We start from the raw sequence: 72,089 nt of genomic DNA on the forward strand, positions 1-72,089 counted from the left end.
TAGTTGGTCGCTCCCAGTCTTTTGCTAGCCTTCACCTGTACTGAGTATGAGCTCTACTCGTGCATCCAACTCCCAAAAAAAAACCAAAGTTTACCAATTGTGTCCACCATACCTACCTATATGTGGTATTTCACCGCCACTCCAAAGTAAATTGCTTGTGTGCTACCTTTAAAACTTTCAAAAGCTATTACCTGTTTTGTGTTCCTATTTTAGCTCATGAGGAAGTGTTGGATGCTTTATTGTCTCTTCCATGTTTATTTGGCTTGACACCTTGACTAGCATGAATAATGTGCTAGTCCCTAATATTGCAAAAAGAGCAGGCAAACGGGTGCCCAGCCAACCTAAATAAACAAACAATCAAATAAATCTCCTAACACTATGGGCTTGAGAAATCATGAACTTAGCTTGCTTAAACAAAGGAGAAGAGGAACTTTATTGTTCTCTCTTTGGGACCGCTCTTGAAGCCAATAAATATGAAAGGATGATAAATCATTTGATACCATTCGTTGACATAGATATACATACCTCTCAAAATACATTTTCAACACCTCTGTTTTATTCAAAATAAAAAGCTCTAGCACATGAGTAATCTCTGCTTCCCTCTACGAAGGGCCTTTCTTTTAATTTTATGTTGAGTCTTCATCTTCTAACTTTATGCACCAATTAAGAGAGCATAGTTGTCATTCTGAGTATAATGTGCATAGTCCCAAAATTTATTATTGATTGATTCATGATTATGTTACTGCTTGTTTTCAAACTATTTGTATCTAGTCACCCTTTGAACTTTAAAGGTGTCCTGGCATTTATGTATTGCTATTCCATGAAGGACAAGCTAAATACCACTTTGCTATGTTTTCTCTATGCTTGAAACAAACAAATATCTTTCAATGCATTATTATTCATGATCTTTTGTTTGTGTTACTTTTCATGTTGCAACATAGTTGCTAAGTTACATTGTTAGAATTTTATCCATCATGCCTATGTTTAGAGTACTTTGATCTCAGCTTGCAATGCTTTTACAATAACTTGATCAAGATTGTGTTGGCTGCATGTCACCTCAAAAATTATTTTGTTATCACTTACCTACTCGAGGACGAGCAGGAGTTAAGCTTGGGGATGCTGATACGTTGCAAACGTATCTATAATTTTTGATGCTCCATGCTTGTTTTACACCAATTGCTATATGTTTTGTTTACACTTCATGGCATTTTATGCATTTTTTGGAACTAACCTATTAACAAGATGCCACAGTGCCAGTTCCTATTTTCTGATGCTTTTGTATTACAGAAAAGTTGTTCAGAAAATATTCTCGGAATTGGACGAAACAAAAGCCGAAGATCCTATTTTTCTGTCACGAAGACGGAGTCCAAAGAGGAGACGGAGAAGAGCTGGGAGGCGGCCACACCACCCCTAGGCGCGGGCCCCCTGGCTACACCTAGGCATGGTGTGGGCCCCCCGGGCGCCCACCGACATCGCCCTTTCGCCTATATATTGCTCCCGACGCGAAAACCCTAAAAGAATCGGCCTTCATCCACGAAAAGTTCCGTAGCTCCACCGCCATCGAAGACAAGTTTCGGGGGACAGAAGTCTCTGTTCTGGCACTGTCGGGGGAATGGCCCCCGGTAGGCCAAGACTATGGCAAAGATGTCATGATAAGTATCTTGTAAACCGGATTAAAGGTTAATCAGGATTCTAGAAGTTGAATTTAGCAAGGCTAAGCTGGTACAAACCGGTATCCCAGGAGGGGTATGCCGGAATACAGGAAGGAAGAAAGTTATGCCACCAAGGCCAAGATACCGGAGCTCGCGGATAAGGATACCGGAAACCGGCATAGGCTCAACTGTAGCCTGTCGGCACTCTAGTCAAAGATTCCATCGAGGATAAAGGCACTTTATGAGCGAAGCACTTCAGCTTTAATCGAAGCCCTGACGCCAAAGGAGCTGATGACGTAAAAGATACCGGACGAGGTCATCAGTCCCTGATTAAAGAAGAAGCCGGTGCCAGCTGGGCCAAAGTAGCTTTATAAAGTAGCTTAGCTCGTCAAAGATGCCATTAGGGTTTCTTCCCTTGTAAGCCACCTTCTCCCCTATATAAGGATAGGGGGCACACCCCTGCGCGGGACGACCAACCCTAGAGGATCGACAGTTCTCAAGTTAGAGGATAGGTGTTAGGATAGAGGTGCTCACCTTGTACTCCGTACGTTCTTCAACCTCTGGCTTTTGGCTAAAGTTCATCAATACAATCCGGTTTCTTCCCTGTTAACCGAACCCTCCCCCGGATCCTCTAGCGCACATTCGGCCCCAACTTAAGCCATCCCATGGCATCTGTTGTTACACCACGATGACAGTTGGCGCCCACCGTGGGGCCAGTAGCTGCGCTTGCTGGAGTTCATATCCGGGCGGGCATCCTCACCGTCTCCGGCGAGCGTGTGGCTTCTGGCCTCGTCCAGTGCCTCGGCTCACTGGATTTCGTCAACGATAACGCGGGCTGCTTCGCCAACGGCGGCCGCTTCCCCAAGAACGGCCGCATCATCGAGTTCGGCTCCCACCGCGTCTACTTCGGTACCGTGCCGGAGCGCCAGTACCCATCGCTGGTGCTGGTGGCGACGGATCCACCAAGGTCTTCTGCTGCTCACGGGCCGTGCTCCGACCGCGCCGCTGGCAACGTCGAGGTGATGATGGTTGGTGCAGGAGGCGCTGGCAAAGGAACCGCCGAGGAAGGTGCTGGGCAAACCAGGTCTGCGAGCACGGCCAAGCCACCCACCGAGCGCGACGAGATCGTCGCTGGAACTTCTACCGCGCCACCAGCAACGACCCCGCTGCAAGCGGCCATGAGCGTGTTGGCCACGCCCATCGCGCACAATGCCGACGCCGCGGCTACCCAAGCCGAACTGGAGGCGCAGCGGCAGAAGCTGCTCTCCGGTGCAGCAGACATCGTCAAGGCCCAGCAAGAGCTCAACCTGACCCTACGTGAGTATAACGCTGCCCATGACTTTGCTTCTGTTAGTGCAAACCCTGCTAGAGTAGCGGGAAACCGGCTTAGGGATCGTAACTTAGATCAGGATCTGCGCCGGGAAGTTCTTTCCGGTAAGAGCGCGTCGGCATCTTTGAGCATGATAGAAAAACCTAAGTACAACAGTCCGGATAAAACTTTGAAAGCTGCTAGGGCTGCAATAGAGGCATGTGAATCGCTAACCGGTGATGCTCTAGTGAAACAACAAGCTAGGGTAAAAGAGTTACTTGATGCAATTGAGGCACAAAATGCAGAGATGGCACGCAATAACAAAGCGGCATCACAATCCATGCGTTCGGCAAGGAATGCCAGAAGCAAGTCGCATGGGCAGGCTTCGTCCCCCCATCCGAGCAAAAGAAAAGAAAAAGATATGAATGCACAGCAAATGACTGTGTATGATCCGGTTTTGGCCGGAAAACAAAAAGCCGGGCAACATGATGCTGGTAGAAAAAGCCAAGGGGCAGGATATGCCGGAAATGCCAATGCCGGGAAAGGCGAGACCGGGCAAAATTATCGCGCGCCCAGAGCGGCGTATGCCGGTGATGAAATGCCACCAAGATACCCAAGAGGTAACGCTACAGTGCCAAACCGGTATGATGAAGCCGATTCCGGATTGGAAGAACCGGATACCACCGTAATCCCTTGGGAAAACGTGTTGGAGATAGATGTTTGCCGAAACGCGATGCGCGGCATAGGTTGGACAGAGTATACTTGTCCGAGATGATTAAATCCGAGGGACCGCCAGGCCCAAAGTGCTTTGGCCCCCGGATCATGAGGGAAGAACCACCCGTGCGCAACTTTCAGTTTCCCCGAGACACAAAAACTTATGATGGCACCACTAAGCCGGAAGATTGGCTCGCTGATTACGTTACAACGGTATATGTTGCTGGAGGTGGAGGAACCACAACTGGCGGAGGAAACCGACGTTGGGCGGTGAGAATCATACCGTCTCTCCTACTAGGACCGGCACGTAACTGGCTAAACAATTTGCCAGCCGGAAGCATAAACGGATGGCTTGATTTTGAGGAAGCATTCGTGAGCAACTTCAGCAGTACATACCGGAGGCCAAACAGACCACAGCAGCTCGCCATGTGCCAGCAGCGCGACAATGAAACAGACCTGGAATATCTGACCCGGTGGAACAATACAAGAAACTCCTGTGAGGGTGTGATAGAGGCGCAAGCAATTGCTTGGTTCTGTAATGGGTGTCGGAGAGGCTCACCGTTGTGGCAAAAGTTACAAAGAAACATGCCGGCAACCTTGGCCGAAATGATCCGGGTGGTGGACAGCTACGCACTGGGAGATCCAATGCAACCGGCAATCGCGGGTGATCCATCGCCAAGAAACCCACCGCGCCAAGACCGATACCGAAACAATCATCACAATAAAAGAAGGGAAGATTTTCCGGATAGAAGATACGGAGTGCAGCATGTTGCCGCCGTGCAGGATAACTCTGGGGCTGGTGGCAGCCAAAGACAGAAAATCGGAAACCAGCCGTGGGCTGGGCAAAAGAAACAATGGGTTGAGAAAAAAACCTTGGCATGATCAGCCAAAATACACCATGGAATCCGCAATGGAGCAACCGTGCCGGTGGCACACTCCGAACCCCGCGAAGCCGGCAAATCACTTGACGAAAGATTGCTCTTGGACCAAATACTTGATGATAAAGGGCGCAGTGAAAGATGCCAGAATTCAAGGCTCTGATGCATTGCTGCCACCGCCACCGTTAACCAAGGCAAATGCGCAACCGGTTTACGCTCAACCAAACCGGCCGCAGCAGCAGCAAGAAGTTCACCAGGTGGCGCAGGGCAATAATCATGCTCCGCCGCCGGCACCTTTGGGCCGGAATGTTTACCAAGATCCGGATATGTGTTGTGTTGTGTTCGTAACTGAGCTAAGAGACCGGCAAAGTGTGCATCGCCGTTCCATGGAAGTGAACGCGGTGATACCGGCGGTACCGAAATACATGATGTGGTCTGATCAAGAAATTACTTGGTCGTTTAAATATCATCTGAAAGTGATACCGAATCCGGGTGGATATGCCCTGGTTGTCGATCCGATCATGCACGGGCCATCATCGCGAGTCCGGTTCAGCAAAGTGCTGGTGGACAATGGTAGCAGCATAAACATCATGTACCGGCACACCATGCGTACGCTTGGCATAACTCCAAACATGCTGGAGCCAAGTCACACGACTTTCCACGGCATCGTTCCGGGATTGTCCTGTTCACCGATGGGCAAAATCCGGGTTGATGTGTTGTTCGGCGGGCGTGATAATTGCCGCGTTGAAAACATTCTGTTCGAAGTGGTCGATTTCGACAGCCCCTACCATGCACTGCTGGGGAGGCCGGCACTGGCAAAGTTCATGGCCTCAACTCATACGGCTTACCTCAAGATGAAGATGCCGGCACCCAACGGTCCCTTAACCGTGGTGGGAAACGACAAAGTGTCACTGGAAACTGCCGCTGCCGGATCTAATGTGGCCGAATCGCTGGTGATAGCAGAAGAAAAAAGGAGAATGCAAACCGCAGTTGCGCTGGCTCAATACTCTCAGCTGAACTTAGCGGCCATGAGCGGCCAGCTTGGCACACCGGCTTTCAAGCCGACAAAGGAGACGAAAGACATCGTGCTGGATCCAGCTTACCCAGAGCGCACCGTTCGTATCGGTGCAAGCCTGAGTGAGGCATAGGAAAGCGCGCTCGTCAACTTCCTCCGTGAGAATCGGAACATCTTCGCCTGGTCTACTGATGACTTGGTGGGTGTGCCGAGGGAGTTGGCTGAGCACTCTATGAATGTCCGGAAGGACGCGAAGCCGGTGCGGCAACCTTTGCGCCGGTTTGCTGAAGATAGGAGGAAGATCATTGGAGAGGAAGTGACGAAGTTGTTGGTTTCCGGTTTCATCGTGGAGGTACTGCATACCGAGTGGTTAGCCAATCCGGTGCTAGTCGAGAAGAAAAAAGAGGAGGACCCCAAGGCTCCAAAGGTGTGGCGCATGTGCATTGACTACACCAACCTGAACAAGGCGTGCCCAAAAGATCCATTCCTGCTACCCCGGATTGATCAGGTGATCGATTCCACCACTGGTTGTGAACTATTGTCTTTACTGGATGCTTATTCCGGTTTCCACCAAATTCACTTGAAAAAGGAAGATCAAATAAAGACTGCGTTCATTACCCCGCACGGGGCTTATTGCTATGTCACTATGCCTTTTGGTTTGAGAAATGCCGGCGCAACATACCAGTGCTGTATGCAAAAATGCCTTCATGATCAAATCGGTAAAAATGTGCAAGTCTATGTCGACGATGTCGTGATAAAAACGAAAGTAAAAGATACTCTAATCAATGATCCGAGGCAAACGTTTGACAACTTGCGAAGGTTCCGGATGAAACTTAACCCGGCAAAATGCACTTTCGGCGTTCCCGCCGGAAAGCTACTCGGTTTCCTGGTCTCAAGCCGCGGTATAGAGGTTAATCCGGTAAAAATTCAGGCCATCGAACGGATGGGCTTACCTCAATGCCTCAAAGGTGTGCAAAAGTTTACCGGAAGCCTGGCATCTTTAAGCCGGTTTATAAGCCGATTGGGTGAAAAAGCTTTGCCGCTGTATGCATTAATGAAAAAATCAGATACGTTCGTCTGGACCCCACAGGCAGACGCAACGTTCAAGGAGCTAAAGAAAATGCTTGCCACAGCTCCGGTACTGGCTTCACCTTTGGAAAGGGAACCCATGTTGCTTTACATAGCAGCAACATATCGGGTCATGAGTGTTGTGGTTGTGGTAGAAAGAGAGGAGGAAGGAAAAACTGTGCAGAGACCGGTATACTACCTGAGCGAGGTGCTCTCCCTCTCAAAGCAAAACTACCCGCACTTCCAAAAAATGACCTATGGCGTGTTCATGGCCGTCAGTAAGTTCAAGCACTACTTCAAAGAGCATCCGATGAAAGTGGTGAGCGAGGCACCTATCTCGGAGATTATCAGCAATAAAGATGCCAGCGGCCGGATTGCCAAATGGGCGATTCAGCTGTCACCCTACGTACCGGCTTACGAAAGAAGAGATGCCATAAAATTACAAGCTTTGGCGGATTTCCTGGTTGATTGGGCTGAGGCGCAATACAAGCCGCCCAAACCGGAAGTGGATTACTGGAGGATGCACTTTGACGGGTCCAAACTCAAAGAAGGTCTCGGCGCCGGAGTGGTTCTAACCTCACCAAAAGGGGATCACTTCAGATATGTGCTGCAGATACACATCAGGGCGTCAAACAACGTCGCTGAGTACGAAGCTTTGATTCATGGGCTCAAGGTCGCAAAGGAAATCGGAGCACACCGGGTCATTTGCTACGGCGATTCGGATCTGGTGGTGCAGCAGTGTTCCGGAGATTGGGATGCGAAGGATGCCAACATGGCCACATACCGGTTTCATGTGCAGAAGATTGTCGGATTCTTCGAGGGCTGCGAATTTCACCATGTACCGCGAGCAGAAAATGAAGCCGCGGACACACTCTCCAAGCTGGGCTCGTCCAGGCAGGAGATTCCTTCCGGAATAGCCTTAGCTCACCTGAGGAAACCGTCGATTAAACCGAGTCTGGAATCCGAATCTATTTTCGTACCGGAATCCCATGTTGTGCCAATGGACATTGACGAAGGAAACCCGGGGACTGCTCCGTCTAACCCGGGGACTTCGGGATCAAAACCGGAAGAAACTATGATGGTGGATTACATGGAGATCGACGTGCCAGTCTTTCTAGTCCGGGAAGCACCAACCTAGGTAAAACCTATTAAGGAATTCCTAGTCAACGATGGCTTGCCGGCTGATGAAACCGAATCAAGGAGTATTCAAAGGAGGTCCAAGGCCTACACCATCATTAATGGTGAAATGTACAAGAGAAGTGCTACCGATGTCCTCCAACGACGTGAGGAACCAGAAGAGGGAAAGGAAATGCTCCTGGAAATTCTCCAAGGGGAGTGCGGGCACCATGCCTCATCCAGGGCGCTGATGGCAAAAGTGTTCCGGCATGGGTTCTATTAGCCCACGGCTTTGGAAGATGCTGAAGACTTGGTCCGGAAATGCAATGGGTGCCAGAGGTACGCCAAGCAAAATCATGCCCCAGCATCCGGTTTAAAAATGATACCGATAACTTAGCCCTTCGCTGTATGGTGTCTGGATATGGTCGGACCATTCAAAACGGCAAGAGGAAACATGACCCACATCTTGGTGATGGTCGATAAATTTACCAAGTGGCTTTAGGTCAAGCCTATCGGAAAGTGCGATGGACACACTGCTGTCAAGTTCTTGAAAGATGTCATCCTGCGGTATGGTTACCCGCACAGCATCATAACTGATAACAGAACAAACTTTGCTCAAGGAGAGTTCAAGTGGTTCTGTGACGATAACAACATCCGGTTGGATGTATGCTCAGTGGCACATCCGCAAGGAAATGGGCAAGTGGAAAGAACAAATGCGCTCGTGCTGTCCGGTATCAAACCGAGGCTTATCGAGCCACTCGAAAAAACGCCAGGATGTTGGCTTGATGAACTACCATCAGTGCTGTGGAGCATAAGAACCACGCCGAACCGGTCTACTGGATACACACCATTTTTCATGGTATATGGAGCAGAAGCGATCATACCAACCGACATCATCCATGACTCACCACGAGTTCAACTCTATACCGAAGAAGAGGTAAAAGAGGCCCGAGAAAATGATGTGGATTTGCTCGAAGAACAAAGAGAGCTGGCTTTGGCAAGATCGGCCATATACCAACAAAACCTCAGACGCTATCATAGCCGGAAGGTAAACCCGAGGGTGTTCCGGGAAGGAGACCTGGTGCTACGTCTAGTGCAGCGCACTGAGGGACGGCACAAACTCTCACCTCTGTGGGAAGGGCCTTTCATTGTGAGCAAAGCTCTGCACAATGATGCCTACTACCTGATCGATGCACAGGAACCAAAGGAAGGAAAGAAGGACAGGTCAGGAGAGGAAACCAAGCGCCCGTGGAACATAGCTCTACTTCGCCCTTTCTATTCCTAAGGAAGTGATGTAAGAAGTTCCTTTTTGTACCTTATTTGCTATGAATAAGATGCCGGCACCTCAAATGTATCTCGGGGACTGCCTATACCGAAATTGCATGCAATGTGTTTATTTTTTCCGTATACCGGTTTCTTTGTTTGAAATTTTCTTTTCCGGTTTAGTAGTGTGTTCGACCTAAGGGTAAATCTTCGACTCTGCTGCTGTCCGCAACCCGGCTTCATGGCAAGCAAGACAAACCGGAAGGATTTGAACACACGAAAGACGAAGAAGAAACCGAAAACAAACAATCCGAAGAAAGTTTAACTAACCCCGGTTATACCGGTTTTTTGTGAAAGTTTTTGAGTTTTTTCTCTAAGTTCGAGAAAGTGCTTGCTTGGCAAAAGAACTTTGGAACTCATACGTCAAACACCCAAAAGAGGTAGACACAGCCAAAGCAAAAGAACCAAGCGTGCATCGGATTGAATTCGGGAATAAATCCGGAATGTTCACCGTGCAAGATAAAAAAGCAAAACGAACCGAAAGGTGTTGATCAAACCAACTTACCGGTTTAGCATAATAAGCTTAAAAGTCAAGCATGCAAACCTATTAACTGCTTCAGTTGCACACAACCAAAAGGACTTAGAGTTTTACATCTTCCCACCCCGGCATACCGGGGGAAATTTAACAGCTTTGTTTTTCATAAGTCAGGGCAAAGAGTTCACAGGTAAAGCGGAGATGAGCTCTCCGGGGCTTGTCCAGAAGTGGTAGGAGCTTCAGGGGCTTGTTGAGCTTGAGCAGGTGCTTCAGGGGTTGGCTCAGGAACGACTGGCGCTTCCGGGGCTTGCTCCAGATTGCCAGCGGCTGCTTCCTCAGAGATTATGAGTTCAGCTTTAGCCTCGTCCTCTCCGGCTTCTTCTCCTTCTCCCTCATCGTCAGTAAATTCTTCAACAATGTCAGCTGGAGGAGGGATGAAGTTGCTGGTTGAGACATAGTGGGCAATCCGGTAAGCGCGGTCGCGGCGCTTGGTAGTCAGTTCTGGGACCGTGTCGGTGGGAGCATCCCCACGCATGCTATGCAAGGCGTCCAGGTCTAGTTCCTCATACCGTGAGCAAGCGAACCGGAGCGCCGCATCAGCACCAGCACGCGCGGCGGAATGACACCACTCGCTGAGCCTCCTACCGGCGTCTTGAAGCTTTTCGGCGAGAAGAGTGAGGTTATCCGGCACGGGCTCCTCGGGCCAGAGGCGCTTAAAGATCTTGAGGGCGGCCGCCGGTAGCTCGCCAAGATGCCGGTCGACAATCCTCATATGGCTAATCCGGGAGTACAGGGCGGCAAGGTGGTCCTCCGCAGTCCAGGCAGCGTTGGCTTCGGGAACCGAATTCTCGGTCCGGAGCTTAGCAACGGTAACCTGCGCGCGCTCCTGGGAATCCGGGAACATCCCTGTAGAAAGATCAAAAGCAACTGGCGTGAGAACAAACCGGCAAGAGAATAAAGCTTATAAGCAAGGGGCGAGAACACTTACTCAGGGCTTTGGCATCGGTATCCTTGATCATTTGACCAAGAGAAACCTGGGCCGCCGCAAGAACAGCATTCCGGTCCCGCTCCATCTCTCGCAGCTTCTTCTCCATCTCAAGCTCCTGGCGCAGCTCCCCTTCGGCCTCAGCAACGTGTTTTTTGGCCTCCTCCACCTTGGCATCGCCGGCAGCAATGGCCTCCTTCAGTGCCTTCGCGTGCTGTAGCCCAGCTTGGACCAATTGGTCCTTGAGTTTAGCGGTTTCATCCCGCTGGGCCTTTAGCTCCTGCTGGTGCTGGAGGGACAGTTTCTCCTTTTCAGCTGAAATCCGGAATGGATGGAGTTAGGGGAAAAAGATAACGACAAAAAAAAAGCCGGCGGATCCGGCTTACCTTTAAGCGCGGCGACTTGGCCGGTGAGATCGTCCAGGGAAGCTTCCGGTAGGGCGGCTGCACAAAAGAAACCTTTTAAGGAAATTCAAAGGAACAAGACAGTACAGAAGAAGCCGGTAGGCTCAAACGAACCTTGGCACTGGCTGTGGGTCAGCTGGAGGGAGGCGAAAGCCTCGGTGAGGTCCCGATGCTCCCACAGCAGCTCCTCAACAGTTGCTTCCGGGAGTCTAACACGCCCTGCAAAAGTTAGGAGAAACCGTGAGCTATGACATTTTTTTGAAGTTTCGCGCTAAGTACTGCGTGCTTAACCCGAAACTCGGGGACTAGCTATGCCGGTTTCTTGCAGTTTCGCGCTAACTACTGCGTGCTTAACCCAAAACTCGGGGACTAGCTATGCCGGTTTCTTGCAGTTTCGCGCTAAGTACTGCATGCTTAACCCGAAACTCGGGGACTAGCTATGCCGGTTTTTTGCAATTTCGCGCTAAGTACTGCATGCTTAACCCGAAACTCGGGGACTAGCTATGCCGGTTTTTTGCAGTTTCACGCTAAGTACTGCGTGCTTAACCCGAAACTCGGGGACTATGAGGATATATCTATAGATTGTGAAGTTGAAAACCGGCATCGGTATAAAGCAAAAGAGTTAAGGTTCAAGTAAGAAGCTTACCAGCACGTTGTTATTGGCATCATGCCAGGCGTTGTCGAATTCCTTCACGGCATGCTTAAGCCGGCCAAAATGCTGCACGGTGCTGCGGGGGCCGCGGTTATCAACAACCAGCTTCTTATCCTTGCCAACGCCGAGGGTGGCCTCGGTAAGGTCGGCAACGTTCTACTTATCAACGTAGTGCTGGAGCCCGCCCAAGTTGGCATTGCCGCGGTTAAGTTCGATGATCCGGCCTAGCTGGGCTGAGACCTTCTCGCCGGCGGTAATGGCGGCTCGTCCGGCATGCAGAACGAGGGCTTGGTCCTGAGAGCTGGTTGGGCGAGCTGCCGCGGCAGCGACGGCGCTGGAGAGCTGCTCGGCAGTAACTTCTGTGCCCTGCCGGGAGCCCTTCCGCGCAACGGGAGGAGGCTTGGCGGCAGAGGCCGGCGGAGGCGCGGGAGCATCCTTGGCCGGTGAAGAGGCTGGCGGTGGTGCAAAGGATGAGGTCTTAGAGGGGGAAGCGGCAGATGTTTGTTGAGTCTTCTCAGGGGCAGACGGAATCAAAGGTCCCGCCCACCCGGTTTCTTCTGAGCCGGCGCCCATGTTGCTGGCGCCGGTGTCTTCGTATTCTGGAGGGGAAGAAGTGTCCTCCTCCGCGCGGAGATGTTTCTTTTTTGGGGCCGCGCGCCCCGAACTTGTTTTACCTCCCCGAGGGGAGGATGGAGCTTTGCCGGCACCAGATGGTGCCAGACATTGTTGAGGAGGAGGTGTGGTCCTTCCGGCGTCCTGGGAGGTCTCCGGCCTCATACCGGATGCGCTCCTTTGAAGTTGTAGGGGCGCTCTGTAAAAAGAGAGAGAGTTAGCCGCGACAACAAACAAGTACAAAGGTAAGCCGGAAAGATATGAAGTTAGCATTTACCCGGAGGAGACCGGAATGTCGTGCTTGCGCTTCCTCCCGGCAGGCCCAGCGCTTCCTTTCTTCTGGCGCTTGGGTGCGGGCTCGGCGCTGGGACCGGCATCCGAAGCCGGGGTCTTCCGGACTCTAGGAGCCGGAGGATCGCCCACCTCCGCAGCGAGGGGAGTCATGTGCTCCATCACCTGGGGGCTCTGGTCAGCTGGAGCCGGCATCACAAAGATAAAATATGAGATAAGGAAAGCAGATAAAATACCTCAAGGACAACAACATCATCGCCAGTGTCGGAAGCATTTGCCGGATTCTGGGCAGAAAAGTTACCGGGGCGCCGGGAGTGCGTTGGACCCATCTTATGGATGTTCCCGGCCACGTAAGGATCTGGATCCACGTCGTCTAGAAACAAGCATTTCGGCTCGAAGGACTCCGGGACCTCGGCAAGGATGCGAGGGAAACATTCCAGTACCTGAAAGAAAGCAAGTCAGATTACAGTTTAAAACATACCGGAAACATTATTCCGGATTCCCCAAGCTCTTACTTGGGACGGAGGAGGGCGTTTCCCGCTGAGGGGCTGGAGGCCCCACTTCCAGTCTACCGGCATCTTAGTCTTGCAAATCTGCCTGGCTTTGAGGACCACATCAGATTTGCACAGACCGATAGTGGTGATCCTTGTGGGATCCCTCCGGCCACACATTTGGCCTATCTTGTGGGCGCGGCGCTGCAGGGGCAGAACCCGGCGCGAGAGAAACGCGCGCACTATGCCGTCAGAGCTGATGTCAGTGTTATTGTTGAGCTCCTTCATGTACCGGATAATCCGGTTAGTCTCCACGTGCCCGTTCTTGGGATTATATTTCCAGTTGGCTCTGGAAGGGGCACCGGGAACATAGGCCGGCAAGTTGATGAAATCTGAGGGGCCGGAGTTCCTCACATAAAAGAAGGTCTGTTGCCAGGCCCGGCAAGATTCGAGACCGGAGAACTTATAAAAGGGGCTCCCCTGGCGGGGCGTAAGTATGCACGCCCCGCACTGGACGATAGGTTTGGGGTTCGAAAGCTTCTTATCTTGGATCGAGTTGATCCGGAGATTGTAGAAGCGAGCAAAAGTGTTGACGGTAGGAAGAAGGCCGACGAAACCCTCCATAAAAGAAACATAGGAGGAAAGGTAAAAAAATGGTGTTGGCCGGAAGATGGTGGGGTTGAAGATCATAGAAATCGAGAAAGCACCGGAAGAAGTCCGACGCCGGTAAGCCAAAGCCGCGATCAAAATGGGCGGCAAAGACCACAACTTCGCCTGGCTCGGGCGAAGGCTCCAGCTCCTTGCCAGGGATCCGGTAAAGCACATCTTCCGGTATCCTTCTGGACCGGTAGAGCCAGTCGATTTCGGCTTGTTTAACATCGGAGCCTTTCTAGGCCCCGCGGGTATAAGCCCGAGGTTCACGTCGGAAGCTTGACCAGAGCTACCAGCTTCTTCCCCGCGCTCGCTGGATTCTTCTTCCATCCGGGCGAGGTCCTCCTCGAGCCCGTTGGAAGCTTGCTCGACGGATTGCTCCTCCCTCAAGGAGATCTCGGGGGATTCGCTGAATTGAGTGCTTCCGGAAAGCTGCTCGCCGGATTCTTCGGACGACATATTCTACTAAGTGTTGAAACTACCTATAAACAGTTTTCCCCGGATCTACTTCTTCGCGAAGATCTAGCCATGAGAAAAAATGCAAAGGAAAAGAAAGTAAATACACTACCGCGCCCTGAAGAACAGAAAGAAGAGGAGAGAACCAGATCTAGGAGCACTGACCTGGGATTGGCGGCGGAAGTTCTTCGGACCGACGGGGTCGAGGATTCGTCGGGGTTCGTCGGATAGGAGGACGATGGCGGCGAATGGAGATGCAGATCAAAAAGGGCGGTGCCTCACTGGGCAGAGAGAGGATGGCGAAGCATGAGCTTGGCGAGGAAGAGGGCCCGGGCGCCGCACTGCGTCTCCGCGGAGTTTCGTCGGAGACCTTGGGCAGGGCGACGAGCGGCGGCACGGAGAGCTCAAGCAGCAGAGGGCGCAGGAAGTTGGCAAAGGGCGAAGTGAGTGCGTGAGGACGACGAGGAACTGTCGCTTCCTTAAGTAGAGGAGGGGTTCGTGGGCCGAAAACCGCACGGCCCGCACCGTTTCGCCTCATGGGCCGCCACGCGGCTCCAGAATACACGCGCCGCTGGAGGTTGCCACACAGAGGGTCACACGGATCCGCTGTGGTGCATTAACTGCGCGCGGGAGACGAAGGATTTGATGTCTGACACTGGTGCGCCAGGTACAGTGCGCATGTCTCTGACAGGCGCAGGTTTCAAGTTATTCTCGACTTCGTCGAGGTGAGCCTTAATGGCAAAGAAACCGGCAAAAGAAGCCGGACATGCACTATAGAGGCCGGTGGACAAAGTGGTTCCGACAAGAGGTCGGATGCGTCTAAATGGAAACCGGAAGGATTAATCCGGTACGTTTGGAATGGGAACCTGGTATGGCCCGTCGGATAGAATCCGCCAGACTATACCAGCTTCGGGGACTAATGTCGGGGGGATGGCCCCCGGTAGGCCAAGACTATGGGAAAGATGTCATGATAAGTATCTTGTAAACCGGATTAAAGGTTAATCCGAATTCTAGAAGTTGAATTTATCAAGGCTAAGCTGGTACAAACCGGTATCCCAGGAGGGGTATGCCGGAATACAGGAAGGAAGAAAGTTATGCCACCAAGGCCAAGATACCGGAGCTCGCGGATAAAGATACCGGAGAACCGGCATAGGCTCAACTGTAGCATGTCGGCACTCTAGTCAAAGATTCCATCGAGGATAAAGGCACTTTATGAGCGAAGCACTTCAGCTTTAATCGAAGCCCTGACGCCAAAGGAGCTGATGACGTAAAAGATACCGGACGAGGTCATCAGTCCCTGATTAAAGAAGAAGCCGGTGCCAGCTGGGCCAAAGTAGCTTAGCTCGTCAAAGATGCCATTAGGGTTTCTTCCCTTGTAAGCCACCTTCTCCCCTATATAAGGAGAGGGGGCACACCCCTGCGCGGGACGACCAACCCTAGAGGATCAACAGTTCTCAAGTTAGAGGATATGCGTTAGGATAGAGGTGCTCACCTTGTACTCCGTACGTTCTTCAACCTCTGGCTTTTGGCTAAAGTTCATCAATACAATCCGGTTTCTTCCCTGTTAACCGAACCCTCCCCCGGATCCTCTAGCGCACATTCGACCCCAACTTAAGCCATCCCATGGCATCTGTTGTTACACCACGACGACAGGCACCCTGCCGAGTCGGGGAATTGCCCCTGGAGCCATCTCCATCGACTCCACCTCCATCTTCATCAACGTTGCTGACTCCCATGATGAGGAGGGAGTAGTTCTCCCCCGAGGCTGAGGGCTTTACCGGTAGCTATGTGGTTTGTCTCTCTCTCCCATGGTGTGATCTTTATGTGATCATGAGCTTTCTAATCTAGTTGAATAAGTAGATGTTACTCTTCATCTATTATGCTACTCAAGTGGTTTTATTATTGTGATCTCCGGAGACACCTTGTCCCAAGGTGTGAAGGTGACAGTGTGTGCACCGTCTGTGTCTCTTAGGCTAAAGTTTACATAAATACTTATCATGAGTTATAATTTGTGTTGGATGTCTCTATGAAATTGTGGTGTTTGTTAGTACTATCTTTGGATGCTCAAAGTGATAGAGTGGGGTGTCCCTAGATTTGGAATGCGAACTTTAAGGTGTGCTTCGCAGCCCTACGCGGTGAATTGGTGTTCGTTATCCAACCGGAGAGTGGTTCAGAATAGCATAGTGAAGAGATGATATTTATGTATTCAATTATGATATCATTGTTGGGAGTGTCCACTAGTGAAAGTATGATCCCTAGGCCTTGTTTCTAAGCATTGAAACACCGTTTACAACCAGTTCTGCTACATGTTTGCTTGCTGCCATTTTTATTTCAGATTGCAATTACCACTTATAATCATCCATATTACTTGTATTTCACTATCTCTTCGCCGAACTAGTGCACCTATACACCTGACAAGTGTATTGGGTGTGTTGGCGACACAAGAGACTTCTTGTATCTTAATTGCAGGGTTGCTTGAGAGGGATATCTTTGACATCTACCTCCCTGAGTTCGATAAACCTTGGGTGATTCACTTAAGGGAAACTTGCTGCTGTTCTACAAACCTCTGCACTTGGAGGCCCAACACTGTCTACAAGAATAGAAGCGTGCGTAGACATCAAGCTCTTTTTTGACGCCGTTGCCGGGGAGGTAAGGTAAAAGGTACTCACATCCTCTGGCTACTAAGCTATCCTCTAGTACTGTTGCTGGTGTGTGAGTGCTTGAAGCCTAACTAGGTAAGGTAAATGGCAGTCAAACCCGTCTCTACGAACTTGAACTCACTAATATCAACTCCCATCTCATTTGATCAGACAGTACCCAAACCATAGTAAAATACTATCTTCACTATATTGGACATCTCTACTGACCGAATTTTTTTTCCGTACACGTCAACAACTAACGGATCAACTACAAAATGTAACTAATCCACCGCACAATTATACACAACCATAACTAACCATATACCGAATAGCAATAGCAGCCCGCATAAGCATACACAATTAACAGTAATAGACAAGGATTAGGGTTTACCCTTGAAGCGTGAGCAGCCTCTCCGTGATACGTCCTGAAAATCCCCTGAACAGCAGCAGCAGCAGCACCACCACCACCACCACGCAGCAGCTCTACCACCCACCTTACACCACCACCAAGATCCACCAATTCAACACCATTGCTGCAAAATAGCACCACCAAATCACCTCCAAACACTAACCCATCCGTAGATCGGGGTTGCCCTAACTCGTACCAGCAAAATGGTGAAGTTTTGGTGGAGAAACGACTCAAATCTGAGGAAAATAGGGTGTTGGCTGAGAGGAGGTGGAGGAGCTGTTCGTCGCGAGTTCGTCAGGAGGAAGAAAGAGGGAAGAAGGACCGGGGCGGCTCGACGCGGTGGACTAGTGGCCAGGGCTGGTCGGCGGATCGTCCGCCGATCGGCCCGCTGTAACCCGATCGGTAGGTACGTGGCCGATTCCTGGCCAAGCGCGCGGTCGGCCGGTCGGAGGACCCTCCGACACCTGCAGTTGGCGTGCTGCCCGCCGATCAGCGTGCCGCCCTCCGATTGGCGCGCCGCAAGCAGATCGGCCGCCACGTGGCCGACGGAGTCACAAAATTGAATTTTTTTTGAAAACGCCTGTAAATTAATAAATAATTCGTATTATTGAAAAAAAATCGCGAAGACCGAGAGCATGAGCGCCAAGGCTGTGACCAAGATGGAAGAGACTACTGCCGAGGGATTGGTGGAGGCTGTGACAGCGACGGCGCCTTCTCATCGGCCACGAGTTGTTAGCATAAAACCACCACATTCCAAGCTAAATCTTCATTTTGGTACCACTTTGTGTTTCGGGTGCAAAAAACCACCAGATTTTGCCGAAGTTTTCGCAATAAACACTAATCGTTCACTGATAACGAATTGACAAGGAAAACTGGCAGGTGGAACCCACATGTCAGTACTAATTTGCTGATGTGGACTACAACTCACTTATCTCCTCATTAAGAAAATGAAAAATGCCTATAGAAAAGAAAGAATTGGAAAACAGAAAAAGGATACCCGACGCGTTTCTGCTCTCCACCCTCTGCCGCCGTGCTCCGGCAAGGACGGCCGGCGCCGCCGACGTGCTCCAGCGAGGATGGCCACCGCCGACGTGCTCCGGCGAGGCAGGCCGCTGCGCGCAGATGAGCCACATCGCGAGCAACACCGACGACGACCTGCTACTCAGCCGGAGCGGGCTCCAAATGACCGGCTCCGGCGACCCCATCTCCAGCCGCCCTCCCCTCCCATTTCTTCCCATTCGGCCACCCTCTTCTCTCTCTCTCTCTCTCTCTCTCTCTCTCTCTCTCTCTCTCTCTCTCTCTCTCTCTCTCTCTCTCTCTCTCTCTCTCTCTCTCTCTTTCCTGCTTCTCTCTGCGGGCCGAAGCCATGGAAGCCGCCGGCGTCCTTGTCGTCGAGGGGGAGGCGGCCGGGGAAAAGGGGAGGGGCGAGCACGACGGGCACGGCAAGCCGCCGCCGAATCTGCCCGCACGCAGCCGCACGCCGGGGATGGGGAAGATGACATCCGAAGCCGCACGCCGCCACCGAGCCTGCCCGCAGCCGCTGCCGAGCCGCACGCCGAGGATGGGGAAGACGACCTCCAAAGCCGTAGCAGCCGCCGAGCCTGCCCGCCGCCGCCGCCTCGCCGTGCCCGTCGTGCTTGGAGGGCCTACCTTGCCGGCGGCTGCGAGCGCCGGCGGTGGTGGGGGTGACCCAGTGGGGGAGGCGGCGGGTAGCTGTGGTGGGGGTGAGCCGGTGGGGGAGGTGGTGAGGGTTATTTTTTTGGATTTTTTTATTAAAGGAGCCTGATAAGTGGGACAAGTGGGGGTTATTTCTTTTTGGAAGAAAATTTTGCCACGGCAGCCTTACATGTGGGCCTGGCCTATCAGAAATCGTGTCAATTCACCCTCAGACATGGATTAGTGCTATTTGAGAAAAACTCGTCAAAATCTGGTGGTTTTTTACACCCGGAATACAAAATGGTACCAAAATAAAAATTTAGCTTGGAATGTGGTGGAACAACTTCATCGGCCACGGGCGGACATTTATTCTCCTCGCCGACTAGCAGCCCTTTTTTTCCTCGTTGTTATTGTGGCCGTGGGCGGAAGCGGCGGTGTGTGCTGCGCAGCTGCGGTGGCTACCGATCGCTGGGGAAGTCCACCGGCTTCTCGTCATCACATGTCGCATAGGGAGATGACGTACAACACAGACTGACATGTCCTCCAATACCGGACCGTGCACGCGTCGCCACGGCGGGCTCGCCGCCACCGCGTCATCCATGATTTTTTTTTAAACGGAGGCAAAACCTGTGCTTCATCTATTAATTAAGAAGAAGTTGCTCAGTTTTTAGAGAAAACTGGGCGAAAACCTACAACAACAGGGCCAAGCCCATACCAACAGTATACCTACGAGAGAACAACACCAAAAGAAAGCAACCTCTAAACCAACTAGAACCAACAATCCAAGAGCACAACGTCTCAAAGAAGACCCACTAAAAGGACATGACACCCCAAAAGAGTCCAACAACTAATTAGCTGGCTCTCTTCCTTCTTTTGCTCCTGATAGATACTTTCCTAAGAGACTTCTCCACCCTCCTGATCATATCCTACGAGACTTTTCCCGCCAAGACGCAGTCAATGTCCTTGCCAAATCCAGGGCTAGCCGCCTCCAAACTAGCGAGCAAGCCGCAAAGGTCTTTTGCAAAAAGAGCCTCTGTTATCACCAGAATTTGATCGAGCCAGAGGTGGGCCGCGATCAAGATAGACTTGAAGAATATACATGGAAGAATTACGTGAATCGGCCTGTTATGCTGAGTTTGGGCTAGTTTGCCTTTGTATCTGTAACATATTAGGATACGTGTCGGTTAGTTAGAATTTTACCTGTGCACGGTTAGGTGCACGTCTAAATTAGAAAGTCCCCTGGACTATAAATATGTATCTAGGGTTTATGGAAAAAACAACAACCAACGTTCAACCAACAAATCAATCTCGGCGCATCGCCAACTCCTTCGTCTCGAGGGTTTCTACCGGTAAGCAACATGCTGCCTAGATCGCATCTTGCGATCTAGGCAGCACAAGCTCCACGTTGTTCATGCGTTGCTCGTACTGAAGCCTTGTTGATGGCGAGCAACGTAGTTATCATAGATGTGTTAGGGTTAGCATGGTTCTTCGCGTAACATGCTATCGTAGTGCAACCCTTGCATGTCTAGCCGCCCTCACACCTATCTTAGGTGTGGGGGCGGCACCCCGCTTGATCATTATTTAGTAGATCCGATCCGTTACGGTTGCTCCTTGTTCATCAAGGATTAGTTTAATATCTGCAATAGTTAGGCCTTACAAAGGGCTGGAGGATCCATCGGCACGTAGGGTGTCGTTCGCTAGTCCTAGACAGGATGTTCCGGGGATCAACCTCGTGTTGGTTTTTAGGCCTTGTCTAGGATCGGCTTACGATCACCGTGCGTGGCCGCGAGGCCCAATCCTGAGTAGGATGATCCGATTATGCGGTGAAAACCCTAAATCGTCGTAGATCTCATTAGCTTTATCTTGATCAAGCAGGACCACCATATATTCGTGCACCTCGTACGAATCATGGGTGGATCGGCTCCTTGAGCCGATTCACAGGATAACCTGAGAGCCGATCGAGGCTCGTATTTAATGTTTACGTGTATGCCATGCAGGAAACTAAGCGAGGCATCTCCATCACCTTCCTGACCAGGTATAGGTCAGGTGGCACGCCCTTGCATCAGCATCGGACGTGTGTACCAGAAGGCTTTGCGGGCCGTCGCTCGGAGGGACCTCGGCCAGCCGCAGCCCTAGGTTGTTCCCGGCTCTACGGTGTTGCCCGTCGCTGCCCGCCGGTGGGTTTTGGCAGCAACACATTCTGGCACGCCCGGTGGGACCAGCTTCTACACCAACCACATCGCCATCTACATCTGAGATGGCGGACGGCACGCCAGTCACGTACGAGGATCTGACCGACGAGCTCAAGAAGAATTATGACGAGATCAAAGTCATCCTCGAAGCCGACCTCATCGGCTCTTTCCACAGAACCCGTTCACATGGCATCAGGTGGAAGGGGTTCTCGCCTAATGGTGCACTAGATGGGATAGACCTCTACGCCGTCGGAAGAATGCACCAGGTCCCTGCGGCAGGAGATCAACTACTTGGTGGCTCACTCGCTACACCGCCACTCTGAGAACCTGGTCAACACGTTGGAGCGTGTCGCTCTTCGCGTGATCCAGGAGATCATGAGGCACCAGTACTCGCCGTCAGGACCAGCTCTCGGGACGCATCAAGGAGAGTTGCCACTCCAGTCCCGTCCACCGCTGCCATTTGCGTTGGCAGCACCAGAGGTGCCGGCTTCACCGGCATTCGTCGTCTACAAGATCGGTGGTGACCCTAGTGACTACCAGTTCTTGCCGGAGGCGCCTAAGGAGATCCCTCACGGGTACACGTGCACATATGTGCCAGATTGCGGTAACTGGGCGCTCACAAACCAGGCCACAACATCAGGGACTTCTGGGAAAACAGGAGGGACATCAGCAACAGATCTTGAGAAGCAGACGTGGCTAACTAAGTACGCCACCCCGACGAACCTCCAGAGCTCAGCTCCTGCAGTTAGCTCAGAGCTGGAAAAGCAAACATGGCTGGCTAAGTACGGCACCCCGGCGAATCTTCAGAGTTCAACTCCTGCAGCCAGCACAGCGGATCAGATCAGTACCATACTGAGAGATCAGTTCGGCATGGTGCCGAAAAGGAGGGCAATCGGCTATTCCAAGCCGTACCCCGACGACTACGAGATGATCCCGCTACCACCTAAATATCGGCTCCCTGATTTCTCCAAATTCAGTGGATCAGATGGTTCCAGCTCCATCGAGCACGTAGGCCGATATTTGGCGCAACTAGGACCGGCCTCAGTGTCGGATCAGCTATGCGTGAGGCTCTTCTCACAGTCCCTCACGGGATCGGCTTTCGGGTGGTACACCTCGTTGCCACCAGACTCCATCCGGACTTGGAAGCAGTTGGAAGAACAGTTCCATATGCAGTACCATTCAGAGGCTTCCGAGTCCGGCATTGCCGATCTAGCACAATTACGTCAGAAGCGTGGAGAAAGCGTGACGAATACATCCAGCGCTTCAGGGAATCTTAGGAACCGATGTTATTCGGTTCGTATAATCGAAAAGGAAGCGATCGAGTTGGCAGTAGCGGGCCTCGCAACACCGCTCAAGGACATGGCCTCCCAAGCAGACTATCCCTCACTGGCGCACATGGTTCAGAAACTGTCGGCATATGAACAGCGCCACCCGGACCTGTACCAGGACAAATTCAAGCGTGCAGTAGTCCTGGTCGATGCAGAGGAAGACGAAGTTTCTGCGGGAGATCAAGAGGTAGCAGTGGCTGAATAGACTCGGGGAGGAACCCCCGTGTCCTGCAAATGGGTAAAGCCACCAGGCCCGCCCCGGGGGTTTGATTTTGACGTGACCAAAACTGAGCAAATCTTCGACCTCCTGCTCAAGGAGAGGCAGTTGACGATTTTCCCGAAGGTCTCAAATTCCCCACGGTGCAAGAGCTGAACGGAAAGCCATACTGCAAATGGCATAACTCGCTCTCCCATGCCACCAACGACTGCAGGGTATGGCGTCAGCACATCCAAGCGGCGATAGAAAAAGGGCGTCTGATTTTCAACCAGTACGCCATGAAGGTCGACACTCAGCCCTTCCCCGCCGTTAACATGGTGGAATGCACTTACCCTGAAGGTTGCCAGCCAGGATCCTCATTCAGCATCAACATGGTAGGACCTGGGCACCACTCTGGCAAAGATGGAGACGAGGGCAGCTGCTCTCGTAGCAAGGACACAGAGGAGGCCGCTCCACGCGATCGGCTCCGTCATGATGGCAAGCGCTACGTCACAGAGGGAGAAGTAAAGAACATGAGATATCAGCGACCCCTCTCTGATCACCTCCTCAACAAATATGTGAGTCAGTATGACCAACGCCGACGATCCAGCGATGATGAAAGAGATCGTCTGGCTAGAGAAGCCAGAAGATATCATCGGCATGATCGCGATGAGGAGGAGCACGAGCGTCGTGCCAAAGAAAAATCAAGGGAGCAAGACGACAACGACAGGCACTGGGATTGCCCCTTCTTCAGACACTGCTGGGATTCAGGAATGAGCCGATTGCCCACAATCGGCAATTGCCCAGAATGCAACCAGAAGAAGAAGGAGGCAGCCAATGTGTCTGTGTTCAGGCGCTTAGGGCCTCTCCCGCCACAAAGCAAACGCGCTGAGTCCCCTCGGTGGGCAGATCTCGAGGATTCAGAAGACGAGGGACAAGAAGAAGAAGACAGGTACCACCGGCCAAGGTGGTGCCCTGATGGACTCAGCCGTTCACAAAAGCGCAGGGTTCAGCGATTGCGCGGTCTGGAGGAAGCCGAAAGGTTATACTTGCATACGCTAAGGAAGGCACGACCTGATCTGGCTGCGAAAGTTCAGCGAACCCTGGACGAAGAGGGTCGTCCACGGAAAATGGAGTGGCGTCCCAAGCAAAGGAAAGCCGATGATGAAACATCGGCTGGTACAAACATGGTGTTCATCCTCCCTTCGGAGTTCAGTGCTCCAGGATTAGACGAGGCACCTGTGGCACAACTTGACTGCGGCCCGCGGCCGGTTATCTTTGAGAAGCCACGAGAAAAGAGCTACAGACATCTGAAGGCCCTGTACTTGCGAGGTTATATCGATGGGAGGCCTGTAAATAAGATGCTGGTGGACACCGGAGCGGCAGTCAACATCATGCCGTACTCTATGCTACGTCGGCTGGGTCGCTCTAGCTCAGATCTAATCAAGACCAACGTGACATTGAGCGATTTCAACGGCCAAGCGTCTGACGCACAAGGTGTTCTGAACGTGGATCTGACCGTAGGAAGGAAAACTATCCCTACAACGTTCTTCATCGTCGATAGCACGAGCACTTATGCTGTTCTGCTAGGAAGAGATTGGATCCACGCCAACTGCTGCATTCCCTCCACGATGCACCAATGCATAATACAGTGGGATGGAGATGAGGTAGAGGTCGTCCAGGCAGATGACTCAGCCGAAATTTCAACGGCTGGCATGAACGCATGGGAAGCAGCAGGCCAAGAACCCCTCTCAGGTATCAATTTGGACGACTGCGAGCGCATCGACGTGACGAAGGGAAGGGTTAAGCTGGTTTTATCCACTGGTCTGACCATGTAGCTGAAACAAAGCGATGAGCAAACGTGGCAAGGCTGATCCTTGTGATCGGCCCCAAAAATCTATGAAGGGACGTTACAGAACCTTCAGTCAGCGCTTCAATCAATATGGAGGCCGATCCCAGCAATCGGCCAAAATTTTCCTCACCACATGTTCTGCTTGTGTTCGTCTTTGATCCTACCGGAGCCGACGTACGAATTACAGAGCCGATATCTGCCATTCCCTGATAGATTCGGCTCGGGGGGCACCTAAACACGATGAACATGGGAACAGGTGCAGGAGAACATGTGTGCAGTGAAATATTCGGGCCGATAGGAGAAAATCGGCCAGTAAAAAAAAAATTTACAGCCGATGCGAGGGCATCGACTTTAGAACTAAGAAACAAAGCCGATGCGCAGCCATCGACTCTAGTGCAATTACACGAGGTTTACCGGATCTCCACCAAATCCAGTTCAGCTGTGGGGCCCTCTGCTTCTTCGCGGGGGTAAAACAATGAGAACTTCTTCAGCTGCTTTGAGCCGATCCGGGTTCCTGAACCTTCTTGTCGAGGATTCTCAACCTTTGGTACTAGTTCAGCTGTGTTGACAGAAGGGGTATATCGGCTTTCTAAGGAGGAAAGGTGATCGGCTTGGGTGCGTCCTCTCTGACATTCTCGCCTCGAGTAAGGCTCGGGGGGCAGCAGGCCTGGTGGATGCTCTGTTTAAGAGCCGATTGGGGTACCATCGGCTGGTCTTTCGTCGCAACCTTCTTCACAAATGATGAGTGTTAAAGAAGACCATTAGGTTTGGTTGGAAGAATTCAAAGGCTTCCCTGAAGATTCTACATTATCCACCAGATTTCAAAATCATCAGTTGAAGAATGGAAGGGTGAATTTTAAAGGACCGATGCGTTGCTATCGGCTCATTACGCATTGGCAAAGGAAATCGGCAAGATCAAATTGGGGAAAGTTCTTCATTGATAGATTTCTTACATAAAGAGCTGATTGCTCTCAAAAGGAAGTACTAGGGGATACATTGCCCCATCTACTACTACTGGTCCTATACTAGAGGTCCTATCTACGGGCCGTCGCTGCCCTCGTCGTCGCCGTCGTCGCCGCTGTCGGCGCTGCTCCCGGCGGGCTCGTCGTCGCTCCAATGGCCGCCGACCGGGCCCTCATTGTCCTCGTCCTCTTCGTCAGCGTCGTCGTCGTCGCTGTCGAAGTCGCTGAGGTTCCCCGGCCAGGGGCAGAACCGCTTGGCCGGCGGCTCGTCGGAGGAGGTGTCGTCCTCCTCCTCCTCCTCTTCTTCCTCCTCCACCTCCTCGGGAGAGGTGAAGTCGCAGGAGAAGCGATCGTCGTCGCTCTCCTCCTCCGTTTCCCCGCTGGCGAGGAAGCGGAGGTCGCTTTCCCCGTCGGTCAGGGACTTGTCGTCCTCCGACCAGATGGAGAAGTCATGGCTAGACTCCTCCCCAGCCTCAATGGCGCGGCGGGTGTTGGCCGCGTGGACCTCCGCCGGGTTCGGTTCCGGCGTCGGCTCGCGGGAGGAAGAGGACTGGGTGGAAAGATCCGATGAGGCAGAGGAGGAAGAAGACATGGTGGCACAGGAGGGCTTTTGGAGTGCTAATGCGAAGAAGATGCGGAAATAAACTGTGCGGGGCGGTTAAATAAAAGGGGATATAGTGGAAATTCAATGCCACAGCAGTTTCCGAGGAAGTGGTGCCTAAAAGAAAAAAAAACTGCCAGGTCACGCGGAGAAGTTGAGAAGGCAAGGCATCATGATGACGGATACTGCAACGGTTCTGCCACGACATGACCCGACGAAGGAAAAGCAGAGTGATTTTGGAATTACCAATTCCAAAACCAGGGGGGCATGTGTTATCACCAGAATTTGACCGAGCCAGAGGTGGGCCGCGATCAAGATAGACTTGAAGAATATACATGGAAGAATTACGTGAATCGGCCTGTTATGCTGAGTTTGGGCTAGTTTGCCTTTGTATCTGTAACATATTAGGATACGTGTCGGTTAGTTAGAATTTTACCTGTGCACGGTTAGGTGCACGTCTAAGTTAGAAAGTCCCCTGGACTATAAATATGTATCTAGGGTTTATGGAAAAAACAACAACCAACGTTCAACCAACAAATCAATCTCGGCGCATCGCCAACTCCTTCGTCTCGAGGGTTTCTACCGGTAAGCAACATGCTGCCTAGATCGCATCTTGCGATCTAGGCAGCACAAGCTCCACGTTGTTCATGCGTTGCTCGTACTGAAGCCTTGTTGATGACGAGCAACGTAGTTATCATAGATGTGTTAGGGTTAGCATGGTTCTTCGCGTAACATGCTATCGTAGTGCAACCCTTGCATGTCTAGCCGCCCTCGCACCTATCTTAGGTGTGGGGGCGGCACCCCGCTTGATCATTATTTAGTAGATCCGATCCGTTACGGTTGCTCCTTGTTCATCAAGGATTAGTTTAATATCTGCAATAGTTAGGCCTTACAAAGGGCTGGAGGATCCAGCGGCACGTAGGGTGTCGTTCGCTAGTCCTAGACAGGATGTTCCGGGGATCAACCTCGTGTTGGTTTTTAGGCCTTGTCTAGGATCGGCTTACGATCACCGTGCGTGGCCGCGAGGCCCAATCCTGAGTAGGATGATCCGATTATGCGGTGAAAACCCTAAATCGTCGTAGATCTCATTAGCTTTATCTTGATCAAGCAGGACCACCATATATTCGTGCACCTCGTACGAATCATGGGTGGATCGGCTCCTTGAGCCGATTCACAGGATAACCTGAGAGCCGATCGAGACTCGTATTTAATGTTTACGTGTATGCCATGCAGGAAACTAAGCGAGGCATCTCCATCACCTTCCTGACCAGGTATAGGTCAGGTGGCACGCCCTTGCATCAGCATCGGACGTGTGTACCAGAAGGCTTTGCGGGCCGTCGCTCGGAGGGACCTCGGCCAGCCGCAGCCCTAGGTTGTTCCCGGCTCTACGGTGTTGCCCGTCGCTGCCCGCCGGTGGGTTTTGGCAGCAACAGCCTCAGAACTAGGCGCCAACACTGCTCCACAGTCCAAAGAGGCGAGGGACTGGCAAGGCTCCGACTGCGGCGGCGGGGGTGTCATGGCCACCTCCAAGGTCTGAAAAGAGCATAACACTAGCGGAAGCACCGCAGGAGAATCACCACGCAACTCATATCTCTTTGGCGTGATCTGCAACACTAGAGCCAAGGTCTCGTCTATGCCCTCGCTCTCAGAGGCAGCCGACACAACAGGTTGCGGTGACTGGCAGGGGCTGCCACAAGGAGAGAAACAACTGTAGAGATATTCTTCCTCAACCACAGGTGACTTCTCCTCAATGGAGCCAAGTGGAAGTGAAACCTGCACGGTGGCGAGCTCATGTCCACCAGAAGAACATGCCTCCGTCGGCTCCAAAGAATCACCAACATGTGCCAACACCAACTTGAGACTTGCCACCTCCTCCCGGAGGGGGCGAGTCACGTCCTCGACGCGCTTAGCAACCAACTGAGTGAGTTCCATGTGCAGCAAGGCAAGCTGGCACTGAAAGCGGGAGTCTAAACTGGCGTTGACATTGAACTCCTCACAACACCTTGGAGAGAGCCTTGGCGGCGATGTTGTAGGAGACGACGAGTGCCTCACGACCTCGACCCAACTCCGGGGCGGCGAGGAACGACAAGGCTGAGCGGACGGAGAGCGGCTCCGCTGGCAAGGAGCACATGTGTCCGGAGAACGAGCATGAGTGTCCGGAGAGCGAGAGCGGGGGGCGGAAAAGCGCGCACGGCAGAAACGCTCCCGATGACCAGGACGACGACAGCGGATGCATCTGAAGGGCTCATGGCATGTGCTGACCTGGTGGCCACGCTCGAGGCACCGAAAGCATCTCCCACGAGCCCAACGCTTGAAGGCGAGACAACGCTCGAGAGCTTCCTTTGGAAGCAAAGACGATGGCACGCGGCTGGGGCGGCCGCCCCGACCCACCTGCACCCAACCTTCCTCTTCTCCAAGAGCGGGAGCAGAGAGGCCGCCGCAGGGCTCCACCGACGCCTTCTCATGGCCCACATCAACATTGCCGCAAACCGAGCCGAAAACAACGCCTTTGTTGGAGGCCAGCGGCGTCTGCGGAGCCAACTCTTCAACGTCGTCATCCTCGTCGGAGCTCAAAGAACTGACCCAAAGCAAGCTCGGGGCCACCTGCTCCTCAGCATGGCTACCCGAGGCAACTGGCGGCAGCGACAAGGACCCGAGCCCCTCGACGAACACAGCAGGATCGCAGAGCAGCCTGTCGGGAGGGTGAGCACCGGTTGGAGTAGAGGCCGTGACGAGGTGCCAATCCCCCAGCAAATCCCCACGAGGTGCAGACCCGCAGCACACAGGAACCAATATGCTTATCGCGCTGGCTGAAGCAGACTCCACAACCCGAGCGCAAATGAGGAGCTACCAGGACGAGCGCATCATCAGCAACAACAGCAACGTGCATCTGATCTTCAAGGTTGGGCATTGGGGCTGGAATCACAGGCGTGTGGACAACGGAGTCTTCTTCGGCAGCTTGCGCGGCTGAAGGCCTTGAGCGGGTCGATGTTGAGGAGGGTGGCAGCATCTCAGAGGCAGCGTCGGCATGAGCAGGGACGACGTCGATGGTCGGCCGCGGAGCGGCAGCAGCCGCAGCCTTGGGGAGAGCCGAGACCTTCACACCGGCGTTCTCCTTCCGGAACCTACCTGCTGGGGCCATCCGCAGCGAGCGAGAGACGCGCGACAAGGCTGTCCGCCGCTGCCGAAGAGGGCTGGAGCGAGGCCGTGGGGTCGCGTGAGCCCATGCCGCTCGAGCAAAGCGCGGCCGATGGGTGCCGGACGCCGAGCGGAGACGGGAGTCCACGGGAGAAGACGCGGAGGAGCCCGTGGCTGCGGTGTAGCTGGCCGGGAAGATGAGCTCGACAGCCCCGACTTGGCCCGCGGAGAGTCCTGGCTGCGAGGGGTACGTGCACGTCTTCTAGGTAGTCATGCGGCAGATGTCGAACGCGCATAGTGAAAGACGTGGCTTGCTCCGCTAGCGGGCCTCGTATTAGATGCCGCGTGCCGCCACGACCAACACCAACCCAGCGAGTGCCCAACGCAGGCCGTGGCTTGCTCCGCTAGCGGACCTCGTATTAGATGCCGTCACGGACCGGCGCGATGGTCGACGGCCAGCCAGACCACAATCAGCTGTTTGCGGCCGGGTCACACGTACACATTACTCCTAGTGGCGGCTACGCCTTGCGGGCCAGCTCTTAAAAGAGGACGACGTAGTACTCACACTCCCCGACCGGGGGCATCTCCAAAATGATGTATTTTACATTACATGTAATGTATTTTAGATTACCTGTTTTTTTCACACACAAAATCAGATGATATAAAATACACCACCTGGCTACTATACTCCTGAAAGTGCTCCAGCAGGTGATGTACTTTACATCACCATCTAGGTGATGTATGTTTCAGATTTGGAAATATATGGATGAATCTCATATCAAAATGATTTGAAAACACAAATAAAATCCAAACAATACTAAATAGTAATTGCACAAATAGTTCTTCATCAACTGGCACACAAATCAATTCACAGACATGCATAGTTTATCACAAACACTCGAAGTTCATCCACAAACACACATAGTTCATCACATAATTCAACGACATCCACCACTCCGTTGTTGCCCCCACCATGTCCACCACTCCCCCATGAGATCCTTCTGAAGATTTTCATGGGTATTTTCATCACGGATCGCATGATAGCACTCAATGAAGCGGGCGATGCGGTCTCGCTGCCGTCGCACCCGCACTGGATGCCCCATCAACTTGTAGTGATACCCGTCCACATCTTGACCATGTTTGTTCTCAATGATCATGTTATGCATGATCACACAAGCCATCATGATGTACCAAAGGATCTCTTGATCCCAGAACTTCGCCGGACCTCTCACAATAGCAAATTGGACTTGCAATATCCTAAATGCTCTCTCAATATCTTTCCTAGCAGCTGCTTGAGCATAGTGAAAGTCTTGTTCTTTCTTACGTGAGGGGCTGATGAGAGGCTTCACAAATGTAGCCCACTTCAGATAGATGCCATTAGCAAGGTAGTAGCCTTTGTCATAGGTTCGGCCGTTGGCCACAAACTGCAACGCCAGTATCTCTCCGTTGGCTAGCCTTGCAAAGAGTGGTGACCTCTGAAGCACATTGCTGTCATTGCAAGAGCCCGACATGCCAAAGAAAGCATGCCAAATCCATGTCTCCTGGTTAGCAACACCTTCAAGAATAATAATGGAGTCCTTCTTGTGTCCTTTGAACTGTCCATGCCAAGCTGCATGCCAGTTCTTCCACCTCCAATGCATGCAATTAATCAATGGAGCCAAGCATGCCAGGGAATCTACGGGCGGCTTTGCTCGCCAGAAGTCTAGCAGTGTCCTGAGCATTGAGAGCTCTCAAGTAATCCTCACCAAACACCTCGACAATGGCAACAACAAAGCGCTTGACACAGAGAATGGCGGAGTTCTCACCCATTACCAAGTTGTCATCGACGAGATCCGCCGGAATTCCATATGTCATCATGCGCAATGCAGCAGTCACCTTCTGAAATGTGTTATGTCCAAGTAAGCCGCATGCATTCCTCCTTTGCTCGAAGAAGGTGTCGTGCAACTTCACCGCCTTCGCAATGTACTTGAACAAGTCTGCCCCCATCCGAAACCGGCGACGGAAGTAGCGCTCGGGATAGATTGGCGGGTCATCAGAATAGTTGTGCATCAGCCGACAGTCGGCATCGGCCCTTTCTCTCTTGACTGTCTCCCATCCAATGACTGGACCGCCATGTTTCGGGTGCTTGTTTTTGTGCGCGTGCAATGCAAGCACCATGGCTATGTCTTCTTCCTCTTCCATATCAAACTCTTCGTCGGACGTCGTGTAGTCATACGAGCTCGAATTCATCTACATGTGATTGTGTCGATTAACAAGTACACTACAACTAGAACTATCAAACAAATATTGCAAGAAAAAGAGACAAAAATGCTACCTTTGTTGCAACTATCAACGATAGTGCTCGTGGCCAGACGGTAGCAGCTTCGGTTCAGGGCGGCCGAGGTGGGGATGGCGAGCAGGAGGGGGCAGGGCGACGCAGAGGAGCACCACCGGTGCGAGGCGGATGAGGCGGAGATGGCGAGTAGAGGTGGCCGGGGCGGCGGGTTCATGCGCGGTCACAGACCTGCCCAATCCGACTGGATTTGGGCGCGTGGGAGATCGGCGGAGGAAAATCGGCGTTCCACGACCGCGCAAAGGGCCGGCGATGGCGGCGCTCTGCTAGAATCGGCCGGAATCTGGATCGGCGGCCGTCCGATTTCACCGCGGCAGCCACGCGTTTCCGGCCATCCCAAGCTCCGGGAAGACTCCGGCGAGTCGGGAATAGGACCGGCGGGCGGGGGGGGGGGGGGGGGGTGCGTCGGCGGGTCGATTCCCGGTGGCGGCTGGCCGGATTTGGTCGGAGACTGACCGGCGGCGGCGGTCGGGCGCGCGCGGGTGGGGAAGAAGGAAACGACAAAGTGGCTATTGGGCGTTTTTATGCGATACATCACCTCTGTATTTGCATCACCTGATGCAAATTATACATCGTGATGTAAAAAAATTGGCCGTTTTTTCCCCCTACATCATCTGCTGGAGCTGTTTTTTTTGCTACAATGTGATGTAAACGGTAGTTATTTTACATCAGCGACCTGTCTCCCTTTTAGCACTCAACCTGTGCAAAAACCAGTCACACCACGCAACCAGACCCTGACAACCAGTCCGCACCAGGCCAGCCAACCCAACTGGGCACACGGCCTGGGTTGAGGAACCGATGCAACCCGGCTCAAACCGGGATTGCACATGCTTAATGCTTGGAGACATTTTGCTTGCTTTGGTCTATACCAGCGGATAGTAGTTTGGACAATAAATCAGACGCCTTGCGCTCAAGAATAACCAGAGTAATTCAAAAAGGACAACCAGACCATTCTTCGTGTACTAATATAGTGAGGAACAACTTACTAGACAATCGGTAGGCACCAGGAAATTACGAACTTGATCCGAGCCTGCAATAATATGGTGGCGGAGATGCAACGTGGAGGTGGTGGTGTTGTGGAGCGGAGGCGGCGATGGGCCGATGGAGTGATGGGCCGATAGGGGTGGTGGTGAGTAAGTGGGATTCTCTAGAGCTATCAGTTGAGATGGAATGAGCGAGGTGGTGAGTAAGTGGGATTCTCTAGAGCTATCAGTTGAGATGGAATGAGATGGAATGAGCGAGGTTAGCAAAGAACTCTGAGTTGCTTCACATCTTGCTAGAGGCGGCAATGTCCCGACAGTTGTGGATTACGCCAGAAGGTTCGACTGATTCACATGTGAGATGGAATGGCGGGATTGTCACATGATAGCAATCCGGACAAGAGCAACCGTTGGATTGAGTGGAATCAACGGCTAATAATGAAATTATTTTGCCAATGGCCGGTAGACCAGGGGAGAGGAAGGTAGATTCAAATGTTCAAAATATCATGTACTATAGTAGTAGAGATAGAGATAGAGACTAGCTGAATGCCGAAGCATTGATCTAAATAATCTTTAGGAAACTGCTGGGCGTCCCCCGGGGGATCTGATTCCCCAGCCCCCGGGTCCCCAGCCGTCGGATCAACTATTTTGACGGTTAGATTTGCATGTAGCAAAAAATCACCCCCGGCAGCAAATGACTGAAGCAAAAAACGGTTCGTTCAGAAAAGAAAATAAAAAGGCTGGGCTCGCCGGAGACCTCGCCGGAGACCATGTAGCAAACATATTACGCAGATGTAGCAAAACCACAAATAAATTGTAGCAAATTTTTTTGCTTCAGTGTAGCAAAAAACGGTTCGTCCAGAAAAATAAAATAAAAAAGTTGAGCTCGCCGGAGACGTCACCAGACACTCGCCGGAGACCTCGCCGGAGATCCCGTAGCAAAAAACTGTGATATTGTAGCAAAACGACCTCGTCTGAGACATCGACCTAGACCTCACCGAAGACCTCACCAGAGACTTCTCTGGAGAGCTCGTAGCAAAAATATTTTGATATTGTAGCAAACCCAACCTCGCCGGAGACTCACCAGAACCTCGCCGGAGACTTCATAGCAAAAAAGTTACACTATTGTAGCAAACCCAATCTCGCCGGAGACTTTGTAGCAAAATTTTTATTCTAATATAGCAAAACAACAAAACAATTGTAGCAAAAGGATTATACTATCGTATCATCAAGAGATTTTTTACAAGATTTCGGGTTAGGTTTTTGATATGGTAGCAAAACCAACTTCAACAGGAAACCTTATAGCAAAATACAAAAAGATGCAAATCCACTTAATCTATGGTGCAAAAAACAGAGAATAGTTGTAGCAAATGAATCAAAACTTTCTCTAATGGTGCAAATCGATAGAGCTGCGGTACAAACGCCGGCATGCAGCAACGCATGGTGCCGCTCGCGGCTCACACCCAACGGGCGGTGCCGCTCACAGCAGTGGTGTGGGACGACCGGATATTCCCTGAGCACGCACGCCGGCGACCTCGCCTGGAAGTACCGCCATGGACGCATGGTTGCGACCAGGTTCGGTGGCGAGGGGATCTGGGATGTCGGCGAATCGCATGGCCGGCTAGCAGCGGCCGTGGTCGGCGGGTATGAGCTCGGCGGCTTCCGCATCAAAGTGCTCTGCGTGCCGGGATCCAGCGTGGGAGTCTAGGAGGGGGACGAGCTCGCCCAGCTGCCGCCTCGCCATGCTCGTCTCTAACGCGAGCGCGCTGCGGGATCCGGCAGGAGGTGCGGCGGCGGGTGCCAAGTTCGCCGGCGCGCATCGGAAATACGGCGGCTGGCCACTGCGGGACTACGGCAGCGGCGCTCAGTATCTCCCAGGCGGAGATGGAAATCAAATGGGGACGGGAATTGGGAACCGCACGTGGGTGGGACCCACCAGAAATCTGTCGTTTCCTACCCACCACAGGGACACGCGTCGTTCCTAGAAGCCGGAGGCTACGATGCGAGCCATCCCCCGGAGGCATAGTATCATTTTCCTAATCTTTAATTCACGACATGTACTTCATGTGTGTATGTGTGGACAAGGAAATTGCGCTCGCCTTTTTTTAAGGAAACTGCTGGGCGTCCCCCGGGGGATCTGATTCCCCAGCCCCCGGGTCCCCAGCCGTCGGATCAACCATTTTGACGGTTAGATTTGCATGTAGTAAAAAAAACATCTCCGGCAGCAAAAAATCACCCCCGGCAGCAAATGACTGAAGCAAAAAACGGTTCGTTCAGAAAAGAAAAATAAAAAGGCTGGGCTCGCCGGAGACCTCGCCGGAGACCACGTAGCAAACATATTACGCAGATGTAGCAAAACCGCAAATAAATTGTAGCAAATTTTTTTATTCATATGTTGCAGATCCTCTAAAACATCAACGGAGACATCGCCTGCAGCCGGCAGCAACACTGTCCGAGGTTGTAGCAACTCCGTCCTTTAAGGACAGCAACGCCAAGCTGCTAGTAGCAACACCCTATGTCTATGGTAGCAAAAATCCACCCTCCGCCGGAAAATCATAGCAAAAACCAACCTCGTCGGAAAATCGTAGCATAATTTTGTACCAAAAGTAGCAAAACAGTTTTAATAATTGTAGCAAAAAAATATACTATTGTAGCATCGTGGCTTCGTAGCACTTTGAGGTAGCAAAAAATAGCAAAAGTATATATATCTATGTAGCTGGCGGAGCAAAGTCCCAAATCAGGACACCACGCGACCATGGCGAGGGCGACGGCGGCTTGACCTCCCGCGCGCTGCCGAAGCCGAAGGAGCCGGCGGCGGCCACAGGCAGCATCCGCCAGGCGGAGTCGGCGATGTTGAGGCAGGCGTCGGGGCCCGAGAGCGCGAGCCCGGTGGACGGGAGTAGCCGGAGATCCGCGTAGGCGACGAAAGTGGTCGCGACGACCTCGCGCGAGAGGGAGGGGCGAGCTCGACGGCGCCTGGACGGAGCCGCTCCTTGCTGCCGCTTCCTGCCTCAACGGCCATCCCCCGGAGGATTCCTAGCGCGGCGGCCGACCAGCGTCGTCGGCAGTGCGAGCAGCAGCGGCGGCGCCATGGGTCGCGGCAGCGTCGTCGGCAGCGAGCAGCGGCGGCGGCAGGATCTTCGACGCCCGATCTCCCATCAAGGTGGCCCTGGCGGTGTGATTTCGCCCGCCTCGCCGCGCAGCGGTGGCCGGCCCCGACGTCGGTTACGCCCGCAGCAGCGTCGGCGTGGGCTGCGAAGCGCGGCGGCAACCGGCCAACGGCGGCAGGATCTCCGGCGCCGGCGCTCGATCTCCAATCATGGTGGCCATGGCGTGTAGTGCTGGGCAGGGAGAGTTGGAGAGAGAGAAAGAGGAAAAAGGGAGTAAACAGAACGGAGGAGGAAGAAAGCGTGGAAGGTAAGCTGGATTGGTGGGTCCCACACGACGTGGCGAAGACACGCGGCGCACAGGCAAGGGGGAGGTTGCGAACGCGGTATCCCCCGGGGGAATCAGATCATTTTCCTTTTTTTAAGGATCCCAACCGGCCGTGCTTGCTTTCATCTGAAACTCATCGCCTCAACCACCTCCCGCCGGACGTTGTCGCCGATCTCCATCGCAACGCCCCACTCGACGCACTTGTACCGGCAGTTGGTCTGCTGCTGAGAAAGGTCCCGGCTGGCACGTGGGATACGAGGAGATTGCGCTCGCCGCCGCCGATCCGGCCCACCCAGCCGCGCTGCTTGCGCACCGCGCCGACGGCCGCACGCGGCTCGGCAACTCCAGCGCGCTCGTCGACTTCGACGCTGCGCTCGCCGCCGATCCGGCCCACCCGGCCGCGCTGCTCGCCAAGGGCGCCTTGCTCTGCGGCCTCGGCCAGTACGCGCTCGCCGGAATCTTGCACATTAAGTGATGGGGCCTGCGCGTGATGGGGCGGCTCGGTCGGATCCTGCGCGTGCTGCCGGCGCATCGGCTCCTCCCTCGCCGGCGCGGCCAAGCGTTGGATCCAGATTCTGCTGCCTAGCGGAGGACGAGGATTTTGACGAGAAGACGCGGGAGACGGCGGAGGAGGCGGCGTGGTTAGTGCTTGGGTTTGAACCAGTAGTGCAGCAGATCGGGCGGTTGCCGGATTTGTCCCTAGAGGAGGTGAGAGAAGACTTCTGGACAAAGATCGGATTCCCGACGTCTGAGTCCAGGGAATGGTCAAGGTGTGCGTCGCCGGAGGTACGTTTTTCGTCGTGCAGGTTGTCGGAGCGGGCAAGGTCTGCGTCGCCGCCGCCGAGGGAGAAGGTCAAGAGGTCTGTGATGAGGGCGGCGTCCTCGTCGCCGGTAGGCCTGCGGCTTTCCCGGATGCCGCGGATGAAGCCCTGGAGAGGCCCGCTTCCGCGTCGTCGAGTCACGCCGGCGCCTGTCTTTGGGGACTTCCTCGCTGCAGCTACGGCACGTCGGCCGGCGGCGATCGCGCCGGTGGTTCCCTCGTTGGGGTCTGCTACCTCCGTGGTGCTTGGGGCGTCTCCGACGCTGAGTCGCGTGGTGGTGGAGGCGACGCCGGCAGCTTCGCCTTCGGTGACGGCCGAGGAGCCGGCGGTGCGGCCGTTGATCGCGGCGGGTCTCGAGCCGCGATTCAAACCGGCGGATGCGGCACTGGAGGCCTCCTCTAGTGGGCCGCAAAGTCGTTGGGCCTGGTTCGGTCGGGCCGTGATGGCTGTGCAGAAGGCGCCTCGCTGCGTCCCTATCGACAACAGCATACGATCACGGGAGATCGACCAGGTCCCGTATCGTTCCAGAGTCATCTTCACCGCCGCCGCTCGCCCTTGCGTGCTGGTGGAGGCGACGCCGGCAGATTCGCCTTCGGTGACGGCCGAGGAGCCGGTGGTGCGGCCGTTGATCGCGGCGGGTCTCGAGCCGCGATTCAAACCGGCGGATGCGGCACTGGAGGCCTCCTCTATTGGGCCGCAAAGTCGATGGGGCTGGTTCGGTCGGGCCGTGATGGCTGTGCAGAAGGCGCCTCGCTGCGTCCCTATCGACAACATGCAGCGGTCGGCCGCGGTGACCCCAGCGTCGCTGCAGCTGACCACGGGCCTGCTGGCATTGGGGCCGATGCACCGGCCGGCTATGCAGCAGCCGGCCTTGTCGCCACCTTCGTCGCCGCAGCCGACTTCGGAGGTCGATACGCAGCTGCACGGTGCGGCGGAGGACGCTACGCTACCGCGCCATCTGGATGCGGGGCAGCGGACCTTGAGGGTCTCGTCGTGTCCCGCGGACGGACCCGTGGAGCCTGTGATACCGCCTCCATGGGCGGAGGGGCAGGCTGATGGGACGAAGGGCGCTTCTTCTTCGACACCCTCTTCCCCCGCGAAGGGGGACTCGCCTGGGGCTGCTGTGATACAGGGGGCTACATCACCTTCTACCCCTGTATCGACGACCTCTTCTCCCTCACCGGCTTGGTCTCCACCGCCCTCGACTTCTCCATCGCCGGTATCCACCCTGCAGCAGCCGCCACCCACGGTCCCTCCTCCCGTTATTCAATCGACGGTGAGGCGGAGTGGGAGGTACGCTCTTGCGGTGGATGGGGCGGGGCCGACGGATGAGGACACCATGCAGAGAGCCATGCGACGTAAGGCTGAGAAGAACCTCGACACGGCAGGTACTAAGCAACCATCCAAGTCGTTTAATTCATTTTCAGATACTCGTATTTCTTCAAATTTGAGTAGCATAGGAGTTAATTTGGGTAGTAAGTCTGATGAGATTTCAGTTTCGGCCAATGTGTTGAGACAGACGGAGCTTGACCGTCTAACGGTTGTTCCGAATGTTTCCACTGGGCATGAAATAATAGTAGTAGACGATGAGGAAGAGGATGACATCCTAGATGGTCAGCTTCTCTCGGCTATTATTGGTAATATTTCAGAAGTCGATTTAGAACACGTGGAGCTTAGTTCTGATCTACAAGCTTCTGAACGTGGTTCTCGATCGTCGGCTGGAAAGAAATCTCGTAGATATAGCAAGAATACTAAATCTAAAATAGTTTCTCGATGAATGGCATGTTTCGGAATAGCAGAGATCTTGGTGACTTGGCTAAACATTCCCACATTGCCGATGGTTGTAGAGATTATGATTTAGATTTCATTGCTATATCGGAGACGGGTAGGCGAAATTTCACACAAAGTTTTCTCGACCGACTATCAGGCGGGATTAACTTTCAGTGGTTTTCTCGCCCGCCTCGTGGTAGGTCCGGTGGCATTTTACTTGGCGTCCGTATAGACACCATGACTGTCTTGGCTAGTTCTGATGGAGAGTATCACATTAAGCTCGACATTCAGAATAAAGCAGACGGTTTCATGTGGAGTCTAGTTGCTGTGTATGGTGCCGCCCAGGATGCTTTTAAGGCTGACTTTTTACGTGAGTTGGTAAATCTTACAAAAGATAATCCTTATCCGATTTTAATCGGAGGCGATTTTAATTTGTTGAGATTTCCTCACGAGAAAAGTAAAGGCCGTTTCGATGGACATTGGCCTTTTTTGTTCAATGCTGTCATTGATAGCCTTGATTTAAGAGAGGTGTTTATGTCCGGTCGACAGTTTACTTGGGCCAACAGCTTGCCTGAACCCACATACGAGAAACTAGATCGCGTGTTGATGGATACCGAATGGGAAAATAAATACCCTATGGTGTCAGTCCGTGCACTAGAACGTATTGAAAAACTGTCTGACCATGCTCCCATCATCCTAACTACTGGGAATTCCCGTCCTGTTTGTAAACGGCCGTTCAAATTTGAACTTGGCTGGCTACATCGAGAGGGATTTCATGATATGGTTAAGAAGGTTTGGGAGAGACCGGTCGGGGGCAGCACTCCAATTTTGAGATGGAATAATAAGATGCGGACGATGCGCAAACATCTCTCTGGTTGGGCTGCCCATACGGCCGGTATCCTTAAAAAAGAGAAGGCTCGCTTATCAAATGTAATTGATGAGCTTGAGGCTGTTGCGGAGGTTAGACCGTTGTCTACGCAAGAGATTGAACTTAAAAATCAATCAAATGCGCAGATGGCGAGTCTTCTTCGCGAGGAGGAACTCAAATGGTATCAACGTTCCAAAGCTCAATTCATATTGGAAGGAGATTCAAATACGCGATATTTCCATGGCTTAGCCAATGAGAGACATCGAAAAAAACGTATTCATTCTCTTTTTCAAGATGAAGGGTTGATTGAAGGCCATGAGCAACTCAAATTTTACATTACTAATTATTATAAAGGTCTGTTTGGTCCTCCGGAGGAAAGCACCTTCTCTCTTAATGAGAACTTAACGGACGATATACCCCAAGTTTCTATGGAAGAAAATGGTCTACTAACCGCACCTTATACTGAGGAAGAGGTTCAGAAGGCAATTTTCCAAATGGAATGCAACAAAGCACCGGGTCCTGATGGTTTTCCAGCGGAGTTTTATCAAACTTTCTGGGATACGATTAAATCGGACCTTCTAGATTTGTTCAGTAACCTACACATTGGACAACTAGAATTATTTCATCTAAATTTTGGTGAAGTAATCTTGTTACCGAAAGTTAATGAGGCAGAAAGGATTCAACAATATAGACCTATTTGCCTCTTAAATGTAAGTTTCAAGATTTTCACGAAAGTGGCCACCATTAGACTTAATACGGTTGCGGATCATGTTGTCCAGCCATCACAGACAGCCTTTATGCAAGGAAGGAACATCCTTGATGGAGTGGCGGTCTTGCATGAGACGGTACATGAGATGCATTCTAAGAAATTACATGGGGTTATTTTAAAACTAGATTTTGAAAAGGCGTATGATAAAGTTAAGTGGTCTTTCCTACAGCAGACACTCAGGATGAAAGGTTTTTCTCCAGAGTGGCGCGCTCTAATAAATGATTTTGTGTATGGAGGTAGTGTCGCAATCCGGGTTAATGATGACACCGGCCACTATTTCCAAACACGAAAAGGGTTACGCCAAGGGGATCCGTTATCACCGATGTTGTTTAACATTATAGCGGATATGCTGGCTATACTCATAGAGCGGGCCAAGGCTGATGGCCAGATTGAAGGAGTGATTCCACATCTGGTTGATGGTGGTTTATCTATACTTCAATATGCCGACGATACAATTCTGTTTATGGATCATGATCTTGAAAAAGCTCAAAATCTGAAATTAATTTTGGCGGCTTTTGAGCAGTTGTCAGGATTGAAAATCAATTTCCATAAAAGCGAATTGTTCTGTTTCGGTGATGCCCAAAACGATACGGCTCTGTATACAGAGTTGTTTGGTTGCGGGCAAGGCCAATTTCCTATTCGTTATTTGGGTATTCCGATTCATTATCGGAGACTTACAATCGCGGAATGGAAATTAGTGGAAGAAAGATTACAAAAACGCCTTAGTAGTTGGAAGGGTAAATTGTTATCCCTGGGAGGAAGATTGGTACTCATTAATTCGGTACTCACAAATATGGTACTGTATATGTTATCATTCTTCATCCTACCGAAAGGAATTCTGCATAAACTCGATTACTATCGATCCAGATTCTTTTGGCAAGGGGACGTGAGAAAAGAAATATCGATCGGTTAAGTGGAGTATAGTTTGTCGTCCCAAAGATCAAGGAGGGCTTGGAGTTCATGACCTGGAGGTCAAGAATTCAGCTCTTCTGGGTAAATGGCTGTTTAAGCTACTTACTGAGGATGGGACTTGGCAAACTATTCTTCGGAGAAAGTATATCGGTTCGAAGACATTATCCCAAGTGGTTTGGAAACCTGGGGATTCTCACTTCTGGGCTGGTCTTATAGCGACAAAAAATGTATTCTTTCGCCATGGTACTTTCTCAATCAGGAATGGAGCACAGATACGGTTCTGGGAAGATGCTTGGCTAGACAATGCACCCTTAAGTGAACAGTATCCTGCTCTGTATAGGATTGCTCGTCGCCAAGGTGATACCATTGCTACTGTAATGGCTACCTCACCTCCGAATGTGACGTTCAGACGGGTTTTACTTGGACAAAGACTTGTGGCATGGAATACCCTAATTCAACGGCTCGGAGATATTCATTTATCACCTGAACCAGACGAATTTAGATGGAACCTTCATGTAGATGGTACCTTTTCCGTAAAATCTTTATACAATGCGATCCTTCTTTCTGACTTACCAGTTGACAACAATAAGAAGATTTGGAAGATGAAGATACCATTAAAAATTAAAATTTTTGGATGGTATCTTCGTCGTGGGGTTATTCTCACCAAAGACAATCTTGTTAATCGGAATTGGCATGGAAGTACACGGTGTGTTTTTTGTCATCAGGACGAAACAATCAAACACTTATTCTTCCAGTGCCAGTTCGCGAGATCTATATGGTCTGTCATCCAAGTAGCGTCTACCTTGTATCCTCCGACTAGTGTCGCCAATGTCTTTGGCAATTGGCTTCATGGTATAGATTCAAGGTTTAAGTTGCTTCTTAGGGTGGGGGCGCTAGCAGTTATCTGGGCGCTTTGGCTATGTAGAAATGACAAGATCTTTAATGACAAAAATTGTTCTTTGTTGCAGGTCATCTACAGATGTACAAGTATTCTCCGTTCATGGTTACCTCTACAACGAGTGGAGAACCGACAGCTATTTACGGAGGTCTGTACACGGTTGGAGGCTACGGCGAGGGATACTTTTTCCCTACATGGGTGGCAGCATAGTCTACGGATAGATGCCCCACCTACACTTTAGGCGTTATATGATTCATCGTTCCGATATGTATCTCGCTTAGTTTTTATTATTTATCCTTTTGGACTTGAGACAACAAAACGGCTGTGTGCATCCTGGTTATGCAGAGGCTGGATGTAATTGCTTATTAAAGTAATAAAGCATCCTTTATCGAGAAAAATGTACTTCATGTGTGCCTTTTACTCGCTATAACGAAGTACATGTTAGTTCAACCTAGCAAAGACATGAAAGACGGTCTGCCTAGAAGGTGGACTAATAGGATCGTAGCATGGTGAGATGTACTTGAGCGATTCGACAATCAAGAGTAAGCTGTATACGGATAACAATTCACTTATTATTGTTCATCTTTTGTACGACCAAATACCTGGTGGATATGATATGCATTTCATCAATTTGTACATCCCAAGTCAATTAGCACTTTCAAGTAGAAATCTTCTGCAAGTAAAAAAAAACCAGAGACATAATTGACATCACGTGCCCATTGCTCCATTATTCTCTGAAAACCATATGAATATATTTTCTTGGGAAAAACGATTACTTTAGTTTGCAACCAATCCACACTTGAGACTTGACAAGATATTTTGCCATTCAACATGCTCTTCTCTTCCCTGTTAAACAGATCTGTCACCCACCTTTTCTTTCTCATAAATAATTTGTTGCGCGCTGTCTAATTTCACTCATGCGGGCAGAACACAATCTAACAATGAAATAGCCAAATAGCAATCTGAATGCGTGTATGTCGAATACCATATCTTAATTCAGTGGGCCTAACATAGAAAATCCTTCCACTTTTCGTGTGAGAAGATGAATAATTCTCTGCAACGTTTAAGATAGTATTGTTTGGTCTGAGAGGCCAAATGTTTACATACTTCCGTCAGCCAAAGTCCGAAGCAACCAAAACAGCGTGTGATGTTTAGGTGACTGACATTGGCCATGAAAATATAAGTGGCTTACACCGTGTGATGTTAATTGTTTTGCTAATTTTAAACTGGACATTAACCACTCCAGTATGCTTTCGTCCGCGTCGTCGCCCTACCTTGTGATAACGATGGAACACCAACTTTCCACCTGATCTCTAGGACAAAGCTGCCAAGGTAGTAGCTGGATTTTGATTTTCTGAGACTTTGTGTATCTCCATACAGTAGTTTGGACTTCCATGGCAGGCGCTTCTTGTCGGATGGTACTTTAAGCATTTGGTACCAACTATATGATGTCCTACTACCCTGAAGCAGAAAATCCCAAAATACTTGTTAACGCAATATACGACCACACACTCACCAAAATGCCACCAACATTATTTCATTGGTCGGCCCAAAATTTGGATCCCAGACAAAGAGCAAAAAGCAGCGGCAGCTCCAGCACGCCACCACCAAGCAGCCGCCCACGCCGCGCATCACCTCGCCTTCCTCGGCTGCTCGCATGCATGCACCTCATCAAGGCAGACGCCGAGCTCACGGGACGGGTCAGATGGTTAATTTCCACGGCCCGTTTCTTATCCTCACACTGTGATCTGCTTCCTTTCTTCTTCTCCTTCCACCCATATGAGGATCAACAACATCCGAGTCTTCTCCTTTACTGCTGCTCCATCTCCGTCATGGTAGTAAACAGTGGCTGTACAGAACGTGGCAGCCTCCTTTTGGCCCAAGGCACGATGGCAAGCTGCACTTCCGTCCGAGCATCATGCACAAATCCATCCAGGTGCTGCTAGCTACTCCATCCAGTTAGCTGGCTTGGCGTGTGGGAATGCATGCCCACATTTGTCACTAATTCAATTATAAGTACAAGCATATTCCAAATACAAAATATAACAATAAATCAAAAGTACAAATCATGTTAACGTAATTGCAAAGTACTAACCCGAGTACAAGTACGAGTGTAGTAAAACCCAAGTACAATAAAACATTTAAAAAAAACCAGTACAAAAGTACACTTAAATCTGAAGTACAACTCAATAGATACCCAAGTATACTTACGCTACAAACCCAAGTATAACTGTAGTAGTTTTAGAAGTACAATTTTTATTCTTGAAACATATTAACATTGAAGATCTCGACGCAAAGAAATCGAAAGTGGAAATGGTTCGTAATTTGGATAAACGGCTATCAAGATATTTTTTCAAAAAAAATTAAAAAAATGCAAAACTGCATCTCCCAACATCTCATGACCCTTTCTCTCTCACACCCCTCCACCACAAAGTATATTAAAACCAAAGTATTCATCTCTTGGCAGCCGCCGCCTCTAAGAAAACAGAGCCGCCTCCACCTACACATCCTCTGTAAATCGGTTCCCCCCTCCTCCGGACGGCCTCGTCGGCATCAGAAGGGGTGGAGAACCCGATCTATGCGTGGAGTTTTTAATAAAAGTAGGGTTTTGAACAGATTAGGTTAGGGTTTTGTTAGCCATCTTCTTGTTGGTCTCTGCCTCAATGGATACGGCATCATCTACAATCAATGTTCTTCAGACCATCATTCGATGACAATAAATTAGTGTTTTCAACATCATAATCACAAGGTCTTCTTAAGTACACGGGAAGGCTTGTATGAGGGAGTGGCTCAAATATACTAAGGAATTCTAGGTGTTAAGCATATGTGCATTGTATAGAGTATCTCAACACTTAGCAAAATAGTGTAGGATGGTACATAGGCTTTGTTGAGAAATTAGAGATAGAAATATTTAGACTAAGTCTTGAGGCATGAAGTTTGTCTTTCTCATCGCTTTTTTCTCTTGAAGTCTTATTCTCGGTCTTCTTGTCTTCTCGTCAAACTTGTCCTCCATGGTCTTAAGATAAGATGTAAATATGTCTAAGAGCAACTCTAACGGACCTTGTAAACGGGCCAAAATTGTTAGCTTACAGCGAGAGTTCAGTTTCGCGAGCGGCTGGTCGAGCTAGCAGAGCATGTACTCTGCGTCGGCCCGTGAAAATGTTTTCGGTGGCACGTGAATTCGGTCGGTGGGTCGGTACAAATACCGACCAGAGAGGAGGACACGGGTCGAAACTCTCATTTCGTCCGCCGCCAAACCCTAGCTTCGCCGCTCCGCCGCCGCCCTCACCAAAATACCGACGAGCAATTAGTCGCGGAGGAACACCGCAATCTTGCCATGGCAAGCCGTCGTGACAGCTTCGGTTTGGGGGATGCCGATGCGGAGACAGGGCGACGGTGACCGCCCCTTCAGGGATGGAGCTCCCGGGTGTCAGCTGACACCAGTGACTTCCAGCGTTTCAGTTGATATTTGTTAAGACTAACTGAATCTGACCCAGTCCAAAATGTTAACTGACCCCAGCGGCCCAGCCGAGTCCAAAAGTAGGAAGAAAGCCCAAAAGACAGGCCACAGCACAATGTTTAGGCTCCCAGGCACATACGGTATATGCCCGTATACACGGCCGTATGCGCACCGGCCGGCCGGAACGACGCACGTCTCTTCATCTCCTTGCAGCTCACAATCGCGATCTCATAGACCTCCTCTCTCACCTGATCTCCAATTCCCCACTTCCAAATAGCCAAAGAAACCTTGAGAAATCTCAATCGCGCTGGCAGGAGGGAGCAGCCAAATCAATAATCGCCCAAGTCCTGGTCGCCAGTGCGTGTGCGAGCGAGACTGCGAGGTACGTCTTCGCCAATCGCCAGATCGCTGCATTAGTCTGTAGTACATAGGACCATGTTTCAAAATTAAATCTGCAAAAAATTCGTCTTCTTGTTTCCTTGCCAAAATTAAGTTTTCTCTTAATTCACTTAGGAAATTATGGACAAATTTGTGTTGAAACGGACAGCGCCACAAGGTTTTGATGCAGCAGAAAGTTCAAGGCCACTCAGGGACCTGAGACCACTTAGACTTAGACAAGATAACCTGGGATCTTCATCAAGGCCACCAACGCCTACTGTTTCAAGGCCACCAATGCCTCCGGTTCCAGCAGATATAAATATCGATGACCTTCCATATGATCCAGCGGATCGAAAAAGAATATCACAGTACAGTTGCAATCCTCAGAAGCAAGATGACATAAGGCGAATGTATTTAACTAGAGGACCTTACAAGCAGCAACCGGGCTTCAAGTATCCACAAAAGCTTATCGCAGGAGCGCCACGGAGATTTAATCCAGATTGGTTTAAAGAATATCATGGCTGGCTAGAGTACAGTGAGAAGTTGGATAGGGTATTTTGCTTGTGCTGCTACCTGTTCAGAGATTGCGTTGATGACCAAGGTGGAAATGATGCATTTGTTGTTGATGGTTGGTCTAGTTGGAACAAGAAAAGCAGACTAGATAATCATGTGGGTGAAGTATTAGGCCGGGAGTGCCAACACTTTGTCACATGCTTTGCAACAGAAGGATCAGGACATCTTGAATGCCATGTCATGTGTGAAATCAACAAGGAATGATCTGCAAGAGCTAAGAGATAATGGATGGGAATCACTTCTGGAGAAGGTATATTCATTTTTTGAAGAGCATGACATTCTGAAACTAAACATGCATGATGAATATGTCAATCGGCATAATACACGACTAAAAACCAACATCACAAACCTTCATCATTACCAAATAGAGTGTCTTAACTTTGTTATTGATTGGCAACTTAGAGAGTTTGATGATAGATTCAATGAAGTAAATTCAGCATTGCTTATTCACATGGCATCATTCAGCCCAAAAAATTCATTCGCTGCTTTCAGCACCGGGAGCTTATTGAAGCTAGCTGAGTTTTATCCTAATGATTTCGATTCATCAAAACTGATGGATCTTGATCAGGAACTTCGCATTTACATTGACAATGCGCGAGCGGACGAACGGTTTGTGGATTTAGATGGCATTGCTGATCTTGCCAAACTCTTGGTGGACACTAAGAAGCATCTTTCTTTTCCTTTGGTGTATCAACTTCTAAAGTTGGTACTAATTTTGCCGGTTGCCACGGCATCAGTGGAGAGATGCTTTTCAGCAATGAATATCGTCAAGAGTGTTTTGCGGAATAAAATGGGTGAGAAGTTCATGAGTGATGTTATGATTTGCTACGTGGAGAAAGATATATTTTCTACCATCACAAATGATGATGTGATCGATATATTTAAGAAGATTAAAGATCGACAAGCGAAGCTCTAAAATGTGAGTCCCACGTCACTATATATGCTTTGTTGAATGTTATTTCTTTCCTATATATTTTTCCCATCTAGTTGTCGCGGATATATATAATATGCTTTCTCTGTTCTTTTTCCAGGAAGTTACACAAGTTGGTAGTCATTCTTTTGCAAAACAAATTCTGGATATGTAAACAAGCAATTTTATTACTTCCCTCAATTTGAACTCGGTATGACAAGCTTTTGAATATGACAGTTATTATGTATTGTTGTCTTTGCAAAAAATCATTCTCTGTATTGCAATATGAATTTACTTATATTTGCTGTGAAATTATTTGCATTGCCCTTCCATAGTTTTACTTCTATGGTGGGCATTAGTTGTCCGACACCAGTGCCATTTTTTTCTAGCTTCATCCCTGCGCCCCTTTCACCCCCCACGCCCCCCCCCCTCCCCCCCTCCTCCTCCCCCCCCCCCCCGCTATCCCTCTGTGCCTATGCGTCGGCATGATGGTGCTCATCGAGGTCGATGTCGCGTGCCGTCGCACCCCGCGTCATCGTCGGCATGGACTACACCAAGGACCCCGACGAGGAGCGCATGGTGTTCGAGATGATGTTGAGGCGAGTCCGAGCTCACGCGCGAGGCGGAGATCATCCGCGAGCATGCGGAGCAGCGCCATGCTATCGCTCTCGTCGAAGCGCGCGTAGCGAGGGAGAGAGGGCTCGCACGTGTGGTGAGATGGACCTTATCAACCTCTCCAAGGATTGAGGTCCTCGTCGCCCCAGCGCCGCCGCGCCCTGAAGCTCCCACCGACGAGGTAGCTCGATTTTATCATAGGTCGCGGCCGCGCTCCTCCCTACCTATTTTATGTATTCTTAGCTTTTGGATCACTGCTTTATCTGTAAAAATTATCTATGATCAAACTTGTGTTCTTCATTGAATTTTGCAAGAGTGCAAAATTTCGAATATTCAGTTTCAGTTTACCGTCTCCGATCTACGCCAACCAGTTGGAACCTGCAAATCTCATTTTCAGTCGCCTGTACTTCTATGTACTATGATTTTACAGCTGGCATGTTTACAGGGTCCGCTAGAGTTGCTCTAAGTAGTTTTTGGTGTTTAGAAGTAAGAGTTAAAATACTTAGAAGAATTTGGTAGGATAGTTGATAGCTCTGCAATTAGGCATATATAGAGAGGAGATTTTCACTATGTCATAGGGAGAGATGGATGATCATTAGGACTTGGTGAACATGCGCAAATGGTTTCTGATAGATATATATTATCATAGGACCCACTTTTGCAAAAGCAATTTTGTTGAAAAGAATTATAAAATTGAATCTATGATGAAATCCTCAAATTTGAATTTGAATAATCGTAAATGATTTTAACTATTTCGCTCAGTAATGCTACAGGATAGGTAATTCAAATATGAATTCAACGCAAAAAAAAGAATTAATTAGATAGCGTTTATAGATCTCTAAATAAGGATTATCCTTGCAATATTTGTCTCGGCTGATACGTTAACGACAATGGTGATATGTACTCTCGGCAACGTCGAACAGGTTGTTCGATTTTTTTTTTGGCATACTAGTATTGGTATTCTTACCGATGTTAATTGACTACTTTAATATCCGTGCGTGTGCACGTAGCTTTGCCATTGTGGTTTAAATTAAAACTATGGGAGAACTTTTGTTGATATTTTCAAGTATATGGTATGGTATCTATTTTTGTCTCCCTTCAGAGAAGTACAAGATTGTGCCGTGGAAGAAGAAAGAATTTGAAGATCTTGTTGATTTGCTTGTTTCTTTTAGATTTTATTTTGTAATTGTTGAAGTCAGCTTGTGTATCTATACCATGTAAGATTTATAACTATAAATATATGTGGTATTGATTATCAAAAAAATATTAAAACCAAAATATACTTTAGTGAAAAAGGAGTACACTTATGTACAAACCTGAACTTATTCATAGTAGTTACTACAACAACAAAAAAGTATCTCAAAACCTAATTTTAAAGATCTCGATTGGAGAAGCTTAAAAGTGCAAATGGTTTGTAATTTGGATAAGCGGTTAACAAGATATTCGTTCTGAAATTTTGGATTCTATAATAAACAAGAGAAATGCACCTTCCACCCCTCTCATGTCCCTCCCTCTCATCCTAATCCCACTTAGCTCCTCGTTGCAACACTTGGCAAACATGTAGACAAAGGATACTAGATGGAGGAGAAAGCAACACTTGACGAAACCACAAATGCTCGGGGAAGGAGGAACTGACACTTGTTGCTAGGAGAGCATGCTGAAAGAAACCTTTGAGAAGGTTTTCCTTTTTCTGATGATTTCACACAGCGTATTATATGTGCTTTTGTTCTGTCGGAGATAAGGCCCAATCAACCACAAGCCTTTGAATTTACCACCGGAAGAGCGTTCCTTAGGGAACACTAGTAAAAACGGACCTTCCATCCTGGCCTTTTCTCCCGGCCAAGTCTGGAGCTGGGACAAATGGTCAGGCCACATCGCTTTGAAACCAGCGAGAGGGTACGGGGTCTTTTGTCCCGGTTCTTTAAGGATCTTTTGTCCCGGTTGGAGCCTCAAACCGGGACAGAAGGGTCTGAGGCCTTTTGCGTCCTGCTGGCAGCCCTTTTGTCCCGGCTGGTGACACGAGCCGGGACATAAAGTCCAACGGTTCGTTCCCGCGCGGAAGCCGATCGTCGTCGCCATTACTGGCGCGCGGAATTTGGGTCGCCGGCGCCGGCGGCCAGCCACGGGAATTGATCACCCTGTGGCCGGCCTGTTCATCTTCACCTTCCTCAACTTTATATGCTTCACATCTCCTCCACCATTGCCACACATCTCTTCTCACATCTCCATCATCTCTTCCAAAAAGCTCTCTCCCCGTCGACGTTCCGGCCCCAATGGAGCACCTCACGCGCGCCCCGGCTCCTCGATCTCGGATATACCACCTCATGGCCGAAGGGATGTCTTTCAAGATCACGGTCACTCTCCGTGCATCAAGGGTGGAGAAGTGGATCCGCCCGTCAAGAGGGACTATCTCAACGTCGCACCAATCAAGTGTGTCGGCTTGGACTGCGAGTTCACCAACCCTCGTGAGGGTGATCAGCGCGCCGCCGTCCTTCAACTCTCGGTGGCGATCGAGAATTTGGTATTCCAGATTTGTTGGGCTGATGAAGTGCCACAAGTTCTCAAGGAGTTCTTGCAGGACAACACCATCAGATTCTGCGGCGCGGCTATCGGCAAAGATGTGGAAATGCTGAGTCCCTACGGTATTGATATTACTTCTGCGTTCGACCTCCAGAAGATGCTCCCGAACCCCACCAAATATCACATTCCGAGTCTATATGATCTGGCAAATTCTATCATTGGGACAAATCTTGAGAAGAAGAAGATGAAGAAGTACAAGAAGAAGGACGCCGCGGAAGAAAAAGAAGATGAACTGATTTTTGGGTGGGCCAATGTTCCATTGAGCTACAAGCAAGTGCGCTATACCGCTCTAGACGCTCGCCTGGGCTTCGAGATGGTTAGGAGTTATTGGGAGCTAGTTGGCTACAATAGCCATGTTGATCGTCTCAATATTTAAAGATGATGAGTAGATGGTGGTGTGGTGTGTGGTGTGTGTCTTCTATATTTGTATGAACTATGAATCGTCTCAATATATCGAATCTTTCTAATAATAATGCATATATTATTTGTCCAATTGCGGTTTACAGATTTAAAGATATTAATTATTTGGCCATATTATATGAATAATGCATATATTATTTTTATAATAATAATAAAAAATGAATAAAAACAAAATTATTTCATATTCAAATTCCTCACATAAATATAATAAAAATAGTTTTATTACTGATTTTATTTTCATTGGAATTCAATATTATTATCTTATTCATTATTGTTTACTTACATAATTGTTTTTGGTTTAAAAAAATACAGAAATGTGACACAATGGTATAAGAGTTAATAGGATTGATATGATAGTATTTACAACAAGGCACAATCATATTCGCGGAAGCACGGCAGGAAAGAACCGAGAAGTTAAGCGTGTTGAGGGTGGAGTAGTGTGAGGATGGGTGACCGACCGAGAAGTTAAGTGTAATTAGTGTTAAAAATGGCCCAAGTGAGAGGGTAACGAGTCAAACAATTAGAAAAATGAAAAATGAAAAATGAAAAATGAAAAATGAAAAATGAAAAATGAAAAAAAAGAAATTTGAAAAATGAAAAACAAAAGGTTGGGCCTTTTGTCCCGGTCGGGCTTACGAGCCGGGACTAAATGTCCTCCAGCCCAAACCCTGCATCGCAGCCATTTGTCCTGGCTGGTAACCGGGCCGGGCCTTTTGTCCCGCTTCCGTTGTCCCGGTTGCACAGCCGGGACAAATGCCTCTTACGGGCCGGGTCAATTGGCCCGTTCTCCACTAGTGGAATTGGATGAGGTGGTCGTACATGTCTGCTCCTCCCGATGCCAAGATGCCGGGGTGGAACCGGTGCCTCCGCCGCCGGTAGGCCAAGTGCCGATACGAAATCGTGTACAGCCACCACGACATGACGTCGAAACAACGGGCATGCTACAGCTTCAACTCACGGGAGTGGGACTGTGTCTTCGAGCGTGAGCACGAGATCCGGCGCCACAGCTTCTTCACGGCAGATCCACCGGCTTGGTTCACGCGCGAGTGCATGATGCCTCGGACCACGCTAGGATGCCCACACCGATGAGGAGATGTACGAGCGCCTCCCGAATTAGCGCGCCACCAGTGGGTGTACCGACGCGTCCAAGGTCTTTGTCGACACGAAAACCAACCATCATCCGGGTGAAAGACAACATCTTCATGGACTAGGAGACCACATGTCGAGTTTAGTCTATGTTTTAGCTCAATTTAGTTATGTGTAGTATGTGTTTTAGTTCTAATTTAAAACTATGTATTCTAGTTTTTTGTTAAATGAAGTTTGAAGTTTAACGAGAAAAATAATAATATATGTGCTGTAAATATCTGAAAAGTTGGGACCAAAGTGATATGTCCTTTCATTTTTAAGTGGAAGTAGCTCATAGTGCGGGTTGGTTTCTAGAAAACGGATGCAGGGAGGTGTAAAACTAGGTTTGAACTAATCGAGAAATTTGGAACCCTATTAGACAGCGCAGAAACTACCGGGTCGTGCCCTATTAGTTATTAAATTTTGATTGCAACTAAGTTTGTTTTAGTTGCAAGTGGGTTTGCAAGAGAGTTTCTTTTTTTCAATTACAAGTGGAGATGCAAGTAAGAAAAATGATCTCGACCGTCAAAATTGCTTCGTGATTCGTGCTAGTCCACTAAGTTAATTTCCAGTGAGAATTAACCACACCTTTTTTTGGTCGTGTTAACATGTGAATAAGGAGCCCATTATATCGGGTGGACACTAGTTAAGAGAGGAAGGGAGCCGAGAGGGGAAGGAGAAGAATTGGAAGAAGAACGAGAATGTCCCGGCAGAAGGTGCGGTGGAGGTAGCTGGCTGTTCCCAGCGCGTACTAGCGTGCATGCGCTTGCGCGACTTGTGTACGCCATTAGGAGACGTCACTCGATCGATTCCGCCGCATGTCGCACGGTGGATTCAGGAGCCAAGGGATCTCCTTCTCCGACCGAGTCGTAATCGGATCCGTCATACGCAGCAGCGCACCAAGTTTGGTTAATTGAGAAGCAAAATCATGTCTGTGAGAGAAAGCTAGGCGCGGTACGTAGCGACCAAGTACAAGTGCAGTCGCGAGCGCATGGCCCGGACCTGATCCCGATCGACGGGCCGGAGACGTATCTGTAATGAATTAGTGTTGCGTTAACTTTGTTCGTTTTGTGGTGTACTATTATTTCCTTTTTCTCTCTTCCTCCCAAATTCCTCTCTAGCATTTTCGTGACGATGGAAAGTAGTAGCATGTAATTGTGTTGCTCACTTGGCATTGTCCGCCAACAGAGCAGAGCAGACCCCAACTGGCACTATATATTTCGACAGTACAGAAGGAGGAATCAGCCGCAGCACACCCGCAGTTGGCCAGCCAGCCATGGCCGCGCTCCATCATCTCGCCGCATGCGCTGCCGTCGCCGTACACCTCTTCCTTCTCCTCACTCCCTCCTCCTCCCTTCGCATGCTAGCAGAGTCCGAAGCAGAGAGCACCGCCGGCGATGACCATGGCAGCTACAGGACGGCCTACCACTTCCAGCCCGCCAAGAACTGGCAGAACGGTATGACCCGCTTTTCGTTTTCCTTCTGCAAGCAAACAACGGTTATGAAAACGAGTTCGTGAAATTACTTTTTGACATGCTGCAAGTTCCTTCCGCTGTCACTTTTCTCTCTTTGAATCTACTCGTAAATGGACTAGAATTTCGTGTTCCTTCTGCAAGCAAACAACGGTTATGAAAACGAGTTTGTGTAATCACTCTTTGACATGCTAATGCAGAGCTGCAGTTATAATTCTTCTTTTGTACTTTAGTTAGGGCCTTAGGTCTACAAGGAGATCGAATGTTGCTTACGGCTCTGAATTGGTGTGCATATATAGTAGAATGATCAAGTGGTTCTTGAATCTATAATCTTTCTATTCTTAATAGGTGATCTCATTTCTCTTCACATGCAGCATATCCACCTCATCGGACATCCTTGATCAATCCTAACTTGCCAAATCATGCAAACCTTACACCATCATTCACCATGTCATCCACCGCATCATAAAAAAATTATGTTTATAGCATTATTATATCTACTTTCCAACACCAAGTAACGTCACCCCCACCATTATGCAGCCATTGATCAGTGCTCGGAAGTCTAGCATGGTCCGTTCCCCTTCAGCTCCCCTTACCTTCCCATTATGATGATGTCTCCTCCCATTCCATCTCCCACCATGCTAAATACCTTGCCTTGTTATGAGTTGCTCCACCCCACGTTCCTGCAGTCCTGCTTCGGTAGCGCCGTGCCGCCCCCACGACTTTAACACAAACGCGGTGGATAAGGATAATTTGGAGTCGGCGGTACCAACATCCACTACCGGGTGCACAGCCGAAGCGCTTGAAAAGCGATTCCAGGTCGTTGTGGACGAGCGCGTTGAGGTTGTGGAGTGGTCTCTGGTGTCTCCACCACGAAGAACACCGTCTGCGTAAAGAACAAGTGTCCGGCGGCCAGGACTAGCCTATGAACAGGTAACTAACCCCACATAGGGTAATGCATCCGTATTACCAATAGGGTTCTTTTTTTTTAGTTGTGTGTATCCGTATTACCAATAGGGTAATGCGTTGTTGCAGAGGCTGGGTGTAATTGGTATCTATTAATATTAAAATCTTCTCTTTATTAAAAAAAAAAACTAACCGCACATGATAATTCCCGATTAAATATTCGAACTTGGCATTCCTTTAATTTCGCTCGCCGAATGGTCGACTGTTTCTGCTCATATAGCGATGCCTCCCTCACTGTATTACGCTGGCATATTGATTCAGCATGTGGCCCGTTTTAACCCCACAAATTAATCCTCACTGTATTAGGTTGTTCCTGATTCCTGCGTGGTTGAATGGCTCGATTCTAGTTCCTCCTATATCTTGATTCTTTACCCTGAGGGTATTCTCCAGGATTGTTGATGGTTTTTTTAAACAGAAGGCTCGAAAGCCCAGTTTTGAATTAACAAAGCCATCAACCGGCCAGGAGTTACAATAGGACACCACACCACACACGCACACCACGGCAGGAAAGATACACGGGTACATACAGAACGAATTACAACACTGCACTACGAGCCAGGACAAGCTTGCAGGAGTGCAGACCGCCGCTGTTCGACACCAAGGACACCGACCGGAGGCACGGCGCGAGGCGCTGCCCGGAGCAGAATTGTAGTCTTGATTCCGAAGAGAACAGCCAGGACTCCGAGCACCAGAAGCACCAACCTGTTCTCATGCCGAAGAGGCCCCCTGCCCACTCGCCTGGTTCGAAGGCGTCGAACCATCGGACATAAGAGAGGCTCACCCGAGAGCCGCAGAGGTGTTGGGCTCCGGACCCGACGCCACCCTGGAGAAGACTACCTTGACAAGGATCACAGCATACCGGCCGCACTGCCGAGCACTTGGACATCCACCAACGACGAGAAATCCGCCGGGAGCACCTGCAGAGGATGGGGCAGACTGCCGTCGACGCACGCATACGGGCTAGAGATCACCGCAGCTGCTCAAGGACCGACATTGCCCAAAGCTGCAACCTTCAGCTCCGCCAACCTACCGAAACCTCCCCAGGCGGCGCCTCCAAGAAGGTCACGGCGCAACAGCGCGTCGCCGCCGCCCAATCAACAAGATTTGGACTTTCGTCCGGGAGGTGGGGAAAGGTGAGCAGGAGCCCAGGACAACAGCTACTACCTCAGAACCGACGTGAACCGTAGCTCCACGCCGTAGACGCCGCCCGCCGCCGCCTCACATCCCGAGGAGTCGAGGACGCCGGACCGAGGCACCCACCACGATACCCGCCGCAGGACATCGGGGGAGACGAACCAGCGCCCTCGCTGCTCGCCGACCAGACACATCGAGGCCGCCCACCCGACGCAGCCCTGATGAGGCCCAGACCTAGGCCCGCTGGCCCAGATCTGGGCCCGCCGCCGCCACCCATGGCCACGGCGCGCCGTCGCAGGGCCGCGCCAGCCGGCCAGAAGCCAGAGCCGCGCCGCCACCCCGCCGGAGAAGCGCCTTCACCACGCCGTGGTCAGGCCACCGCGCCGCCGCGCCAGACGTCAAGCACGGCGCCCCCGCCGACCGCGCCACCACAGCCACGCGGGGGAGAGAGAAGCCCCGCCGCCGCCGGCGCCCCGGGGCTTTGCCCGGCGACGCTCTCTGGCGGCGGCGAGGGAGGGACGGGGGGAGGAGGGGCTGGAGTTGGGGAAGGCTAGGGTTTCGCCCTGCGCTCGCGGTCTTATTATTTGACGTTTTCTATTTGAATCATGGAGGGGTGGAATCCCATAACAGCAGGTCATGCATACTTGCATAGTACGTAGTATCATTTAAGTCCAGTACTACTACACCGTTTAAGATCTTCTCCATGATCTCTGCATGTCCTGTTCTAATAACCTCTTGATCTTCTCTACGATATCTTGAAAGAAATAAAGTACGCAAAAAATTAATTGGTGAAGGCATACGACGAGGAGACGTTCAACCACAACTCTCCCCCGACCTAACCTCTCCCTCACGCCGGCGGCGCCGCGCCGGGGCCCAGCCACCCCCGCCGCCGTCTCCCTCCCTAGGGCACCCTCCTCCCCCGCCGCCGTCGCCGGAAGCGTTGCCGGGCAAAGCCCTGCTGCGCCGGCCTTTCCTCTCGCCCCCACGACCGAAGGGCACGGCGGCGGCGTCGGCCAGGCCTCCTTGATGCGGCGGCGCAGGGAGGCGACGGCTACGGCGTCGATCTGCAGGCGGCGGCCAGGCGGCGGCTGTGGATCGGGTCCAATCTAGGTCTGTTGGGCCGGGGCGGGCGTCGATCTGCGTCGTGGCTCTACCTCCTCGGCAGTGAGGCGTTCGTGGGCATCTCTCGCGTCATGAGGAAACCTGGGCAGCAGCCCCGGGCATGGTGGTGGTGGTCATCTTCTTCGTCGGAGGTGGTCGGCCAGGCTGGTAGTCCTGTGTGGGGGATCATGGGATCTCACACAGGTCTCCGGCAATGGTGATCTAGTCCGGGGTGTCATGGCGGCCGGTGAAAACTGAGCCTCGACCTCGGTCTTGGCGGATGATGGCGGCGTCGGTCGACATTGTTACCTTGTCGAAGGCGTCATCTTTGCTCGTCTTGGCACTACACTCGGCGAGTTGGGGATGCGCGGCTGCCGGTGAAAACCGTGCTCCGACCTCGGTTGGCGGACGATGGCGACGTGTCGTGCCGCTACCTTCTTGAAGGCATCGTCGTCGCAGTCTGCGGTCTCTCACTCGTGCTGCTCCGGGGGAAACCCCAGGTCTGGGTCTCCCGGATCGAACGATGGCGGCGCGCCCTGCGTCATTCTACCTCTTGGGGCATCGTTTTTGGAGCAGCTGCTGGATGTTGGCGGATTTCGGTGGAGTGGTATTCATCTACCACATTGTTGGCGCTGAGTCTCAGTGGCATGGTGCTGCAGGGTATCGACGACAGATGCGGGATGATGTATGCGTGCAGGATGGTGGAGCCGTCTGGCGTCATGGTGGCATCGACGGCAGGTCTTGCAAGGTTAATGCGATTACCTCTCTTGAAGATGGAGTCGAGGAAGACGGCGGGAACGACTTCTGTGGCGTGGGCGTTGGCGTGCGCTGAGAGTCTGCTTGACTGGATGTGCTTCTCACCTGCTATTGGGCGGTTTGGGAAGGCATTTAGTTTTTTTGGATGATGTGAGTTGGTGTATTGTCACCCTCTTCAGCCCACTATAGGTATAGTAAGGTTGCTTCGAGATTGATCTTTTGTATTGTTCTTGTAAGGTTTTGTGAATAATCTAATAATAAGTCGTGTGCATCCTTTGGATGCAGAAGCTGGGGCGATATTTCCCCCATTTCAAAAATAAGTACCTCGCCTCTTCTCCGTTTATTTTCGCACCAGATTCATGCCTTTTGGAAGCGATTTGTTTTCGAAGCAGGTTCATGCTATTGGCAGCGATTTCTCGGCGGTGACAACGGCAAGGTGCGGAGTGATGGTGTCATACTGACGATATACGCCGGCGGGTCAAGCCAAGGTGTGCATCGACACTCCTCCGCCCATGTCTGCTTTGTCGTCAGCACGTGCCTCGAGGCTCCCTTGGTGTCTGATGATGGAGTGAGACGGTGTGGAGAAGCATCTTCTCGCAGCCAGGGTGAAGGGCGGCCGGCATGTTGCGGCGTAGCCGCATGTACATCCAGCCTTAGTTTCATGGCATCGTGTGTCTTGGGCGTGGCCTCAATCTGCAGTGTTTACTGTTTACTGATGAGCACTCCTCCGCCCATGTCTGCTTGGTCGTCAACACGTGCCTCGAGGCTCCATTGGTGTCTGATGATGGAGTGAGACGGTGTCGAGGGTACTCCTCGGCAGTGCCCTCCGTTTGGGGCTTAGGGTAGATGGAATCTTGTAGGCTGACACGAGACATCGGTTATCAAACAAGCGGGGAGAGCGGTTTACCCAAGTTCGGGGCCCTCGATGAGGTAAACTCTTACGTCCTTTCTGTCTGATCTTGATTATGAAAATATCGGGTTACAATGGGGTGCCGAAGGTTTCGGCTATGATCTCGTCGAGAGACTAAGTTCTGCAGGACCTAGCTCTAGACTTATGGTGGCTACGATTGCTATGATTGCGCGTGTCCTCGGCAGCCCCTCTCCTGTCCCTTATATTGGGAGCCATGTCTCGAGAGATCTGTCCGGGTACGACTAGGTTACAAAGAGTCCTACGTCTAAACTTTCCTTGTATTCTTCGTTTCCTTGTCTTGTTCTTCAAGAATCCTTCTTCGAAACCGACGTAGTGGCCCACCTAGCCATCAAGTGCCTTCATGGGCCCCTGGTTGGGCCGCAAGAGGTAGTGAAACATCAGTTACCCGAAGGGTAATGCCCACGTCAGTAGCCCCCGAGTGACTGGCCGAAAATACTTCGGGCAGGGACTAAAGCATGCCTCCTTTCGAATGTTTGTCTCACCCGACAAATCTTGATCTCCTTGTAACAGTAGCATCTTCTTCTATTGGGTGCGCGTCCAGCGCTCCCGATGGGAGTAGCCCCCGAGTCTAGGTACGGATGCTTGCAACCGTGCGTAGACTCGAGTTGTGCTACTCGAATGTCTTCTTCTGCCGAAGTTTTCTGCAAATTTCCAAGGTCACCCGATACATTTATATTTGGGCTTTTAATAAGGTTTATTACGTAAAGGATATCGAGTAACGTGCCCAGCTTTGCTGGTTAACTGTCGATGGCAAAACAACGCTACTCTACACAGAATCAAGTCCCCGGGCATGATTCTGGAATGCAAAAAATTCTTTGAGGCCAAAACTTTTATCGAGTGTGCACTCAGCACTCCCGATGGGAATAGCCCCCGAGTCTGGGCGCGGATACTTGCAACTGACTGTAGACTTAGTCTAAATCACTTGAACATTTCAATCTTTCTTCAGATACTTTTGATGCAACCTTTATTGAAAAAGTCTTCGAGCCCAAATTATATCGGGTGCGCGTCCAGCGCTCCCGATGGGAGTAGCCCCCGAATCTAGGCACAGATGCTTGCATACGTGTGTAGACTCAAGCAGATCCACTCGATAGTCTTAATTTCCTTCGGATGCTTCATGTGGAATCGATACTTCTCATGACATCATTGGTGACGTAGCAACTGCTGCAGCTTGACTGACAGGACGTGACCTGACGGGCGCACCCCACTTCTGCGCGGTCAGTTTAGGAAATGACCAGTACTTGTGCAGTTACCAAGATATCTCCTCGATTTCCGCGCACAATGATGAAAAAATATCCCTTAATAAATTGAACGTAATGACAAGTGGCCGCCCGATCTAAAACTCCCTTTAGTTTATAATCTCAGAGGGCAGATTTTACCCTTTCCACGCCTTCTTCTCGCATCCCTTCTTCCTCCTTACTCACAACCGTTGTGCCGCCGCCGCTTTTTGGACCTCCTTCAGATCTCACGATGGTGAAGAATAGGAACCTTACTCTAACCGCCAACGCCACGACTAGCGGCGCCGCCACCAAAGCTTCATCAAGCACACCGAATAAAGGTGCTTCGGATGCCCCTCCTCCAGCTCCTGCGTCGCCCGCGCCGAAGAGCTCCACAGCTGGAGCCGCGCCTGGCGATTGGCCGGTTTCTACAACCACTAAGCGCGATGAGAAGAGGGCTCAAAGCCTTGGGATAATCTCATCCGATGAGGGGAACGACATTCTCCCAGGTGCGGCTTCGCGCCCCAATCCCCCCGCCGATTTTTCTGTGATGTTCTTATCGTTTCTTTATCGTGGTCTTTCCCTTCCTGCTCACGAATTTCTCGGTGTCTCCTTCGTGAGTACGAAATCCAATTGTGGAAATTAACCCCCAATTCAATCCTCCATCTCGCTATCTTTATCACCCTGTGTGAGGCTTTCCTGGGCATCAAGCCTCATTTTGGTTTGTGGAAGAAGATCTTCTTTGTGAAAAGATACAACTGCAGCAGTGGGTCGTTCGTCACCGGCGGAGTTGGATTTGTTGTTCGCAAAGAAGTTAACTACTTCAGTTTTCCAATGAGAGAATCCGTCCAAGGGTGGAGGTTGAAGTGGTTCTACATCAGAGATTCATCAGCAGCCGACACTCAACTTCCTCAATTTGCTGATGTCTTGGAGGCCGTGCCTAGAAGGTCTTGGAAAAATATCCTCTCACCCGAAGAAAAGCCAACAACCGATAGATTATTCGAGAGATTTCTTCGAATCAAGGAATCTGATGTCCAAACCATGATAGGTACCGAGGTGGCCGCCGTTTTCTTGAAACGTCGAGTCTAACCAATCATGTCTAGGGCCCACTCGATGTGGTTGTATTGAGGCCCCAAGGACGAGACTAGAGTAAACGTTGCTGAGCTATCTGAGAAAGAGTTGCTTGATGAAGTTAGGCGCCTTACTCATTTCAGTCAAGAAGACTCGATTCCACTTATATCTCCTCAACCGCCATTCGATGCCGATCATCCACCGACTGAGGTAATTTTCTTGTTCATGTTTGTATTAACTTGTTGCTTCCAATCCTTATAGTTTTCATTATCCTTACTTAACTCTTTCGACAGATCTCGATACCTCTCGAATGTTTTCAAGATTTGTCGAATAACACCCCTGAAGAGAGAAACCCTTCCGTTCCTGTAGAGTCCCATGTAGATCCAGAAGATGAAGAGAATGACCCGATGAATCCTGAAGCTTTTTCCATAGGTCCTAACTCACTTGCTGACGACACAAGCGATACGCAGAGTCGATCCATGATGACGATGTTGATCGCGCTGCCTTTGTTGATGCAGCTGCGTAGAAGCCCGACGTGTTGCTCGCAAAGAGATCGTCCGGCGGCTTTCCCGACGAAGATGATCTTTTTGATCTGTAAGTCCTTACTACTTTACTCCAAACTCTGGTTTTGATGGAGTTCATTCGTATTCAGCTCCCATGTTATCTAATTCGCATACTTGCAGTGAGGAAGGCTTCATAGAACCTCTGCCAAAGAAGGCCAAGACGAGCTCAAGCAAGCCAGCTCCGGCAGCCTCTGAGGCTTCGGCTCCTGCTACAGCCCCAGCAGCTCAAGTCTCTATAGCTTCTTCCCTCTCTAAAGGGAAGGAGATTCCTTCGACTGCTGTGGTCACAGCTTCACCTCCTGAAAAACCTGTAAGCTTTTCCTGATTTGATAATACGCTCATCTCTGGTAGCTCTCGAGTGGATCTTCAAATTATAAATTTTTTGATAATTATCTCACTGCTTGCTAATAGCCGTCTTTTCTCATTTTCCTAGGATTTTCGAGCGGTTTTTTCTTCCCTGGAGGTCTTCGCCTCCCAATTTACTTCTCTCAAAGCTGATAAAGCTCGACTGCAAAAGGAGGTCGAGTCTTCTTCTTCAAAGATTGAAGGCGCAATTAAAATAGATGCCGAAGCCCGCCAAAATGATGATTCTTTGAAGGAGAAGCTGAAGAACAAGCTGAAGGACGAAGAAACTTCGAAGCTTGCTGCCGAAGCTCAAAAGAATGAGGAAGATAATCTTCTTCGCCAATCTGTTTTGGCCTTGCTCAGTAATTCCCACCAACTTATTTTTCAATTCCCCCTTTTCTTAACTCAATCATGATTAAGGAATTTTTCCTGTTTGTTCTTTGCAGAATCTACCGATATCTCTGCTGATGCTTTGAAGAAACTTCCTGATAACTTTCCTGTCGATGCTTTGACATTGACTCTCGAATCTCATAAGCTTATTCAAGCTCTTCTCCAGAAGAATAAAGGAGTCATGGTGAGGATGCACTCGGTGATTTTCCCCAAGGTCGACCAGAACAAAACTCTGGAGCAGCTGATAGACACTTTTGCTATCGACACGAAGGGAGTTATCGAGGTATTCAAACGCACTTCACGCACCTATGGTGCTCTCCTAGCTTTTCAGCTTATGATGGGTCATGGCTTCGAAGCCAATGTTGAACAAATGACCAAGGAGCTGCCAAAGGAACAAGATGGGCGACTTATTGACTTAAGTGTCCATAAAACTTCAGCGCTCAAGTGTGCTCGCCAGCTTCTCGAATTAGTTTCGTCAAACAGATCAGCTACTAGCCCAAGCTTGTCAACTCAGACCCAAGCTCCCTGACTTCTTTTTCATTGGATTGTAATCTTGTTTGTTTTAAGACGATTTCCTGTCATAAGACTTTTTGATTGTAATGAATTCCGTATTGGCAATGTTGCCGATACCCTTTTGTTGTAATCCTTTTGAAGTTTCGATTGCATGCTCCCGATGGGAGTTAAGCCCGATAATGATCTCATATACTCCATTGTGTTATTAATGACATAAATTTGCAGGTATTTCCTGTACCCTCCTTCACCGAAGATTCTTCGGGTTCTACTTCTGAAAGTGATCGCCTCCAACGCATGAAAGCTCGGATCGCCCACAGGGAGAAGGATATGCATGGTATTTATGCCTTGGCCGCTATTATAAGGAAGAAGAGCGAACTGGATGCCGACGTGGAACGATATGCCCTTGCTGAACTTCACAAAGCCACATAAAGCTTGAATTGTAAGTATTCTTACTTCCTGTTCTTTAACTTCTGGAAGATCCCTTGATTTGATTCGCTTGACTGCTTCCTACAGTCATAGCTCTGAACTTATCGGAAGAGAACAAGCGTATTCATGAACGCGTGAATGCCTTGACCCATCTTGCATCTTTGGAGGAGGTCTTCTGGAGGAATCAATCGAAAGCTTCTGTTATCGCGAAGTTTCAGGATCGGGTGCAACAAGTGCACCGATTTTTCACCAAGTGCCATACTGTCTTGAGATTAACGTGGAAGATTATGTTCCCCCTGAACGCGGTTCCTCCTACATTACTGGCTTTAATGTCTGAATTTGGTAACGTCAGGAAGATCCAAAGGTTGGTCCGTTCACAACTTGTTGCTGGAGCTCAATCTGCTTTCGCTCTTCTTCTATCAAACACCCTACCATAGATCTGATGGCCGTCGCAAATGCCGATGGTGATGTAGGCCCTCTTTTTGAAAAGACTCATATTCCTTCTACCATTGTAGCCAACAGGCTGGAACAAAGTTCAAAGGTAGGTGAAAAGGTTCTAGAAGGGGAATCCTGAAAAAAATTATGCTTCAGTAATGTAAACACTTGTCGCATCCGAATATTCGTATGCATTGACCCGATGGGTGTTTTATATATGTATTTCCCTTTTAATTGCTTGTAAGTGTCGTTGGCAATTTTTATTAATGGAGTAAATCTTAATTACTCATTGTACATCTGTAGTATGATGTATATGTAAGTTTATCGGCAGCAAATTATTTTGAGTGATCACCTCATGTTGCAGGTTTTACAAAAACTGTCGTATGTGCAACTTTGCTTTCAACCGATGTATGACTTGACAGCAGCTCCCGAACAAATCGATGGAACTAGATCTGCTGATGACTCTGTCGCTCTTTAGTACTTATGTAGTTTAAAGTACCGGTCATGGGTCGTTTTGTGTTTCATGATCCTTGATACCTGCATCACTCTTGTATTCTTGAGGCTTCTGTAGCAAAGGATAAAGGCAAGATTCCCATCAGTTTTGCATTATAGCACTCGTATTTTCAGAGGCTTTAGAGTGCAATCTTGGGTATATTTTCAAGTAAACCAATGTTCGCTATAGTATACGAAAAGAGGTCTTGATAAACTTGTTCGGGTGTCCCGAATTACTGCAATACTTCAGACAAACGAAACTTGAGTCTTTATTAATAAAGTAAGCGAAAGCTAAGGGGCTAAAAGAGCCCTATGGAAAGCGAAAAAACTAAATGTATATAATGATACCCATCCTTTTAAACAAGAGGAGGGTTCTTCTTATCTTCGATCTTGTCTAACGTGCCGTCGGCTTTGGAGGCATCGCTGATTTCATCAGGAGTTCTTGCAGCAATCACTGGAGTTTTACTTTCTTCGATAGTGGCTTTATCGTCGACTGCCAAAGCTTTCAGAGCGAGGTCGTCTGGTTTCTTCTTTAGTTTCTTGACGCTGATGGCGCGTGAAGCACACGTCCGTTGGGAACCCCAAGAGGAAGGTGTGATGCGTACAGCAGCAAGTTTTCCCTCAGTAAGAAACCAAGATTTATTGAACCAGTAGGAGATGAAGGCCACGTGAAGGTTGTTGGTGAAGGAGTGTAGTGCGGCGCAACACCAGGGATTCCGGCGCCAACATGGAACCTGCACAACACAATCAAAATACTTTGCCCCAACTGATGGCGTGCAATTACACACGTCCGTTGGGAACCCCAAGAGGAAGGTGTGATGCGTATAGAAGCAAGTTTTCCCTCAGTATGAAACCAAGGTTATCGAACCAGTAGGAGTCAAGGAATACGTGAAGGTTGTTGGTGAAGGAGTGTAGTGTGGCGCAACACCAGGGATTCCGGCGCCAACGTGGAACCTGCACAACACAATCAAAGTACTTTGCCCCAACGTAACAGTGAGGTTGTCAATCTCACCGGCTTGCTGAAAACAAAGGATTAAACGTATGGTGTGGAAAATGATGTTTGTATGCAAAGAACAGTAGAGAACAAGTATTGCAGTAGATTGTATTCAGATGTAAAAGAATGGACCGGGGTCCACAGTTCACTAGTGGTGTCTCTCTGATAAGATAACTAGCATGTTGGGTGAACAAATTACAGTTGGGCAATTGACAAATAGATATGCACATACATATATCATGATGACTACTATGAGATTAAATCAGGGCATTACGACAAAGTACATAGACCGCTATCCAACATGCATCTATGCCTAAAAAGTCCACCTTCAGGTTAGCATCCGCACCCCCTCCAGTATTAAGTTGCAAACAACAGACAATTGCATTAAGTATGGTGCGTAATGTAATCAACACAAATATCCTTAGACAAAGCATTGATGTTTTATTCCGAGTGACAACAGCACATCCACAACCTTAGAACTTTCTGTCACTGTCCCAGATTCAATGGAGGCATGAACCCACTATCGAGCATAAATACTCCCTCTTGGAGTTACAAGTATCAACTTGGCTAGAGCCTCTACTAGCAACGGAGAGCATGCAAGAACATAAACAACACATATATGATAGATTGATAATCAACTTGACATAGTATTCAATATTCATCGGATGCCAACAAACACAACATGTAGCATTACAAATAGACGATCTTGATCATGATAGGCAGCTCACAAGATCTAACATGATAGCACAATGAGGAGAAGACAACCATCTAGTTACTGCTATGGACCCATAGTCCAAGGATGAACTACTCACGCATCAATCCGGAGGCGGGCATGATGATGTAGAGCCCTCCGGTGATGATTCCCCTCTCCGGCAGGGTGCCGGAGGCGATCTCCTGAATCCCCCGAGATGGGATTGGCGGCGGCGGCGTCTCTGGAAGTATTTCCGTATCGTGGTTCTCGGTAATAGGGTTTTCGCGACGGAAGGATTTTATAGGCGGAAGGGCAGCGTCGGTGGAGGCACGAGGGCCCCACACCATAGGGTGGCGCGGGCCCCACCCAGGCCGCGCGGCCCTGTGGTGTCGGTGCCTCGTCGCCCCACCTCGTATCCTCTTCGGTCTTCTGAAAGCTCCGTGGAAAAATAAGACCCTGGGCGTTGATTTCGTCCAATTCCGAGAATATTTCTTTGTAGGATTTCTGAAACCAAAAACAGCAGAAAACAGCAACTGGCTCTTCGGCATCTTGTTAATAGGTTAGTGCCGGAAAATGCATAATAATGATGTAAAGTATGTATAAAACATGTGAGTATTGTCATAAAAGTAGCATGGGACATAAGAAATTATAGATACGTTTGAGACGTATCACCAACTTAACAGTGAGGTTGTCAATCTCACTGGCTTGCTGTAAACAAAGGATTAAACGTATGGTGTGGAGAATGATGTTTGCTTGCAAAGAATAATAGAGAACAATGATTGCAGTAGGTTGTATTTTAGATGTAAAAGAATGGACCGGGGTCCACAGTTCACTAGTGGTGTCTCTCTAATAAGATAAATAGCATGTTGGGTGAACAAATTACAGTTGGGCAATTGACAAATAGAGAGGGCATAACAATGCACATACATATCATGATGACTACTATGAGATTTACTTAGGGCATTACGACAAAGAACATAGACCGCTATCCAGCATGCATCTATGCCTAAAAAGTCCACCTTCGGGTTAGCATCCGCACCCTTCCAGTATTAAGTTGCAAACAACAGACAATTGCATTAAGTACTGTGCGTAATGTAAACAATACAAATATCCTTAGACAAAACATTGATGTTTTATCCCTAGTGGCAATAGCACATCCACAACCTTAGAACTTTCTGTCACTGTTCCAGATACAATGGAGGCATGAACCCACTATCGAGCATAAATACTCCCTCTTGGAGTCACAAGTATCAACTTGGCCAGAGCCTCTACTAGCAACGGAGAGCATGCAAGATCATAAACAACACATATATGATAGATCGATAATCAACTTGACATAGTATTCCATATTCATCGGATCCCAACAAACACAACATGTAACATTACAAATAGATGATCTTGATCATGATAGGCAGCTCACAAGATCTAAACATGATAGCACAAGAGGAGAAGACAACCATCTAGCTACTGCTATGGACCCATAGTCCAAGGATATGAACTACTCACGCATCAGTCCGGAGGCGGGCATGGTGATGTAGAGCCCTCCGGTGATGATTCCCCTCTCCGGCAGGGTGCCGGAGGCGATCTTCAGAACCCCCCGAGATGGGGTTGACGACGGCGGCGTCTCAGTAACTTTTCTCGTATCGTGGCTCTCGGTACTAGGGTTTTCGCGACGGAAGGATTATATAGGCGAAGGGGCAGAGTCGGGGGACGCTCGAGGGGCCCACCCCATATGGCGGCGCGGCCAGGGGTGGGGCCGCGCCCCCTATGGTGTGGTCGCCTCGTTGCCCCTCTTCGTCTCCTCTTCGGTGTTCTGGAAGGCTCCGTGGAAAATAAGACCGTGGGCTTTTGTTTCGTCCAATTCCGAGAATATTTCCTGTGTAGGATTTCTGAAACCAAAAACAGCAGAAAACAGGAACTGACGCTTCGGCATCTTGTTAATAGGTTAGTACCGGAAAATGCATCAAAATGGTGTAAAGTGTATATAAAACATGTGAGTATTGTCATAAAACTAGCATGGAACATAAGAAATTATAGATACGTTTGAGACGTATCAGACGCGTTCGTCTTCCTTATCGTCGAGTGCTGACGATTTTGAAGGGAAGTCGTCAGGTTCTTGTTTTATTCCAAACTTGGCAGCAATCCTCTAAAACTCGCGATCACAATTATCTGAGCGTGAAAAACTTACATAGACTGTGATGTTTGTTCCATTGTTCCCAGGCATCTTGAGCTTGAGATATGCATAACATGGCACAACCATGAACTTGGCATAAGCTGATCTCCCGAGTATAGCATGGTACTGTGATTCCCAGTTTACTACTTCGAACTCGATCTTTTCCTTCCTGAAGTTGTCGGGTTTCCCAAAGACAATGTTCAAGTAAACTTTGCCAAGAGAGTACGCCGGTAAAGTGGGGAGAATCCCGTGGAAACAAGTATCTGTTTCTTCCAGCATCCTCATCGTAATTCCCATGTTTTTGATTGTGTCGAGGAATATCAGATTTAATCCGCTTCCGCCGTCCATGAAGACCTTGTTCATATTAAATCCTTCGATTTGCGCTTCGACTACTAAGGCAGCATGTTCTGGCTTTGGGATTGTCATCGGGTGGTCCGCTCTGCTGAACAGAATGCTCTAAGATGACCAGTCGATGTATTCAGGAATATTGGCCATGATACTTTCCGCCAGGTTGATTTCTTGGGTGAGCTTCTTCATCTCCCTTCTCGAAACACCAGTTCTGTGAATCATGCTCATCTGACCACGTGGTGGAGGGAAAGACTCGTTAGAATTGCGAGGCTGGACCTGCTGAACTTGGTGCTAAGGTGGTGGTGGTGGTGGTGGATTCGGCTGCTGCTGGATAAACTTCTGCATCTCAATGAACTGTCGACAATCCCTGAGCAAATGACTCGACTTCTTCTTGTCATCCTTAGGATCGATGTATGCATGCAAGTAGCAAGGGGTGTTTATCTGTTCCGCAAAAGGCAACTCGGGGATCCTTGAAGGCCGCGGTTTGTAGTTGCCACGGTTCCCAGAGTTACTTCGATTGTTGTCCTATCGATCGTCTCGCCTGTCGTCATACCAATCATCTCGGCGATCAGAGTATCCTGCGGCTACCATGTTAGTGTCGTCGTATCCACGGTCCTTCCTTTTCTTGTGGCGATCTCTTCGGCCACCCGAGTCATGCCTCGGCTGGTCGTCGTCTTCGTGGTCACTGCGTGGACGAGGCCTCCGTAAGTTATCCTCGCCATCAGCCCAACTGTTGGCGATTTCCATTAACTTGGTTATGGTCTTCGGCTTCTTACGCCCAAGCTCCTCTATGTAAGTTTCGCGTCGAATACCATCGCTCAAGGCGTCGATTGCTCTGTCGACAGAGACATCTTCGGGAGCCTTCAAGAGTTTGGTGAACCTCCCGATGTATGTATGCATCGACTCCCTCAGCTTCTGCTGACAATGACGTAATTCATCGATTCCAACAGGCCTTTTATATGTTGCCTGAAAATTCTTGACAAAAGCGTCTACCAGATTGTCCCATGATTTGATAGATCCCTTCGGCAGGCCTCTCAGCCAGGCTCGTGCCGAATCCTTCAGGTAGAGCTATAAGCACTGCATCGCTGCTATTTGGTTTCCCTTGTGTAAGATTACTGTCTGCAGGTAATCATCTATCCAAGACCTCGGCTCCTGTTGTCCGTCATACTTGGCAGCATCAGTAGGAGTAGGTTTGAACCTTTTGGGCGGTATTGTCTCGCGGATCTTATAACTTAAGCAATCAGCTCCCCTCATCTCCTTGTCAAGCTCCTGGCTTTCTTCAGAATCATCACTATCGTACTCTTCCCTTTCTTCCTCCGCGATGGAGTAATCACTATGGTTGTTACTGGCGCTGTTTTCAAAGTTACGTCGTCTGTCGGAGCGGGGGGTGCGATCTCCTTCTTCTCCTCCGTTCCCCGCGTTTCCTGCGTTGAGGGTATCATAGACTTGGTGACGCGGCATCCTCCAGGTGGTCATCCTGACGACGCTGTCGATACTTTCCTCTCCCGACGAATATCTAGCGCTGCAGATGAACGGTGTATCGCTTGATCCCAACCCGTGTCTGGTATCGCAGTTCAAGCAGTATTACGAGGTCATATCGGACGACATGGAGTCATCGGATCCAGTCGACATCGAAGATATCGACCGAGGGGTTAATGGTGGAGACGAATTCGTCGAGTCCGTTAAACCAGCCGATAGATCGATTGATGACGACATGATCGATCCTGCAGCCGACGGAGACGGTTTCCTTGCTGATCTGGGGACTAATGGCTCGGACAGTCGAAGGACTCCTTCTGTGTTGATGTTGTAATGAACGCTTCCAAACGTCATGCTCAAACTTCCTTGCAGATCCGAAAAGGTCGGACGAGACGAGTCGCTGTGCGGGGTAAATTCGAAGGAACCGAATCGAATTCCCCGAGCTTGGCGATGAGGGTGCCGGCGGTGACGCCGGTGGTGTCGATGAAGTTGCCGATGACATAGCTAAATCTGCCGATGACGGATCTTGTGCCAACAGGGTTCCCACAGACGGTGCCAATTGTCGAGGGTACTCCTCGACAATGCCCTCCATTTGGGGCTTAGGGTAGATGGAATTTTGTAGGCTGACACGAGACATCGGTTATCAAACAAGCGGGGAGAGCGATTTACCCAGGTTCGGGGCCCTCGATGAGGTAAAACCCTTACGTCCTGCCTGTCTGATCTTGATTATGAAAATATCGGGTTACAATGGGGTGCCGAAGGTTTCGGCTATGATCTCGTCGAGAGACTAAGTTCTGCAGGGACCTAGCTCTAGGCTTATGGTAGATATGATTGCTATGATTGCGCGTGTCCTCGGCAGCCTCTCTCCTGGCCCTTATATTGGGAGCCATGTCTCGAGAGATCTTTCCGGGTACGACTAGGTTACAAAGAGTCCTAGGTCTAAACTTTCCTTGTATTCTTCGTTTCCTTGTCTTGTTCTTCAAGAATCCTTCTTCGGAACCGACGTAGTGGCCCACCTGGTCATCGAGTGCCTTCATGGGCCCCTGGTTGGGCCGCAAGAGGTAGTGCAACATCAGTTACCCGAAGGGTAATGCCCTCGTCAGACTGTGTGGAGAAGCATCTTCTTGCAGCCAGGGTGAAGGGCAGCCGGCATGTTGCGGCGTAGCCGCATATATGTCCACATCCAGCCTTAGTTTCATGGCGTCGTGTTTCTTGGGCGTGGCCTCAATCTGCAATGTTTAATGATGATCGAGTCCTTCGTCCCTACGTACAATGGCAGGTGACGTATAGCGCCGGCGAGTCCTTCCTCATGAGAGGAAACAAAGTTGCTTATAGTGATGGTCATGCTCATCCTGAGTTCCGGCGCCTCGTTCACCCTGTCAACCGTGTACGGGCCAGCGGAGGATGCAATCAAACCAACTTTCCTGCAAGAAATGAAGGATCTCGTGCCGTCCGCCGGAGAGCCGTGGCTCATCGCGGGGGATTTTAATCTAATCTACGAAGCACGAGACAAGAACAACGACAACCTCTGTAGACGCCTTATGAGACAGTTCAGAGCGGCCCTTAATCAGGCTGAGCTGTTTGAGCTTCGCTGCTCCAACAGGAAATTTTCCTGGAGCAACGAAAGAGAGCTGCCCACCCTGGTAAACCTTGACCGCATTTTCTGCAATGCGGCCTGGGATGCCATCTTCTCCCCATGCGCTGTTCAGGCCCTCTCTAATTCACACTCAGATCACTGCCCCCTGATGCTATCCGGACTCAACACCCCTCCGCGCAAGGCACGCTTCCGTTTCGAAAACTTCTGGCCGCGTCACGAGGGCTTCCAGGAAATGGTGAATACGGCCTGGCACGAGCACGTCTTGGCTAGAAACCCGCTCGCACGGCTGCGGATCAAGCTGGGCCGTGCTAGCCGCGCCCTACGCCGATGGAGCAAAGAGCTCTTTAGCGACAACAAGCTGCAGCTGCACCTTGCCACGGAGATAGTTCTCCGGCTGGATGAGGCTCAGGACTCCCGCGCCCTGTCCACTCCTGAATTCCGCCTAAGAAAGGCATTGAAGCTCAGGATTTTGGGCCTCGCCGCCGTCGAGAGAGCTAGGCGGCGCCAACAATCCCGTCAAGTGTGGCTCAAAGAGGGCGACGCGAACACCCGCTTCTTCCATGTCAAGATCAATGCTAGGCGCCGACGCAACTTCATTCACCAATTTAGCTCTGAATCCGGGGTCCATATCACACACGGCGATAAGGAGAAAGCCCTGCATGATCATTTCTCGCAGGTCCTTGGCACGCCAGCAGACCGGTGTCGCTCGTTCGTGTGGCATGACTTGGACCTGCCAACCTTGCCCCCTGCAGGCATCGACAATCCCTTCTCGATGACGGAGATTTGGGAAGCTGTCAAGGACTCGCCAGCCGAGAAAGCGCCCGGGCCGGATGACTTCACCGGGATCTTCTATAGGAAATGCTGGCCGACGATCAAATGGGACATCATGGCTGCCTTCAACCACCTTTACCGCATGGCCGGTGGTAATTTTGCCGCTCTCAACTCCGCCTTCATCTGCCTCATTCCAAAAAAAGAATAGGCCCTCTCCGTCAACGACTTTCGGCCAATCAGCTTGCTACACTCCTTCGCCAAGCTCTTCTCAAAGGTTTTGGCAAGGAGGATCACACCCCTTATGGGGGACTTGATCTCA

General features: G+C 50.2%; 1 protein-coding gene and 1 long non-coding RNA gene across 2 annotated transcripts; one reads left to right on the top strand and one right to left on the bottom strand.

Moving 5' to 3' along the window:
- Window positions 1-29,866: 29,866 nt before the first annotated feature.
- Window positions 29,867-32,056, bottom strand: LOC127336730 (uncharacterized). Its single transcript, XR_011752838.1, has 2 exons — window positions 31,380-32,056; window positions 29,867-31,294 (listed from the first exon to the last, which is right to left on the bottom strand). It is a non-coding gene; the product is annotated as an uncharacterized lncRNA (long non-coding RNA).
- A 3,949-nt stretch (window positions 32,057-36,005) lies between these two features.
- Window positions 36,006-42,088, top strand: LOC127336729 (uncharacterized). Its single transcript, XM_051363568.2, has 2 exons — window positions 36,006-38,021; window positions 41,921-42,088. Exons 1-2 carry the CDS (start codon window positions 36,287-36,289, stop codon window positions 42,058-42,060), a joined length of 1,875 nt encoding a protein of 624 aa, XP_051219528.1. The 5' UTR covers window positions 36,006-36,286; the 3' UTR covers window positions 42,061-42,088.
- Window positions 42,089-72,089: the final 30,001 nt, after the last annotated feature.

The sequence above is a fragment of the Lolium perenne genome, chromosome 2 (assembly GCF_019359855.2).
Source record: "Lolium perenne isolate Kyuss_39 chromosome 2, Kyuss_2.0, whole genome shotgun sequence".
Classification (NCBI taxonomy): Eukaryota; Viridiplantae; Streptophyta; class Magnoliopsida; order Poales; family Poaceae; genus Lolium; species Lolium perenne.

Coding starts and splice junctions, on each gene's coding strand:
- LOC127336729 (XM_051363568.2), top strand. CDS start 36,287: ATGGGGCCTGCGCGTGATGGGGCGGCTCGGTCGGATCCTGCGCGTGCT. Junction 38,022..41,920: donor GAAGAACCTCGACACGGCAG/GTACTAAGCAAC, acceptor TCTTTGTTGCAG/GTCATCTACAGATGTACAAG.